The following is a 72,089-nucleotide window of genomic DNA, read 5'->3' on the forward strand; positions in this document are numbered from 1 at the left end:
GGCAGAGGAGAGATCCAGGAGGAGGAGGACAGAGTAGTGTCGCTTGGCCTTGGCGGCTAGTAGGTCATTGGTGACCTTAGGCTACTTTCACACTTGCTTTTTTTTGCAGCGCGTTTTTCCCGCAAAAAACGCATGGAAAAAACGCATACAAATGCTGCGTTTTTTTTCAAGCATTTTTATGAGCATGCATGAAAAAAACGCAGCGTTTTTATGCGTTTGTATGCGTTTTTACCGCGTTTGCGTTTTTTTCCAACATTAGTTGGCCCCTCACACTAACCCAAACCATGACTTTACTAACCCTTAACCAAACCATACCCTAACCCTGACCCTTAACCAAACCCTACCCTAACCAACCCTAACCCTTAACCAAACCATACTAACACTAACCCTAAACCCCCTTAACTAACCCTAACTCTAACCCAAACCCCTAAATTCCATTGTCTAACTAATGGTCAACAAAAAAACGCATGCGCAAAAAAACGCATACATGAGCATGGCAATGCGCACATATGCGCACCCATAGAGTTATAATGGGTGTCTTGCTGTAAAAAAACGCATTGCGCGCGCATGCGTTTTTTTGAGGCAAGTCAGACGCCCCAAAAATGCAACAGGATGCATTTTGTGCGCCCGAGCGCACACCACAAAAACACATGCGCGGAAAAACGCATACAAACATGTGTATGCGCACATAAGCGCATCCCATGCAAAATATAGGGAAAAAAAGCATGCGTTTTTTAGCGCTAAAATACAGCGCAAAAAAACGCAAGTGTGAAACCAGCCTTAGTTAGGGCAGTACAGTGGAGTGGTGTGGCAGGAAGCCGGATTGCAAGTGTATACTACGTGTTGTGCAAAGATGTTTGGCATAGGACTCAAAAGAGTAACATATATAAATTTATGCAAAAGCTAATAATTTAGCTCTGAGGATCATTTTTTTTCTTGTGACTCCAGGTATTCCCTTTATTTGGATCAAGTTGCTATTTAACTCGTGTGAGAACAGTAGCATTAGGCTAGTTTCACATTTGCGCTTTTGAGCGCAGCGACGGCCTGTGCATGGCCGCCGCTAAGCCCCGCCCCCTGCCGCGCCTCCGCCGGTAGCTCCGCCTACCGGCGCATGACGCTGCATGCGTCCTGCGTCCCCTATCTTTATCACTGGGGGCGCAGGCCGTGCGCAGTATGCGTTTGGTGGCGCATGCGTCCTTTTCACGGTGCGCCGACCAGCGCCAAACGCAACCTGCTGCAGTTTGGTTGCACTCGGCGCACCTTGAAAAGGACGCATGCGCCGCCAAGCGCATACTGCGCATGGCCTGCTCCCCCAGTGATAAAGATAGGGGACGCAGGACGCATGCAGCGTCATGCGCCGGTAGGCGGAGCTACCGGCGGAGGCGCGGCAGGGGCGGGGCTTAGCGGTGGCCGTGCGCAGGCCGTCGCTGCGCTCAAAAGCGCAAATGTGAAACTAGCCTAAGCCCTGTTTATCCCCTCATCCTGTGGAAATGAAGAGTGCAAAAAAAAAAGCTGCTTTTTTCTCCCTCTAGTCTCTTTATTCTACTTGCAAGAGGTTTTATAAAAGTCATTAATACACATCTATCATGTCAAATCTGACTCAAGTTTCGCCATCACTAGCTTCTTCTGGAGCTTGGCTATTGAATCCAGAAACGTCTAATTTATATTGATTCTCTTTCCTAAATACACTGATAAAAGTATAAGGGATATAGATGGTTTATAATGTATAAAATTACATTTAAATATTCATACTCGAACAAAATTTTCAGAAAAGAAATAAAAACCTTAGCCCAATCTTATGAATAAAAACAATACTTAAAATGACCCTCCACCCTGGGACTGAAAAGTGACTATACATTTCAGATATATAGTCGCCCTAACGTCTCTTCTAGTATCAGTGTTCCATTCGTCCTGTTAGGATTGCTATACTTCCACAATAAACACTCACATTAGTGTACACCACTGATTATACCATAACTGTAATGAAGGAGTAAGGTGGGAAAGGATGAGCTTGTGCAAAAAGTTAAAATGCAACTTTTAGACAGAGTTCACACACGTAGCGTTTTTTTCGCGTTTCCGCTGCGCTTTTAAAAGCGCGATTTTGCCACGAAAAATAAGCATGCCATGCATTCCTATGGGATTCCACAATGCTGTGCTAATGCTGCGTTTTTTTCCGCGGCGGAATCGCTTCGCGGTAAAAAACGCAGCATGCTCATTAATTTAGCGGAATCGCGGCGATCCCACACCCATAGGAATGCATTGTTCTGCTTACTTTCCGCATGTGGTTGTGCCCACCATGCGAAAAGTAAGCAGAATATTTGCGGATGGTACCCACGGTCCGGAGGAGAGGAGACTGTCCTCCGGGCTGTGGGTACCATATCCCTGTAAAAAATAGAATTAAAATAAAAAGTATTGTTATTCTTACCTTCCGGCGTCCCGCGCAGCCTTCCCGCCTCTCTCCACGCTCCCGGTCCCAGTAATTCTTTGCGAGAATGACCACAATGGCGTCCGGTCTCGCTGGATCGCAACATCCCACGAGAACGGACGCCATCGCGGTCATTCTCGCAAAGGATTACTGGGACCGGGAGCGTGGAGAGAGGCGGGAAGGCTGCACGGGACGCCGGAAGGTAAGAATAACAATACTTTTTTTTTTTTTAAATTTTTTACATCCTATCTTTTACTACTGATGCTGCATAGGCAGCATCAGTAGTAAAAAGTTGGTCACACTCGTCAAACACTATGTTTGACGAGTGTGACCAACCTCTCAATCAGTTCTCCAAGCGATGCTACAGATCGCTTGGAAAACGCTAGCATTCTGCAAGCTAATTACGCTTGCAAAAAGCTAGTTTTTCCGCGGGAAAATTGTGGGAATTTAAAATGCGGTTTTCCCGCGGAATCGAATCCGGAATTCTCGCGGTAACTTCTGCGAGAGTTCCGCTATGTGTGCACATAGCCTTATTGTATTAATATTGTGCCTATGCTAAAATTGGATAATAGTAGTGTAGGGAGAGAAATCTCTAAACTGAGGTCCCCATAATAAATTAAACCCAATTTAGATAGGAAGTCCGTGTTAGGATATCCATTCAGTTAGGGTCAGGGGACAGAGGTCTACACTGAAGCATAGTCTGGCGCTATCACTATTCACATAGTCCAATTCAAGACCAGAGAGACTGCTTCACTTATAATTTGAAAACACTCAATCCGATCACTGTAGGCTGTTCAGATCCGTGTAACCCAACAATTGTGTTATTATTCTGCGATAAACCATTCTTCAGACTGGAAGATACTTGATTGCAATTAGAGCACCACTCCAGAGGGGTATTTTTATTGTGCTGACCGAGTGGTGATTTAAATGTCATTCCCCTGCCCCCTGTCTTATACTCGCCTGCGGCCATCTTCATCCTTTTCCAGCATCTCTCCGGCGAAAAGTTACCTACCCGGCAACTCCAGTGTTTCAAGGAGCGGCGCCGGAAGTCACTTTTCAATAAATCTCCGAGAGCGTCAATTCAGAAGTTACAGGCACAAGAATGGGGTGGGTGGCTTACATTTAAAGCACCACTCTAGAGCTGGAAAAAAAAAAAAAAGCTGGAGTGGTGTTATAATACTGTTATATTTGTGATTGGTATCTTTCAGCAGGGAAATGGTTAGACTTAGACCACCTTCCTGTGATATATGCAACCCTGCTGGAAGAAACTAGTGTTCTACACAGTTACTGTTCCCGTATGTAGCCACATATTTTGCTCTGCCTCCTTTGTGTCACCTGATTTGTCTGCCATCCTACTTACTCAGCTATCTGCTGCTCTCCAAACCAAATGTTCTCAGTCAAGACCCACTGAACCCATCGCCTCTGATCCGGGCTGCTCACAGATATAAGGCTTAAAGCCTCCACCTCACCAGATCATTGTCCTGTTGGAAGGTTCAGTTTCGCCTAAGCGTCCTCACAGGCAACAATGATACATTTAGTAATGGGTTTTACAGAATCAAGTATCTATGAATATGACCAGAATAAATGTGAAATATTCTGAAAATAGAAGTCTGTTAGGTGATCCCAATAAAAAAGGCACAGAGATGAAACGGTGGAACAACATGGATTCCTGAAAGTCTGAGAGAGTCCAAAATTTAACAATAAAACATGAATAATATAAAGTACAAACATACACACTTATTGTGAGGTTTGCAAATGCAAAAATGCAAAACAATCCAGGAAATACAATTTTGAGCAGGGGGTTGGACCAGATAACCCAGGAGGTCCCTTCCACCTCTACCATTCTATGATTCTAAATGCTCAAAGTATAAATCTTGATCCAAACAAGTGTGTGTGCAGTAACCATATAACTAGAATCTGACTACAGTAAATATTTAAATGCTTTACAAATGGCAAGTCCAGGGTAATGGTAAACCATTATTGGCAAAATGCCAAAGATGAATGTCTGGGAGTCCAGATGTCCAATGGGTGTTTCACTCAATGTGCTTTGTCAGAGGGTGGAAGGAATACTAACTACTTACTGTGCATAGATGGTTCTGTCGTGATCTGTCATGAGATTTGGCATATCCCCTAGTGGTTATTCCGTCATACATAATTTCTAGCAGGCAATTCTCTAGACTTACCGGTATATCGGGGCATCATTAAGAGGCTGTAGGACTACTTGCTTTGTGGTGCGTTATAGTTATGCTTATAATATTGGCTTACCATTATTCAAAATTATGTTAACTAAATACCCTTATTATTACTATTATTACTACCTTCATGCAATTTTTGCAATTTTTTTTACTTTTTTATTCCAGGATATTTGTTTTGTGTTTTGCTTTTGGTTTTCTCTGTGTAAAGGTCATGTGTTCATATGCAATTACATTTTGCATGCACATTAATTTACTTTTTCTGCTCAGACCCAGTTTCTCATTTGTTTCATTGTGCATTCTGTGCATATAAGGGTGTGACCGCCCTGTTTCTGAGTTGGAAAATCCATCCTGTCTGGCCTATACTATTACTGGTGGTTCAGTCCCTCTGTCCTTGTTCACATTTACGTCACTTGACAAGTGGAAAGGTTTTAAATACAAGAGTTAGGACTGTCCCACAAGGGTTGCCGTGACGTGGCGGGATGGCTTCTACATTATTTTGATCAAAATTATGTTAACTAAATACCCTTATTATTACTATTATTACTACCTTCATGCAATTTTTGCAATATTTTTTTACTTTTTTATTCCAGGATATTTGTTTTGTGTTTTGCTTTTGGTTTTACCATTATTTTTGCATACAGTAGTCATTACCATTTGCAAGCTTATTAGCGGCTCAGTATAAATGTGAACTTATCTTTTTTAATTTGTGTTGTTTGTATTATTGTTCAGTTATGAATATATATATATACACTCAGGGATCCATGATGTTTCACCATTCTGTGTGGATTTATTTTTTTTTAGCATGTTTTAATAGTGTTTGATTTTTCATTTGCATCACTTAGTAAACCTCTTATTTATTTTTTTTAATATATTTTGGTCATATTCATTCCCATTTACTTATACCTACTTTGCTTTTGACTGTTATTGTGTCTGAACACAGTTGAGGTGGTGAATGATTGCTTGAATTCATCATGCCTTCCACACTCTACAGGTTTCCAGTGCTGGATTAAGCTAAGCAGCCCCGAGCCACCACCTTGCTTCACTGTGGGCAGGGTGTTCTTTTCAGTGTAACGCTTCATTCTTTCTACTCCAGACATGCTGCCGATCCATAGGTCTGAAAAGTGCCAGTTGTGTTTCATTCCTCCACAGAACAGAATGCTAAAACGTGTGTGGCTTATTTATAGCGTTTTGAGCATATTATGTTTTGAGATCAGTAGGGGAGTGTGTCTTGGAGTTTGGGCATGGAGATCTTCAGTGTCCAGCATGCACTTTACTGTGCAAACCGAATCCTCGTTGCCTACTGGCACTTAATCTTGCTGCAGGTCTTTTACTGTCATTCGAGGGCTTTTCACCACTGGCCTCCTCCTCAATCTCGTGGCTGCCGGTCACAGCTTCCTCTTTCTGCCACACCCAGGTAGCATAGCCCGTGTTCCTGTAACTTTGTGAATTCTGTATCTCTAGGACCATTCTATGCCTTTGTACCCTTTTCCTTGTTTACAGAGGTTAGAGAAACAATATTTGTACTCAAATAAATTCAGTAACGCAATAATGTCTTAAAGTATTTAATTAGATTGATAAACATGTCAGTAACAAAACAATGGCTACAATATTTTATCCAGTTTGCAAACAAGGAAGCGACCGCACAGAGTGAAAGGAAGAGTAAAAGGCTTTATTGTAATAAAATGATGGGAATGCGAATGAACAAACATTGTACAGCAACAAACAGTGAATGAGCACGCAGGGGTATGAGCATGGGTCTGGGTAGGAAATGGAGACCAAGTAGGTTTGTGCACCCGATCACATCCACATTTCACTACAAATTGGTTTTGAGACACAGCAGAATAATTATTATCATTGGCCAAGGCACATGTATCCCTGAAAAAAGAAAAAAATGATCGTGAGAAGAGGAACAGCGCATATAATCATTATTTCTAGTGATGCGCGAGCATGATCGTGTCCTAATCGAGTATTTTGATGTGCTCAAAAAATATGCTAGACTTCCCATGGCTGCATGTGTTCCCACAGCCACAGCACATAAAAGGATTTCCTGTCTGTTAGGCAATCCCTGCATGTGTTGCGGCTGTCGAACCGCGAGACTTTCAGCCGCGGAGACTCGAGCATATTTTTTGACCACGCCGAAAACACTTGATTAAGACACGAGCGTGATCACATACCACCTTACCCCCAGCTCGCCCACTCACCATACTGATGTAAGGCCCCATACAGATAACTGCAGTGCCGTCCTTGTCAACTGACTGCACCCTGACCATTATTAACCTATGTGAAGGTGCAAGCGATTGATTTTCCATGCAAAATGATGGTCAGTGTGAAAAAATTAGCAGACTTTGACCCAGAACAATGCATGAAGTAGCAGGCAGCGCTCGCACCCATCTGTGTTGCACATATGCAATCTGTAGACTTGGCTGGCTCTGTGCTCGGCTTTCTCCTGCAGTCCCACGGACCACGAAGGGAGCAGAGGTCAAGCATGAGCACCTTCACTCCATCAATGACAGGACTGCAGAGTCCAATTACTGGGTTCAAGGGCCCTAAGATCAATGGGGTTCTCAGCAGAACCTCAGCGCCTAGAAATGTATTCCCCATCTGGCAGATAGGGGATAAATTAATATGTTTCTGAATAGCAATAAAGCCACATTTACATGTTCAGTATTTGACCAGTATTTTACATCAGTCTTTGAAAGCCAAAATCAGAAGTGGGCGAAAAATCCAGAAGTGTTTCTATTATACTTTTCCTCTGATTGTTCCTCACCTGGTTTTGGATTACAAATACTGACCAAATACTGAGCGTGTGCATGTGGCCTTATGATGTGGTTAGGGATCGGGGTGGAGGAAGAAGTGGTTCATAATTTTTTAAAGAGCCAGATTCCACTTATAAAATATTGACAAAGTTTTTACATTTTTATTTTTGGTTTATTCAAATTATATATAAATAACAGAGATTATTTAAGGTGGCAATTAGAGTTGGTGCAAATTGCAGGACCTGGTCCATCTGTATGGTCAGTAATTTATGGCCTCTGGACGGGAGCCCCGAGAGCCACCTCCAATCTTTCGGCATCTGTGGCTGTTCTTTTGATTGGCCAATCTGGTGTGAGGTCAGCGTGACACACATGTGACATCATGCCAGGCTGGCTAATCAAAATAAGAGCAGGATTGGAGGTGGTCCTCTGGGTTCCTATCCAAGACACTCATTGCCGGCGAGATAACGGATCCTTTGTCCTGCAAATCGATTTGCACCATCTCTAGTGGCAATCTTAAGTTTAGTGCTCCTTATAAATTAAAGTAATGGAGAATCTTTTAGATGGGTCAGGATTAGCCCCAGCGCCACTGACCAGTGAAAGGGATCCAGAATTACATGTATTTTTAAATGTCCAACCGGTGACATCAATATCTGTAAACCTTGTTATTTTCTTATTTCTAGATCTCTAGGGTTACTGGCATGTATCTTACTGATATATCTTGATGGGGGATTTTATTTAAGTTACTGTATTATAAAATGCTAAATCAATTTCATAAAAAATATGATTAAAAAAAAAAAAGTGAAGTCTGATTAGAACTTACCAGCAGCGTCCGAGGTCGGTTCTTCATCTGAAAATTAAATGAAAAATAAATTTATTATAATCCTGATATAACATGAAATGAATTATATGCACATGGAAATAATATCATTTTAGAGCACAGTCACACACAGCCATATTATGGCTCTATACAATTTTTAACGCTTGGCTTCCAAATGAAAAAAATTCTGCATGATCCAATGCTCTAGAACATAGAATCACCTCTAGAATCGGTCATATACCTTGCAATACAGTGCTATACTGAGGTTCCCTATACAGTGCGGATCCATAGAGGCCAAATGCCTCTGTATAGGCTGCATGCGGCACTATCATTTGAGATTTCCAAAAATCTTTAGCAAATCCACGAATATTCCACATCCAGTGTGAGAGAAGGAGATATTTTATACCAAATTTCCATGCACCAATGCAAAAATCTGCAAATTAGCTCCATGTGGATTAGGCTTTGTATCTCCATGGCAGAAGTACTCTTGCAAATACGTGATGGATTAGCCACAGGAAATTCCATGATGTGTGAACATACCCGTAAAGGGTAATGCAGCTGAGCCGCAGTACCAGAGAATGGCCACTACACGGTGTACGGAGCTGTACGGAGCCAACGTCATACACTGTACTTCCACCAGCCACGGGACCTTCCTACAGCTAATTCTGGGAGCGCCGACTGTCAGCAGATTCCCACCAATTTCATATTGATGACCTGTCCTAGGTTATCATTACTGTACTCCTGGATATCCCCATCTCTAAATAACAGTCCTACATTTTTCAGTATCAAAACACATTGTGCGCCATTTATTGTTCATTCTACAACTTTTGCCCACAGACTATTCCTTTGCAGACGTATTGTCCACAGCATAGACTGGTATAGAAGTTTACTCCGACTCTCCTAGATAACATTGCCGTAATGAAAGTCTAATGCACCAAAATAAATAGCAGAACTTCCAATCCGATATCGTAGCACACAACAATAAAACAATTTATATTTCCATCTCTATGGCCGTAAAAAAAAGTTTTCCCATAAACAAAGTACACTTGGAATAATAATAATAAGTTCCACAATTGGATGTGTTTAAAAAAAAATGTTCCTGTGCTGGGATAATCTCATAAATGTGCCCCTGCTGTGTACTGTGTAATGGCTGTGTCTGACCGTACAGGGACATGGTCTGATCATACTACAGCTCCTGGGCAGGGGAGGAAGCAAAAGAGAGTATACAGACAGGACCGCATGGGTTTCCTTGGCAGGGAAGGAAGCAAAAGAGAGTATACAGACAGGACAGCATGGGTTTCCTGGGCAGGGAAGGAAGCAAAAGAGAGTATACAGACAGGACAGCATGGGTTTCCTGGGCAGGGAAGGAAGCAAAAGAGAGTATACAGACAGGACCGCATGGGTTTCCTGGGCAGGGAAGGAAGCAAAAGAGTATACAGACAAGACAGCATGGGTTTCCTGGGCAGTGAAGGAAGCAAAAGAGAGTATACAGACAGGAGAGCATGTGATCATAAATGATTCTTTCTGTGAGGTAGAACATGTATTTAAACAAGCAGTGAAATGTTTAATCTCACAGAAAGAAGCAGCTGTGATCCTGTGCTGTCCTGTCTGTATACTCTCTTCTGTTTTCTGTCCACCCAGGAGCTGTGGTATGATCCGACCATGTTCCTGTACGCTCATACACAGCACACAGCAGGGGCACATTTATAAGATTATCTCAGCACAGGAACATTTCATTTAAACACATCCAATTGGAACATTTTTCTTTCAAGTCCTAGCGATCAAAATGTACTTTGTTCATGGGAAAACCCCTTTAATAACAGTAGGTGGGCCAAAATATTATGTATGTAATATTTAGTATGTATGTATTTTGGCCCAGAGCTTTAATTTTATATAAACAATGGTAATTTAACTAAAAAAAATGCATGATATAAAGCTTTCATTGTTTGTTTTTTTCCAAGAATTATACAATTTTTTTTTTTTTTTTTAAGAATTATACAATTTTCTGGAGTTTTTGTTTTTTTTTGTTTGAACTTGGCACACACTTTCCAGAACTTCATAAATGTGACAGATTGTTTTATTCTTTCAGCGCCATTTATTTTATTCTACAAATTAGGAATTTAATATATAATGAATACAATTAATTTTCTTTTTTTTTTTTTTTAACCTTCTCCTGTTTTTTTTTTAATCGTGCAGAAATATTTCTTTTCAAGTGACCCGACTTCGGTCTCCTTACCTTGTCCACCATACTTTACTCTACCTGACTATGTGCTCTTACATGAAACCGTTCTTCATTGTTCTGTGGGGAAGAGCGGGGTTGGAGAAGGAGTTTTGGAAGATGCAAAGGGGAAGTGAAAAAAGTAAAAAATTAAGAAACAAAATTGTATTTTAAATGCGTTCCGTAAATTATTTCCGTATGTTTTTTTTTTTTTGCAGGAAATATGATGCAAATAATATGAGAAGATCATTTGATGAATTATTTTTCGTAGAAAGTGAACATATGAGCTGAATAAGGGAATAGGCCAGGACAGTGAATAAATAATATAATTATATTAAAAACATACTGTATATTATGTTTTCTTTGCTAAATCTATGACTTGCACATAGACTTCATTAATCTATATTGTGTAGAAAGTGATACTTACATGGAAATAGCAGAAACCTACATTATAGGCATTATATAATTCTAGATTATTGTATATTATTATTGACAGTTTATTAAAGATATTAATTTGTTTCACAATAATGTTAATTCTCCCATTTTTACACCAATATCTATTATGTTATAATTACTATTAGTGATGTACGTCTTTCGCACTCAGTTTAGTGACATTTTTATACTTCAATTATATATATATATTTTTTATACTTTTGGACGTCATTACAAAACTCAACATATTTTCCCTTCTGTTTTGTGGCGAGACGGCATTTTCTGGCAGATTTTGTTTCAGCACTTACCTGCTGCAACTATGGGTCCATAGGCTAAAACAAACCCATTATCATCACTCTGAGCAAAAGATGAGCGGACACCAGAACATGACTGCAAAATTAAATTAAAAAAAAAAGCGCATGTCATATTTACCGGTTAATTCAGTGATGTAAATGAACAAATAGCGTAGTAAGCACTGTAAAATGTTTGCTTTAGTGATATTATTCTTATATTCCGCTGGATCAAGTCTCAGCTACTTTCTACGGGGGCATTTAGCTGGAGGGAGGTGATAGTGTAATATTTTTATCACCACTAGGGGGAGCTCACTGCATATGAATTTATTGTTGAATACAATGGTTGCAGTGAGCTCCCCCTAGTGGCAGCTGCAGGCAGCAAAAAAAAAAAAACTCTTAGGGTACCGTTACACCTAGCGATGCACCAGCGATCCCGACTAGCGATATGACGCAGTCAGGATCGCTGGTGCATCGCTGGGTGTTCGCCAGTGAGCTGCCACTCAGGCAGATCTCACCAGCGACATCGCTGGGGACGGGGATCGCTACTTACCTGTCAGACGCGGTGATCCTGCGTCCTCCCGCCCAGCTCCACGCGTCGCTCGTCGTCACAGCAGGAAGCGCCGCAGGAAGCTGACGACGAGAAATGGTCCAGCAGTTTCTCGCGCGATCAGCGATTACCAGCGGGGGAGCCGGTCGGAGGTAAGTATCACCTGCAGCGATATCGCTAGCAATATCGCTGCAACGTCACAAAATCGGTGACTTTGCAGCGATATTGCTAGCGATATCGCAGTGTGTAACGGGGGCTTTAATGTAAGAAAAAAAACAAAACCCATAATTTGGAGTTTAGTGCCAGAAAACTAAAGATCCAGTCTATGAAAAGAATTATGGAGTGTGGATAAGATGCTGCTCCAAACCAGCACCATTAACCCCTTCTTCATTCCAAAGTGATAATCCCCACATTCAGTATTTATATTATAGAATATTAACTTTTAAGTAGTAATCCACCCTAGATCTCCAAGGATAGTTAGACCACCATGTATATTAATTTTAAACCCCTTGTAGTCTTAGATGAAATATATAAAGTAAAAAAAAAATGGCAGAGGGGGTTACATGATATTTGGGAGTAACACATTAGATAGTTGTGCATCTCATGTAATCACGTGAATGACCCCCTATGTAAGCCTGTGTGCAATTAGAATACTAGGCAGCCCCCACGGATGTCTAGTGGGTTAGTGAGTGATTGTTTTAGGCTGGGGTCACACTTTCGAGAAACTTGGACGAGTCTCGCGTCTTAATACCCGGAACTCGGACGGGAGCGCTCAGCTGCATAGAAATACATGCAGCCGCACACTCCGGTCCTGAGTGCTGGCGGCAGTGCCGGGTATTGAGACTCGTGCGAGATTTTTCGCAAGTGTGACCGCGACCATATTAGTATTTTTCACCCCTGCTGCCTACATATTTATCATGGATGACCCTCTGCATCCTGGTGTGCCTTTGTGTCTGAACCTGGTATTGCTGCTTTTTTGTGAATTTCATTGATGCTTTTTATTGATTTTTTGTATTCTTTTTTTTTTTTTTAAGTGAATTGTTGATGAAATCCATCAGCCTGATCCTTATCTCCCCAGATCTCTGCCATTAGCAGAGGTGAAAAGCCCCATACATATTAGATGATCGCAGGGTCTCGCTGAAATGGTCCGGATTAGGTCAGCTTAGGACTGCAGAACGGGCACAATGGGCCTACGTCCTAAATCAGCAGGATGGCTTATGAGATTTACTGAAGCTATGAAGCATTCTAAGTAGAGCGGTCACTCACAGGTTTACATCTGTCCCTGGTGGTATCACAGATATATGCTTCGCAGTGCAGAAACACCGACTCGTAATCGCCAACAAATTTAAACATCTGAACAGAGAAGCGTCCTCCCGTGGAGACACCGTTTTCCTTGATGTGGACGGTTCCATCTCTTCGGTTGGGGCATCTGTTTAAAAGATACTAATCAGACAGACGACGAGCAATCCAAGCACTCTCAGAACTGACTCATTGCTAATATTTCCCAATTTTTAAACGTCTATCATTATTTAATTATTATGCTTTGCGTATATATCGCCATTAATTCCACAACCCTTTACAAACATTATCACCACTCTTCCCATTGGGGCTCACAATCTACATTCCCTATCAGTATGTCTTTGGAGTGTGGGAGGAAACTGGAGTACAGGGAGGAAACCCATGCAAACACGGGGAGAACATACAAACTCCCGGCAGATGTTGTCCTTAGTGGGATTTGAACCCAGGACCCCAGCGCTGCAAGGCTGCAGGTGCTAACCACTGAGCCACCGTGCTGCTCTAATTAGGATTTTATTATCATTATTAATACATGCACGCCTTTAAAAGCCTCAGTACAATAAATTGGCACCACCAAGGATCCCCTATGGTGTCCCATTCCAGGGGCAGACACACCATTGGTGCAACCTGTCCAGCCGCACAGAGGCCCTAGAGGTAAGGGGGCCACTACCACCTCCAAAGCAACAAGGAGCTTCTCTCATAAACCCATAAAGGGCCGCTTTATGAGGAGCTACCGGACTGCTAGGGGCCCATGGACTGTTCTTTGTGAAGGAGCCTCCTCTCTGTACCACATATAATAGATAAACCTGCAATCACGCTGGTGATGGTTATAGAACGTACCATAGATCATTTCATAATCTTTTTCTTTTCCTACATAATATTTGGGCTGTATCTACATTTTCTTTTTCTTAGACGTACCTGTTTTTTATTATATAATATTTCAGCGGATCATAGAAATTCCTTGTCGGAGTCGCAAAGCAGTTCTTCATCACCACCACAAACTGATCCGTGTTTTCACCTTCAAGAGTGACGGCGACATACAGCGTGGCTTTGGTTGACAGCGTAATCTCATGATCTTTATAAGGGGATATGTAATTCTCATTTTTATACAGGGTCATCTGTGCTTTGAATTTTCCAGTTCCTTCAATGTTCAGAATCAGTGAACTGCCCAAAAAAAAAAAAAAAAACAACATTTTTGACCCTGAAAATCACAAACTAATCAATGAGTGGTAATACAAAGACGTATCGAAATCTTGGAGCCCAACCGAAGGAATAAGTTCAGTACTGAGGACTGTTATATGCGCTCTATGACATACAAATGATAATTAACGCTATGTAATCATTAAAGCATAGCCGTCATTTTAATTTTTATTTAATAAATCAATAGTGCACATGAACATAAGCATCTTTGTAATTCATGTTATCAGACGAAGCTGCTTCTTTCTCAGCAAAAATTGATCAAAATTCTCAAATCTGAGATTAAACCTGTAGTCAGTGACGATAGATTATCCCATTACTGAGATAGGAGATGGAGGTTGTTATGACAGTTACACTTTAAGGCTAATTCAGAAAATCATGCATGAAAGAAAACCAAGTTCTGGGCACTTCTCCTACCCAATAAGGATTCCGGTGGAGTGAGATGATTTCCAAGAGAAAAACAATAGTAAGTATTTAACGCCAAAAATACATGTAATTTATTTGATAAAAAGTAAATAAAAACACAACGTGTTTCGCCTAGCCAGCCTTCATCAGGTATATCATGATAACACCTGATGAAGGCTGGATAGGCGAAACACTGCATTTTTAACTACTTTTTATAAAATAAACCACATGTATTTTTGGAGTTAAAAACTGTTGTTTTTTTCTTGGAAATCATCTCACTCCACCAGAATCCGCCCAGAACTTGGTCTTCTTTTGTGCATCAATTCCATGTTGGAACCCTTATAAGGATTATTCCATGGCTCACCATGTTGGCAGCAAACCTGTGCCTGTTTGCACAGCTCTAACAGGTGAGCAGTATTACTTTTTCACCTCAATTGCTTCCAAAACTTTTCTAACACTACACTCCCTTATTTCCGCTCTCAACTCTAGGTAACACTCCATAATTCATAATATCAGCATAACCTAAAAAAAACAAATGACTATGTGGCTCTAATGTGTAAGAAGCTGCTGGAAAATCCCAGTGAGCACAATAATATTCATTAAAATACTGTTGCACAATGGCGCATATTGGTGTAATATATTTCATTGTTACTAATATTATTATTGATGAAATGTTGAACATTAAAATATAATCAAATAAAAGTAGTAATAAAATAATAAGTGCAGAATGCCATTACCTCACAACTGGTTTCAGTGTGTTCTGCAGAGTCAGCTGTAAATCCAGTGGATAAGTACACGAAAATCCCAGCTGAACTTCATAATTCCTTACAATGATCTGGTCTGTCTTCATTTGCACAAACATCGTATTTTTGTACGTTGCATGTGTTCCATTAGTCTAATAAAAAAAAGAAAAGTTAAATGGGAACTGTAACAAGCAACCTTACATAAATCAATAGCACAGGTGATTATACAGAACTTAAAGAGTTAATAATATATATAGCGTTAGACTATTCTGCTTCTTTTTCCACTTATGAGTCACTTATTTCCCTGTTTTTGCCTCCTGAATTCATTATACACTCTGAATAATAATAGCTCATCTCCATCTCGCTTGAGACAACATGTACTGCCAGCAAAGTGAGGTATCAGGTTACACCTATTACAATCTATAGAGAGGGGAGGGAAGAGGAGCAGAGTGAGAAAACAAGCAATAGTAGACACAGAAATATAGTGTTGAGCTTTCTAATATGTTTGGGGTTTTTTAATCTCACATCAGATATGGATTCGCATCTACACTGCTCAATACTGCTGTATAATTTCCTCCATCCTGCTGCTTCTATCTGTGCTAACTAATGAAAGAAGATGAAATACCCTTTGTGTATTGTCTGTGGAAGATATTATAGCAGCTAATTTCCTCCCATAAGCTCAGAGTCGATTGCAAATATAGATAGAACCTGAGATGGGAAACCTAGTGACAATGTTGGATACAGGTCATCAATAATCAGTAAAGTTACTTGTATAAATACCTTTTAAAGTTTATCTCAATTATAACCAGAAGCATCTATCACTTTTCCATTGGATAGGTAATAAATGCTAGATTGGTAACTGACGGTTTAGAATTCTTCCAAAATAACTGGAGAATTGCATACTTCCAGGCAGGAGTAAGCAAGTCTTCTGACAAAGTTCTCTGTACAATGGCACTTTACTTGCCTGTGGATGCAAACAGTAGTGGACATTCCCAACAGAGGCAGAACTTTGTTACAATCCCTGAAGAATCAAGTAAAATCCAGTAAAAATGGTCTTTATAATATTTCTATATATGAAGCAACCACTTTCGTGAGGTCTCTTTTTAAGGAGGACCGGCCACTTGCTCAAAAAAATGTAAATGTTTCTAATCCCTGAGATCCTCTGATTTGGCTGCTCTTTTCCATTTTCTGCTGCGTTGTTCCATTGCAGAGCTATTGACAGGTTTTTTTGGAGCGCCGTATGTGAAATCTCTGCTTGCAGTCTAACTGGGCATCTCTTCAGAGTCATTTCTAGGGCCGTGTGTTTCCACCCCTCCCTCCCAAATGCTGCCAATCACAGATCAGCATCATCTGAGACTTATGGACTGCTAAATCAGCTGCAGAGCTGTGATTGGCAGTGTCTGGGAGAGAGAGGTGAAAGCGCATGTTGTGGGAAGAAACATCCTGCTGAACTACAAGCAGAGATTTCACATACTGCACTCCAGAAGAAACAAATGTGGATATCTCGGCAATGGAGTGTCGCAACACAAAATGGAAAAGAGCATCAGAATCAGGGGACCCCAGGAATTTTTGCTAGGTATTTCATTCAATTTTTCTGAGCAACCCTCATAGCACTGCTTAGAGATAAACGTTAGTGAATGTCTGACACAATATTTTAAGCAAAGGGTCATTCATATTCGTGAATGTGAGTTCTTAAAGTTGTGTCAGGTTCTCAGTAACAGCAAAGCCAATAGGTTGAAATAGTTCAATGCAACCAATGTTTCATTCCTAAAAAGAGTGGTGGTTATTGTCAGAAGTCTTATACATATGATATTCTCACGCACACACAAGTCAAGCTAACATGATGCCTCCAAAAAACATGCCACAATGGTGCCTTCCCCTTTACGATACACCATATTGTTGGTCACAGTACCCCAATGACAACGTTAGCCATAGTTATCTTGTTGGTGCCGAATAGGGATCATCTACTAGTACAAACTACAATTTCCCTGCAGAATTACCTATAAAGTGCCCTTTTCACCAAAAAATTGATGTCTGCTTGTGAGTAATTTATCAGAAGGATGTAGTTGTCTTTTGGCGGAAATATTTTTTTTTTATGATTGGCAAAGACACTGTATGAGCGTACTTACGATCACGCGGTTCCCACATGCTCCATCCTGCAGAGAAGTAGAAGTAAGAATAATTCCGGTGTTGTTCCCCTCTGTAAAGCCAACACAGTTGCCATCCAGGAGGTGGATATGGGTCACATTAAGGTGAAGACTTCTCAGCTGACACGTGTGAAAAGAAGCCGTGATTTCCTGCGTACCACACACTAGGTCAAGGCCCAGGTCATCAATATCTATAGACAGAAATATGGAATAATGGGAATTTATAAAAAAATATTTACCATACTATTTCCTTACCATAGACCAACAGATTCTGCAATGATCTCTCACAATCACTTGTAACATAAGGTCATAATGGTTACAGCTTTCACTGAACTCTGTGGCAGAGATTAAAATAGCCACCACCACTTCGGTGAGATGAGGAGCAATTTGCCTTCCTCGCGCACAAAGTTCCTGTTCTCAAAATTACATCTGGTAGAGTAGCATTTTCCCTGACCATCAGCCTTCTTCCATTGGGAATCTAAGTGGGAACATTTCTCCTTGCGGAGAGTGCCAGTCAGACGCCTCTCCCCTAGCCAGATAAAATCTCCTGCTTTGCACTGAAGAGGGGCAAAACCTCGAAACACCTGTCTGCAAATGGAGCTCCTGGTTTAACGTCTTATCCTGAGGCATGTGGCAAGGTTCGTTAAATGGTCGATATTGACTTTAAATGTGCGCGAAAAGTTGTCTCCAGCGACCACAGGAAATGAGATTCTTAAAACTTGACGTTTATTTGATCATCATATTGAAAACCGCAGATATGGGCAATCACAATGAAAGGAAAATCCCACATGTTTCGACCTACATGGTCTTAATCATGGATATTGGCTTTTAGGATTCCTGCACCCTATAGGTCAGTGTTTCTCAACTCCAGTCCTCAAGACCCACTAACAGGTCAAGTTTTCAGGATATCCTTAGCATTGCACAGGTGATTTCAACACCTGCTCAAGCATTAATTCCATCACCTGTGCAATACTAAGGAAATCCTGAAAACTTGACCTGTTAGTGGGTCTTGAGGACTGGAGTTGAGAAACACTGCTATAGGTGGTGCCAGAGATCAAGTCGACTTCCTTCTGAATAAACTATTTGCACATTAAAGAACAGGAGGCAGTGCAGTCCGCGAGGAAGGTTGTACTAACGAGAGCAAGAGGCGAAACTCTAAGGGCTCATTCAGTTGTCAATGATTTTATCATATGAGAAAATCGGTCTGAGTTTCATCGGTGATCAGAGTTTGATCAGTGTCAGTTTTTACCATCAGACTTTGCTCTGAGTTTCATCACTAGGATGAAAACTAAACAAACCAAAACTATCTTTTCCTATCAGTCTGTGAAAAACAGACAGCTTGCATGTGGCATCCAAGTGCAGTCTGACTTTTTTCACAATCCTATAGACGTGCATTCCCTCTTTTAATCCAACACGAAAATCAAAATCGGACCGGTCTCTACTATTCTGCAAAGATAATTCGTTCCCCAAAATGAAAAATCACGGCCCCATTCACTCTTATAGGTTTGCGTGCTATCCGTGAACGACATAGAAAACACTTGTAGGCAAATAATGGATGTGTGAATGAGCCTTACTACTTATTTAATAGTAAGCGCCACAAAATCATGTCCCTACACATTTGTTAGAATAAAGATAAAGTTGCCGACCCCTATAATGTATATAAATGTAATATTTGTTTTATACGCTCACGCAAACCGTATAAATCAGTTTTACATACCGTCAACTTCAGGTCCATATTTACAGGCACATGTGTACTTCCCATCAATCATTCTGCATTTTTCATCTTTTGTACAGGGACAAGCGCCTTTCACAGTAGAAGGGTCTAAAATACAGGAACATAAAAATCAAAAAAGATTCAAGAAAATAAAAAAATAAAAATTGGTGTACATCGCTATGAAGATACTGTACCTGTGCAATAAGCCATGGTGCAGAATGGGACTTCAGGTATGTTGTACACATGGTATCCTTCAGGGCATGCCTTGATTTGGAGCGTAGTTGACCAATAACAACAGTCACCTCCCCAGTGACTACAGGCGGTACGGTTTACAATGCCTTCTCCCTCTAAGGGATGGGATTCATTTACCCACATCGGGGCTTCTGTATGGCACTGATATTCTGGAACACAAGTTTCTGGCATCCGAATGCCTCCAGTGCCTATAAACCTGTACCAACCGGATAAGCCGGTATCGCAGTTATAACCATACCCACTGTCGATGCTTCTCCAAGGTTGGTCAAGTGTGGTATAATTAGTACAAGGGTCAAAACAATTAAAATATCCTTTAGACTTCGCACAGGCCATTCCTTGACTACAAACGCCGGTCATGCATTCATTCAGTTCACAGTCTTTGCCATTTCCGTAGTAGCCATATGGACACGAACACTTGTAGCCGCCAACATAGTTTGTACAGTTTGCAAGTGGGTGACAAGAACTGAGATTTCGGTGAGAACATTCGTCAATGTCCACACAGATACCTAAAGAGTTCTTGGTTAACCCACTTGGACATTCACATCTGTAGGACCCGTATGTGTTTACACAGACACTAGAGCAGTTGTTGGACCAAGAATAGGCACATTCGTCAATGTCGGAGCACTGAAATCCATCGCCGATTAACCCTTTCTTACAACGGCACTCTTTCCACTGTTTGCTTTTCAAGAACACTTCACATGTTGCATTAGGGTGACATTCAGAGCAGTTCATGGTAGCTAAGAAAAAACAAAAAGTAATTCATGCAACTTAATATTCTCCTGGGGTAGTTCTAAAACTGTAATGCATATTTTAGGATGATAGCTGCTAATCTTTAGGAAAGTGGAAAGGTCAAGACTTTTCGATAAAGAATAGATCATCCATATATGAAAATCTTCGGTTTTATAAAACTAATGATATTTAGAGTATTTGTGATGTGCGTTATTACTGTGGCGCCCCTGAGGGTCCAGTCGCCACAGAGGTACTGCACCTCCTCCTGAGGTGTGGTACCCCACCATCCAGGTAAGGTGGAGACACCTGACTACGCTCCAACACCTGCATCCCACACAACACAGTAGTGTAGCAAAGTACCCTTTGGTGGCTCCCTGCTTGGAACACAAAGCATGCTGGGAGGCGGGTGGAGTTTAGTTTGCACCAAAAGAGCGGGAAGAGTTCAGGATTTAGTCAGTCTGACGGAGTCAGAGGAGGAGAGAAGATCCCGAGTGGGATGGAGGGAAGGAAGTGCTGCAGCCGACCTCAGTGACCTGGGTCCGCTGGCACAGGAAAGGGACATTGATAGAAAACCTGACTCTCTCCATAAGAAGGAAAGGATTTGTATGGAACGTGAGGAGAAGAAAGGAACTAAGGACTAGGGTTAGAGCAGAACCCTTCCCCGGTTCACAGCGCAAGGCCGGGGTCCGGTCCCCGAGGTTGTATGGATACTAATGGTCCTGCAGCAGACACCGGAGGAATAGAAGTTGTGACCACTTTATTCCCTCACCAGACTTGGGGGCACAACAGCATCGTGAGTGAGCCGGGACTAGGTAGTAAGGAGTCCCCGAAGCAGGCTACAGCTGTCTGCCGTACAAGTAGCGTTCATAGGAACATCTGACAGGAGCAACTCCAGTGTAACTCAGTACTGTGAGTACTTCACTCTAGGCGCTAAGAGGGAGACGTTCAGAAAAGGCACATGTTGGCGGAGTGTTGGAAAGGAAGATTTCATCTTGCCTGGAAGTTGGCTGAGCTCCTGACCCGGAGGACACAGCATGGATGCGGGCCCTTGTACCACAACAGACTGAGTAAAGCTTTGGAACTACATGCCCTGGTGTCCTCCACTTATTCCTGCGTCAACTTACTCAGCACTGCTACGTCCCCCCCGCGCCTGACACTGCACCATCTACGTGTCACTCCACCTTCACTGCCCTGGGACTACAGCCCTGCCTGTGGAGGGCTATAACATCCTTGCTGCACCGCACCATCTGTCCCAGAGGATCTGTCTGCAGCGTCGGCTTAACATCTTCATTGCTGAACACCACAGGTGGCATCACGAATCATTCATAAACTTCAATCAACATATGAACACTGAATGTTTCCCCTTTTACAATGGGCACCCAGGGCCACGGGCTGGGTCCCAGCTACCGTGACATCTCTCATTGAAGCTTATCGGGCCCGGTACTGAGTACCCCACAGCCCTGGGAGGGCGACCCATTACTAATTAGAGACGTGTTCTGCCCAGGAACAGGTAGTTACTAAGGACAGTTAGTGTTAATGGTTGGGACTAGCCTATGGTGGAAGGGGCTAAAATGAAAGGACAGAGACCGTTTTCTGTCAGGAAGGCAGATAGGGCCTAGCTTGCAGCTAGAGCAGACCTTTGGTCTGAGAACTCAGTAGAGCTGCATGAATTGGGAGTCCCCAACGTGGAGTCCGAGGCAACGGATAGCGAGTGTTAGAAGGAGCGATTGATTCTCTGGATACAAGATCTGGAGCAGGAGGCCTAGCGTGACGATACAGAGTTATCAAACAGTCAAGTGATGGAGCAGCGCTGAGAAGGAAAGCGGGATGAAAATAGCAAGAGTGCCCTGGGTGGTAATTCCAAGGTGTCCACAAGCAGAGATGCTAAGTGATGGCCATAGTGGCATAAGGACATGGAACCGTGGGTTGAACAATAGGACTCTCGCCTACTGGTTAGCAGTTCTGTTGTAGAAGACTAGGGAAGCTCCTGAAGTGTTGTGGTGAAGATAGAAAGAGAGAGACTAAAGGACAGAGAGAAAAGCAAGCTCAGGAAGGAACGGAAGGTGTATGAAGGAAGATGTCATATGTTCTAAGAGAAATGTCCATGAAGTGTTGCACCCAATTTGCCCCATACATACTCCTCCCTTTGTTATTGTTCAGTAATAGACAGCTTATGTTTCGTTGGTGGACTCCCTCATTTAACTTTACAACATCTGGTCCTGGCCAGCCAAAGTCACCGACATCAAGTGGTCTGCAAGGGCACAGCATCCAGCCAGGACCCCCAATTTCCTGTAGCGTGCCACAGCATAGAATACAAGTACCTCACCCATGGCTGCCGCCCCGTTACACCCCCATAGACTATTATAAGTACGAGTGCTATCCGTGAAAAACATGGATAGCACTTCTACAAAAACAACATATGCCTGAATGAGCCATAATAGTCATATTGAAAAAAATGTATACAGTCTTTTTTTGTCTTGTCCCCTACATGAAATATTCAATATAGAAAAGGAGAAGGTATACAACAAATGAATGGCGGTCTAGAGAGACAAGCTCAACGTGAATGCAGTCTTTAGACTTGTGATTAAATCAGAAAATAAGCATTCAGAAGTTAACTACAAAGGGGAAGATTTTCATAATCATCACAAAGTCGGAGTGCTTTATTACACAAATGCGCTGGCTTTATTACAAAAGTCCAAAAATGAGTATTCGGAAAGTGTCGCTTTTACCCGTAGATGGTGTTTTTAAAATGAAGACCTCAAAGCAAAAACCACATTAAAGAATGGTAAACCTGTGTGGGCGCCATCATGGTGAAGTGTATTATATCTAATTTATGCTGGGAACATGATAGTTACTCACCTGAAATGTTTGTTGCTGAAAAGGAAGAGAGAGAAAAAAAATTATCCATATATATTATGAATACTTTGACCTTAAATATAGGAGTATATACGTAACTTTAAAAATAAAACGTGCTTTAATAAAATAAAAAAGAAAGTGTGTTGGTCTTCAACAGCTGAATGACATTAGGGCTCTTCACAATAGTGTCACTTCTTGTGTTTAGAATGGATTTATAACTGCTCTGATGGATCTTTTTTTCTAGTGAATCTAAGTGGATCTTAAATGACCCGTGCACATGACCGGATTTTCGGACTAAGTATGATCTGATAACCGTCAGACTGAACTTGGTTAAATGATATTCTATGGGGCCGTGCACATGTCAGATTCAAGGGGAAAAAATGCAGTGTGCCTGAGTTCCATTTGATTATCAGATCACAAAAGGCCATGGAAGTCAATGGGTCAATCAAAAAAAATGATGGGACTGCACTCATACAACATTGATGAGGCGTACACCTCTTCACGAATCAGGAGCATCTGACTCCAGCACACCTCCTCATCAAGATTGGTCTTGATATATCAGAGCTTTTGTCAATTTGCTGAGTTTTTGGTGCAGAATCAGAGTAGAAAAACCCTCCAAATCCTCTTCAAAAACTCAAGACACCCAAAAAGATTGGATCTGCCCTTCAGTGGTTATGTGCGCACGGAATCTTTTTGCTGAGTTTTCAGAAACGTGGAAACTCAAGATTTTTTTTTTCAGGGGTTTTGACATTTTGAGGATTTTACGCTCAGTTTCCGCAGAGTTTCTGCTCCAAAAACTCCACAAAAATTTATGTAAGCACATGGCCAGTTTCCCCTCTACTTTCCAAAAAAAACTAAAAAAAAAAAAAAAGATGCAAGGGCCCAATTCATTCAATTGTTCAAGCCGGCCTTTATAACGGGGCTTCCTGTAGTCAGATGCTCCAGATTCATGAAGTGGTACAAGTTTGACGAGTGGTGTTCACCTCCGTCCGCTATGCCAGAATTCTCATTCCAATCAAGTATTAGAGTGAGATTTCTGGTATACAGAACGCCACTGCTCGTCATGAATTAGAACAAGGGCCCTTCATTCTCTATGGGCCTGCTAGTAAAAGCCGAGTGCAGTACTCAGCAGCCCCATAAGGAATGAAATGTATGGAGGTCAAGTATATGCACTGCTGCTCTAGACCAGGGTTCCCCAACTCCAGTCCTCAAGGCCCACCAACAGATCATGTTTTCAGGATTTCTTTAGTATTGCTCAGGTGATAATTGCATCACCTGTGCAATACAAAGGAAATCCTGAAAACATGAGCTGTTGGTGGGCCTTGAGGACTGGAGCAGGGGAACCCTGCTCTAGACTACCGGGGATAAAAGTTCCGCATTCTGCCAATCATTATGGGTTCCAAGGGTCAGACCATTACCAATCAATAAGTGACCACCTACTCTGTGGATAGGTGATAACTTATTTTCACCGGACAACCTCTTTAAGTACTTGTGTTGCATCAATTCATTTCAAATCAGCTATTTGCCGGGGTCTCTAGAGCAGCGTTTCCCAATCTCCAGTCCTCACGGCCCCCAACACATTATGTTTTCAGTATTTCATCAAAATTGCACAGGTAATGGGATTATTTTCAAGGTCAGAAATGGCTACAGGTTATCTCACCTGTGCAATGCTAAGGAAATCCAGAAGACAGGATGTGTGGAGGTCCTTGAGGACCGGAATGTGCGAAACACTGCTCTAAAGTGATCATCATAGGAAGGGGAGTTTTTGTATAATGAGACAACACTTTTACGCAAGATATTATAAATGTTATAATAAAGGTATGAGGTCAGAAGAGGTCCAAGTTCATACCTTTTACTCCTTCCACAGTCACAGAATACGGTCCGTTTCCATCTAAATTCATTGTCCATGTTCCTTTCCCTGGGTTGTTTATAACGTACACGGATCCCCACGTTTCAGACACAATTGTTTCCATTGATACAAAACTATCTGGAAATGCAAAATGGTTATACTAAAAAAAATTAAACTATAGATTTTTTTCGAAATAAGGGATTAAGAAAATCGTTTGATGGTGTAAATAAACCCTCCTGGCGTCCACAGATCGGTGGGAGAACAGTAGAATATAGCAGATGCATTAAAAAATAAAATATCAAACTAATGTACCAAAAATCAGTAAACTTTTGTGGCTGCAAAGATATGGCTTGTGTATCTCATGTGTCCCCAATCTCATGTTTCTCTGGAACTCGTGGTAATCAGTGAAATAAATCAGCAGTGGTGTATAATCAATGAATTAGCAGGGGCGCTGCAGCTTCTTTGTTCCACTGATCCCACCAAAGTCAGATCCAGTTTCTTCACTATTGATGGTCTGTGCTAAGAAAAAAAATCCTTAAAGCGGTTGATGACTACTTGGACAACCGCTTCTTTAATATTACAGTCCCCAATATAAAAGAAGAAAAATAACAGGTACTCCCCTCCTGTTCCAGCGAGTCCCGTGTCGTTAGCCCCGAGGGTCGTGTGACATTGTTATGCCTTAAGGCCCTGTGCACACGATGCAGATTTGCAGCGGTTCTGCAGCGGATTTTACCGCGCAGAAACGTTGCATTTCTGCATTGTGATGTACAGTAGCCTTAAAATCAATGTAAAAAAAAAAAAACGCTGTGCAGACGCTGCGGATTTTTCCGCGCAGTTTTCCTGCGGTACAAAATCCGCAGCATGTTACTTCTTTTGTGCGGTTTTCCATCTCCCCTGTTACCAATGGATGGAAAACCGCATGAAAAATGTAAGAAATCCGCAGGAAAAATGCAGGTCATTTGACCTGCGGATTTCTTCCATTCTGCGCGGAAAAATACGCAGTGCCAAAAAGTACGTCTGCACTCAGCCTTAAATGAACCTTGGACGTCTGGGAGAGGTGTGAACATAGCAGCCCATTAGCAACTGCTCATGACATAACAATGTCACATGAACGTCGGCGCTGATATCACTTGAATGGCGCTGGTGCAGGAGGGGAGTATCTGCTATTTTTATTTTACATTGGAGAATGCAGCATTTAAAAAAATTGAGTACTGGACAATCCCTTCAAAGGAGTATTGCCATCCACAGGATATGCTATAAATGGCTAATAAACGGAGGTCCTGGTGGCAGATCCATATCAACCTCGACAATGGGCCAAGTATTTTGGCACAGCTCTCTCCATTCACGTCTATGGAAGTTACAAAAATAGCAAAGCACGGAACTGCCTCAAAAGAGATAGGAATACGCTTTTAAATCATGGAAATCCTGGCCAAGATGTACATAAGGTCACATTTAAGCATTCTACAGTCTTAGATCTGGAAGTTTTATGGCACATTTACAGTACCTATCATTCCAAATTGAATCCATTTTTGTTTTTTCAAATCTGGAAAATCTACACGTGGCGGCAAATATGCAACATGCATACTCCCAGCCAGAATCCAACTAAACTGTTTGCGGCGCATTCAATGTGAGTGTATTAAGCAATAGTCAGGTTGTATTCTGCCCAAGACTATTCATGTTGCATATTTGTAGTCATATAACGACTGTGCCCAGAGCTGAAACTTGAGAATCCTCAAGCATGCAATACGCGTTGTGAGGATTCACAAATCTGCAGTCACATAGAGTGACAGCCCCTTCAAAGGGAATCTGTCAACCCTCCAAAGCAGTCTATATGGCCAAGTAAGCCATAGGAAGCTGAATAAAATGATACCTTGATATCTGAAATCTGATGTCTTATTCAAAAGAAATCCACATTTTTCTTATATGTAAATGAGCTGTTAAGATCTACGGGCTGGGCACAGATCTCCCTGAGAATCTGCCTCCAGAGCTTATTTTAAATAAAAGGTGGTGGAGTTACCAGTGTGATGGCCACTCTCAACTCTCCTGATCACACTGCAGAGCTGTGTGTGACTATAACTGACACAGGTTCCTCTCAGCTTCAGCTTCTATCTCACAGACAATCAGTGTTGCAATATAGTAGAGCTGTGAGAGCTGCAGCAAATGTGTTTGTAAGAAAACAAAGTTAATTTCTCCTGTTCTGTGTTAGTTACATGTCTCACACTGGTAATTCTCCTTTTTATTAAAAATAATCTCTGGGGGCAGATTCTCAGGGAGATCTATGTCCGTCCCACAGTCTGGAAAAGCTCATAAAAAACATGGATATCACAGATATCAAGGCAGCATCGGACACCTTGGGCCCACCAGGGAAAATCATTCTTGGGGCCAACTATGTAGCTACATAGAAATAAATACAAGACCACCAATTGTGTGGTAAGACACACTAATTTCAAGGTATAATATAAGGTAGTACATGTCTTAATTATGGAGCAGGGGATGGGGATGCCCCATCATAGAATATAATGTAGCCCCCTCACAGAATATAATGTAGCCTCCCTCATAGAATATAATGCAGCCCCCCTCATAAAATAATGTAGCCCCCTCTCATAGAATGTAATGTAGCCCACCTCATAGAATATAATGCAGCACCCCACAAAATATAATGCAACCCCCTCATAAGGTATAATACAGTCCCCACCATAGAATATAATGTAGCACCCTCATAGGGTATAATGCAGCCCCATCACAGAATATAATGCAGCCCCCCAATAGAGTATACTGTAGTCCCCTCATAGGGCATAATGCTGCCCCCCTCATATAGTATGATGTAGCCCCCCAGAATATAATGTAGTCCCCTGAGAAAATAATGCAGCCCCACCACAGAATATAATGTATAATGCAGCACCCCCATAGAGTATACTGTAATCTCCTCATATAGTATGATGTAGCCACCCAGAAAATAATGCATCCTCACCACAGAATATAATGCAGCCCTCCATAGAGTATACTGTAGCCCCCTCATATAGTATGATATAGCCCCCCAGAATATATTGTAGTCCCCTGAGAAAATAATGCAGTCCCCCCACAGAATATAATGTAGCCCCCTCAAAGTATAATGCAGTACCTCTACACCTCCATCATTGTTCTCACCCTCCACCCACATCATTGTCCTCATCATCACCTCCATCATTGCCTTCTCCCCCACCACCCCTATCATTGCCCTTTTGACCACCTCCATCATTGCTTTCTCCCCCCACAACCCCATCATTGCCCATTCCACCACCCACCTCAATCATTGCCTCCTCCCCACCACTATTGTCCTTTCCACCACTACCATCATTGTTCTTTACACCACAACCATCTTTTCCTTCTCCCCCACACCCCATCATTGCCCATTTCACCACCTCCATCATTGCCTCTCTCCCCACCACCCCAATCATTGCATCCTTCCCCACCACCTCCATCATTGCCCCTTTCACCACCTCCATCATTGCCCCCTACCCCACCCACCCCCATAACTGCCAATCTCCAATACACACACAGCACCACACTACTCTCTCTCACACACACACACAAAGCACTGCACCACTCTCTCACACAATCACAGCACTGCACCATTCTCTCACACTCGCACAAAAAGCACAGCACCACATACACACACGCACGTAGACAGACACACAACACCACTTACCTCTCCGCAGGTTCCCCACAGCACATCCCGGCAGCCTCTTCTTCGCCGGCAGCTTTCTGTCTGAAACAGCGCACTGAGTGATGACATCATCCAGCTGCGCTGTGTCAGACAGGAGGCGTCGGGAAGGAAGCCGCATCGGATCCCTGCAGCTCCACTCTGGGTAAGCTATCCTGCAGTGACCCACCTCAAGCAGGCAGCATTAGCCTCAGCCTGCGGCTAACACTGCTCGCTATTAAAGTGAAATAATATTCACTCCTCTCCACGCCCATGGGGGCATGGGGAAGCATGAATATTCATTTTTGTTTAGCAGTGGGGACAGGCTCCTGTCTTCATCTGCTGCTCCGCTGACTCATGGATCCCATAGTTGCCCAGTGTGCCGCTATTAGCGACATGCCACTGACTGGGGCCCCTGGAGCAGTGTGGGCCATAGGCATCTGCAGGCCAGTATGCCAGCAGGTGTCAGTGCCTGGGTCCACCGGAGAATCCTCCGGTTCTCCAATGGGCCAGTATGACCCTGTATCAAGGCATAATTTTATTATTTTATTCAGCTTCCTATAACTTGTACTACGCCCATATAGACAACTTAGGCGGGTTGATCCTACTGAGAGATTCCCATTTATTTTAACAAGGCTGAGCTGTTCTACCAGACAAAACCCATTTCTATGAGTGCCTTCTTTCTTGGAAAAAAAAACAGACCTTGGTCTACTATTATTAAAGATTAGACTTTAAATGTATAAATGCTGATTTGTTGGTGTTGTGTATATATGTTATTCTGGATGTATCATCTGTAAGTAGTACTCACGAGCTTGATCAATTATGGATATTGTGGTGAGTATTCCATCGGTCGTTACTATGACTTTACTGAATACCAAAGCAATAATGAATTGGTCAGAATTATTTCCACCTTTGTACTCTACAGAGAGGAGTCGTGTTGACGTATTCACTGGTCTTGAAAGGGTAAAATCCAAATAATAAAAAACCTGGAAACGAGGAAAATCAGAAAGTGAATTCTTATTGTTATTACATTTCAACAATCGGTTATCTCAGATATTGAATAATATATACAGTAGGTGGAGTAAGTTCTTTGGTGCGCACGGATGTATGAGTGCCCCTACTCTCCATCCTTGGACAGATCAGCATGATAGCTGCAAACCGGTCTGAACTGTCAATCAAGCAGGAGCGCATGGCTCCCTCAGCGAGCAGGAAGCCATGAGGCTGGGGAGCAGTGTGCCCCTGCAGGCTTTGAAAGTCGTAAAGCGTCAAAATGAAGTGACAGAACCATTATTTCAGGCATCAAATGTTTGGAAGCTGCTCACTAGTATATACATACAGTAAAATAAAGAAGGATGATGGCAGCCAAACCACAGCAAAAACTATCAGATGTACGCCGAAGAAGTCGTTTTAGAAAAACATCACCGGTATGTTCCTTAACTGTCTTCTACTTGAAAAACTAGTAATTAGTGCTTTTGAAGCTGGTAACTCCTCATGAGAGCCAGTTTAATCATAACTGTTTTTGGGACTGCACTTGAGAATACCTTCAAGGATCTCGCAATTTTCCAGACTGACTGAACTTCATGTCTTAAAAGTAATGATGGAAAAAAACACCGTGTGCACAACTGTGGTGGTGCCGAGGTAGGTTCCCAAACCATATATAGTATAATATTAAAAGTAATGATGGACTGAGGTTTCTATTTTTTAATCATGAAACGTTTAATTTAAACCATTCATCAGGGTCAACAGCCTTTGTAAAAACTAAGAAGCATTGTCATATTACATGATATACTATATATTGAACAAAAATATAAATGCAACTCGTTTGCCCCAATTTTTCATGAGCTGAACTCAAAGATATAAGATTTTTTCTCTCTCATAAAATAACACCTAACCATTTGGTATACACTTTCATTGTAGGACTCAGGTACTACTGTCTCTAGGACAGAACTCTACCATTGATGGCAAAAAAGACCGATCCGAAGCCCTAAAATGTCTAGTCACCTAGAGGGGTCAGAGTTACAACCCGGTTAGCACCTTGTCCCATTATGATCTGAGGCCAAGTTCCATCTCCATGACCCGTGTTTGATTCAGGCCCTCTCCTTTTGCTGGATCTGATGTTTGTGGGTGTCCAGTCACCTCAAGGCATCCTTGGAAGACTCAAGATATGAATTTGGACTAAGCGCTACCACTCTCAGTTTAGAGCGATAAATCATAGAGTATTGCATACCCAGCATCCTCATTCCTCATTTAATGTTCAGGAACCTTTATGCTGGACTTCCACACAAAAATCCAGAAAGACTGAAATCTTTTGACCACCAAGCTGGATATCTTTCTTTTCTCTTGCCTTTTTCAGGATAATGTCCCTATCTTTATAGTAAAGAATTTTAATTAGGATAAGTTGAGGGTGTCAGTCCAGCTTATATAAAACCACCTGAACCTGGTCTGTATCATAGGGAATATTTTTGAGTGAAATAGGTGGCAACCAAATATGTAAATTAGCTAAATTGTCACATAGTGGGACATTATTAATGTATAGTGCCACACAGGGGGACAATATTCGTGTATGGTTGCACATAAGGGCCATTATTCCTGTATAGGGGGACATAAAGGTAGACATTATCAATGCATGGGGACACATACAGGGACACTACTATTGTATGGGGGGGTCACTATAATTTATGTAGGCAACACAAGAGAACATTATTAATGTATGGATTCCATATAGGTGGATATTGTTAGTGTATGGAGACCACAAAGAAGGACATAATTAATGTATGGGGGTCATATAGAGGGACATTGTTAAATACTGGGGATACAAAAGGGAATGATACTACTATATAGGTGTCATAAAGAGTGATGTTACACCTGTATGGGGGCATACCAGGTGGACAATATTATTGTATGGGTGCCATGGACGGGGCAATTCTACTGTCTTTGTGCATAAAGGGGACATTAGCATTACTATTATATGGGGGGCATAGGGGAACATCACTACTGCATTGTATGTTATTTTAGGGGATATGTTTACTGTGAGAAAAACAGAAGGACTATTATTGTAGAATTGGGAGAAAAGTGAAAAGGGTGATTTAGCAGCCATTAGCCATGGATGTATGGGTGTTACATTTTGGAGAGATGTAACATTGAGTTATCAAATGAAGAAGAAAAGAGAAAATGTATGACTTCAATTGGAGACAGCTATGGTGACTCTCTGGAATTCCTTGTACTGTATGTACTGATATCTTCAACTATACAGTATTGTATGGACATAACATTAGTATTAGTAGAGTGATTTTTATTAATCAGTATGGTGGTATTTTTCTGACAGTATTCGGTGGTAATATATGGTCACCGTGTGGTTGTATTACCGGTATGTTGACCTTGGTCTAGTGGACTTTGTTTAGTAATAGTATGGGGATAATATTTACTATTTGGTAACTTTATCACTGCATTATTTAGACATATTACTTAGAAAATTATCATATTGCCGTGTGTTTCTGTCAGATTTAAATATTGTACTTGAGTTATTATTTTTTATGGGAGCTAACGCACAGTCTTTCAACGCTACTGGTGGTGAGGGGCTCTGGTCCAAATTTAGTCCTGGAGCCCATAGGACCTCTACTTACGCCACTGTTGATGCCTGTTAGCCAAGACAGAGAAAGTGAAGTGACTGCTACATGGTAACTGAGCGAGAAGCCCGCAACAGTGCACAAGAATGGCCGACACGCTTATAACACTGCAATGTCCACAAGAGAAGCGACTAAGACAGAGGTGAGATAAGGACTGAGAGGACAGTGCTGTGTTCAGAATGACACACAGACAACACAAAGGCAAGAACCATCAGCATTAAATGTGAAATGATCCATAAACACTCCATAAAGGCCTTTAGCTGTATATATTCACAGTGCGCTCAGAGTGTGCACTGTGTGTGACCTCATGATGAAAGGGAGCGCGTTCCTGTGAAAGCAGGAATTTGTTTTAGTAAATTATAGCATTATATGTCAAAGAAGAATTGGCTGCCAATGAGTCATTACAATGACTGTTTTGCTATATTACCGTACAAACTATTCTTTCCTTTGTTCTGGACTCTCTAATTCACTATGATGTAATGAGCTTAATGACTATACACCAGGGATTATCTCTTTTTCACTACATACGCTACACAACTCTAATTGAGCAATTATAAATGAATGTGATGTTTCAGAATACTTTATATTAAAATCAGTCAATCTCTGATATTCATGTATATTTAATTTCTGGTTATAAATAGTCAACACACTGTGAAGGTTAGGGCCCCGTCACACACGTCACGAAAACTAGTATACAAACAAAAATGCCACACAAAAAAGTCATAGTCTTATAACTTTGCTTAAAATAGTTTGAACAGATAAATATAGAATCGATAAGTATACAGTATATAACCTCTAGAGACTGGCAAGAATCACTCTTTCTGCATTAAAAAAAAACAATCTAATTAATTATAATAATTTACATTCTGTAGAGATATTAATGAAGGCTGTGTCCTGAATTACCTGGCTTATTTGTGAAAGGTTGATTTGAAACACGTGTCCAAAGCTCTTATAGGCAATATCTCTGTAGATCAAAAATTGTGGGTCGTCTAAGCTGCTGCACAGACCAGTGATCAAAAAGAAAACCTAGAAATGAAAGGCAGTGGTTGTTACAAAAGTTAAAAAAAAAAAAAACAGGATGTACTGCACAATGTGACACAAATATTCACACATCCACAGGTGTCAGGTGATAACAGAAAAGAGATGTTGTCTGCATGTGGGTAATGTCGCACTTGGGAACATTTAGGCTACGCTCCCACGGTCCCGAGTGCAGGGTATTGAGACGCGAGACTCATGCGAGCTTCATCAGGCTCAATTACAAGTGAACTACTGAGAACAGACCGTCTCTTCTCAGCAATTCACTTGTAATCGAGCCTGATGAAGGGGCCCCCTAAGTCCTGAAAGCTTGCAAATATAATTTCTCTGGTTAGCCAATAAAGGTATCACTCCTTGGTTACCTTTCTCACTTTTTGGGGACATAAGTATTTACACCCTTTAGGGATGAAAATTCTTATTATTAAATTAGCCAGATGGTAACTAAACCCTAATCAAGTGATGTATTAAAACATGACTTTTATTATATTTATTTAAAAAGTGGTAAAGACTGATTAAAATTACAATAATGAGCCTGTGTTGTTTCTATACAAAGTATGATCCCTAGATCCTGCACACTTAGCTGATCAATCTAAATGCATTGTTAAAGCTATGTTACCCTGTCTATTCCATGGCTGCAGTCAATGGTTTGATACAGCATAATCAAAGTATCTGTAGTCTATGATATGCACAGGTTTCAAGCCAAGTAAAATAAATACAGAACCACTAACAAGTTTCGCCTCCATATGCTTTCTCAGGGGGCTTGGGGCGATAATAAGATAGATAGAACAGGTTTCGTTTCTACAGGCTTCCTCAGGGGATTACAGCTATAAAGAGATAGATCAATTTTATTACCTGGGAGTTCTTTGATGATATAAGTGAATATATGTTATTCATTAAAGTTTGATTGTTGTAATCTTTCGCAGACGCATCAGTTAGGACCATGATTACTGAGTTGTCAGGTGAACTTTTCAGGCCCATTTCAAGACCTCCCATAGCCAATTCTGGACAATCACCACCTCCAGTTGCATACAAACTATTAAAGAAATATCCAAACACCTTTCTTGAATTGGTAACTCTAGTTGGCCCAATCACTAAAAGAAAGAAATATAATTTGTAACAGTTCTGCAAGGAGTTAGACCCTATTCACACGTCAATATTTTTGGACAATATTTCATTAGTAATTAGTAAATAAAAACCAGGATGGCCCCAAGACACAGATTAATTGTAAATCTTTCAATCGTTGTTTCTCTGTATGTTTCTCTACTGATGTTGTATTAGAAACACTGATGCCAAAAATTAACAAAATACTGGAGTGTGAATTAGGCACAATTGCACTCACCTATGAGAGGGATCGACGGGATATTTGTATCACCTGTGCTGTGACCTCTGTTGCTGTCATTCTGTACTACACTTGGGAGTTGCACGCTTGGTCTCTGCCTAAACTTTATACATATCTGCACCTCAAAACCCTTTAGGCTTAATTTTGAAGGGAAGGGGCCAGTAGGATATAAACCAGAGAACTTGTACCTGCATTTAGAGCCCCGACTCATTATGTTCCCTGGTTCCCTTGGGGGGGACTTGAAGAAGGCAAGGGTGCTCATGAGGTATGAGGTATCTACTGGAAATACAGAAACAGTTATAAAGGACAATTCACGTGAATTTTTAAAATTTAAACAGAGTACCTCCTCCCATTGCAGCTGTTCCACTGATTCTGGAATAGTTTTTTTTTCTTCTGTGCCCTTCAGTTCCAAATTTATGCCCGTGAATCTAAAGGTGCAAATTTTCCCATCAACTACTGGGCATATACCACAGATCGTTTTTGTGGGCATTTGCTTCTTCTCCTTTGACACTGGCCAATCACAACATGGCCGTCACCACCACAGAGAAGTTCTGTGGCATACACCCTATTCGTTGAATGGAAAATTTGCATCATGATTATTGGGGGCGTAACGTTGCAACAAAGGGGCACAGAAGAAAAATAAAAACTGTTACAGAATCAGTGGAACAGTGACAAGTGGAGGAGGTACTCAGTTTAAGTTTAAAAAATCCAGTGAAAATACCCCTTTTAAGCCTTTAATATGAATATCACTGCTTTTTGTGAATGAATAGAAACTATTTTGTTCCTAAAGCTATTACATATTGAAGCCTTAAATGGCATTTTTTAATCTGAATACATAATCCCTATCCTCAGATTAGGGGGTAATGCGGCAAATAATAGGTGGTCTATAGTAGACAAGACTGGTAAGTATTTTAGCCCACACGTGATTGTAAAGAAGTCAGGGATTATTTCATGGTTATGACATCTTGACTCTTCCTCTGTAAATACTTCTTACACGGTATGTCGGGACATATTGTAATTTACAGATTTTCATTTCCCTGTAGTAATATATAGGACAAAAAAATAACAATTAAAATATATTACTTGGATCATTGAACTCCACCATCGTATAATGGCGAACACCACATGGAAATCGTGCTGAAACTCTGTCAAGAAGCCAACCATTCACCAGTTTTAGCTGATTTAGATCATCGCTCATAGAACCGCTTACATCCACCACATATGTCAGAGAAGAGGACTCTGTGTCTGCGATAAAATAAAAAATAAGCATAAATTCCATATTTCTTCTTAATTGGATTCTCCATTCATAATTTCTTCTGTCAACTCTTTCTAACCTACCGAACATAAGTTATCAAGAAAAATAAGACAGAACATTGTTCTTAGGCTACACTGCCACGATCAGGAATAGTAGCGTTTTGGATGCAGTGTAGCTTCGCCGCTTCCAAAACACTGCGTTCTAGGTTACAAGTAGAGTGGATGGGATTTATAGAAAGCCCGTGCCCACTGTTCTTCTTTTTAACTTTGGGTAAGCTGACCTGGGGTGCAGGTTTCCGAACTGCAGCATGTTAGTTTCTGTAGCGCTGCATACTTTCCCTGGACAGACTGCATTACATGCGGTAAATCCACATAGTTCTAAAAGACAAGCATGGAATGTAGAGGGCAGAGTTTTGGAGGTAGCGAAAACACTCTGCATCCAAAACGCTACTCATCCTGATCATGGGCACGTGCCCTATCTACTAAATTTTGTAGGAGGACACTGAAAAGTTTAATGACAATAAATTTTGAGCCTAAAGCTGTGATTGACACAAAACTCCAAAATATTAAAGAGGTTTTGCAGCAGTTGGTTTGTGGATTAAAAGTGAAAGTTCAGAATTGGGTGTAGGTTTATGCATCACATACAATAGCCTTCTTTTCGGATTAGATTCTGTTTGACAATTCTTAGAACCTACGGCAATAATGAAAAAGACAATGAACAGGTTGGAATAGAACCTTCTCACCCAGAGAATCTGTGCTATTAATTAAGGGGGTTGTCCGTGAATATATTTATGACCTGTCCTTAGAATATGGTCAACAATAACAGATCACAGTGGTGGCCTAACCAGGGCTGTCTTAAGGTTTATGTGGACCTACCTTGCTTTTGATTTTTCATTCTCGCCTTCCTAGTGCTCTAACTTTTTTTTTTTTTTAAGTTTTTAGTTTAAAGTTTTTCATACTGTTGTATGAGGGCTTGTTTTTTGCTGTATGAATTGCAGTTTTTATTTTAACAATTTTAGGTGTATACAACTTTCTGAACTCTATTTCATTTTTTGGGAAGGCAAAGTAACAAAGAAACCACCATGGTTACTTACCGGTAGCCGGTTTTTCCGGAACCCATGACAGCACCACCTGAGAGAGGGATCCGCCCCGCCAGGACAGGAACCTACTGAGACATAAGGGGCGGCACCTCTCCCCCGCTTCAGTTGGGTTACAGAGCATTGAGAGGACTTCCCGGTTAGTTACATGTTTAATCCAACACCACAACACTCAAAACACCCTACTAATTGTGCACACCCATACAGTGAAAAAGGGGGGGAATGTACGGGTGCTGTCATGGGTTCCGGAAAAACCGGCTACCGGTAAGTAACCATGGTGGTTTTCCCTTCACCCATGACAGCACCACCTGAGAGATTTTTGGAGACTTCGAAACACCTTAGGGAGGGACCACCGCTTGCAGCACCCTTCTACCAAAGGTTAAGTCAGCAGAGGAGGATAGATTTAATCTATAGTGCTTAAAGAAGGTTGAAGGTGAGGCCCAGGTAGCGGCCTTACAAATCTGTTCAATTGATACCTCTGCCTTTTCAGCCCAGGAGGTCGCCACGGCTCTGGTGGAATGAGCCTTGATGCCGTCAGGAATCGGGATACCACTAGCTGAATAGGCTACACTAATGGCTTCCCTAATCCATCTAGCAATAGTCCCTTTTGAAACCCCATAGCCTTTCCTGGCACCCTGAAAAGCTACGAATAGGGACTGTGACCTCCTCCACTGGCTAGTGGCAGATATATATTCTACGAGAGCCCTTTTAACATCCAGACTATGGAATTTTTCCTCCCCCAGATTTTTTGGATTTTCGCAAAAGGATGGAAGGACAATTTCCTGACCCCGATGGAAATCTGATACTACCTTGGGCAGATAACTGGGGTCTGTTCTTAAAACTACCCTATCCTGAAAGACTTGCGTGTAAGGAGGATTTACTGAGAGAGCCTGTAAGTCGCTTATCCTGCGGGCTGATGTGAGGGCTACTAACAGGATTGTTTTTAGGGTCAAGAACTTTAGGGGTAGCTGATGTAATGGCTCATACGGATCTTTTGTAAGGGCTTCTAACACCAGGTTTAAATCCCAGGGGGCTATTCTGGGTATTGGAATAGGCTTAGCTCTATGGCAGGATTTAATAAATCTGGCTATCCACCTATCTGATGCCAGTTTGCAATTGTAGAGCGCCCCTAGTGCCGACACCTGAACCTTAAGTGTGTTTACTGCTAACCCCATCTGCAACCCAGATTGTAAGAACTCTAGGATGGCCCTAATCGGGGGTTCTTTTCCTAACGGCTCACCCAAGAACTGTAGGAACTTATCCCATGTTCTGCCGTAGATGTTAGTAGTCACCGGTTTCCTGCTTTTTAGCAGAGTGGCCACCAGCCCAGGGGAGAACCCCCTATCCATTAAAAGCGACCTTTCAAATTCCACGCCGTCAGATGGAATCCTTTGACCTGAGCGTGCAATATTGGACCCTGAGCTAGTAGGTCCGGGATTTCTGGCAGAACCCATGGATCGGAGAGGGACATCTTCCGTAGCAGAGCAAACCAGGGCCTTTTTGGCCAGAATGGAGCTATTAGAATCACCCTGGCTTGATCGTTTCTGATTTTTCTTACCACAGTTGGGATCAGAGCTACTGGGGGGAACGCGTAAGCCAGTCTGAAGTTCCACTGGATGTGCAACGAGTCCACTGCCCATGGATTTTCCCTCGGGTTTAGAGAGCAGAACCTTTCTGTTTGCCTGTTGTGCTTGTTTGCAAAGAGGTCTATCACCGGTTCCCCCCAAAGCTGAATTATCTTTTGAAAAATGGACCGGTTTAGCGCCCATTCTCCTTGCCTCAGGGTATTGCGACTCAGGAAATCTGCCTCTATGTTTTCTGCCCCTTTTATGTGTAGGGCTGTCACGGAGTGTAGGTGTTCCTCTGCACTGCTCAGAATGTCTGTTGCTGCTTCCATTAAGGAGTGTGATTTTGTCCCACCTTGGTGGTTGATGTATGCCACTGCTACCTTGTTGTCTGACATGATGCGTACGTCTCGACCCTGGAGTAGCGGAATGAAGTGGCTTAGGGCCTTGCCCACTGCCCACAGTTCTCTCAGGTTGGAGGATGCCTTCCTTTCTTGAGGTGTCCAGGAACCCTGACCTATGAGGCCCCTTAGGTGTGCCCCCCACCCCGAGGAGCTTGCATCTGTTAAAATTATATCTGTCGCCTGTCTGTCCCATGGTATTCCTAAGGTCAGATTTGTCCCGTTCAACCACCAGTTGAGAGAGTCTCTGGTTTTTGAGGAAAGCTCCAGCTTCCCTTCCAAACGCCCTCTTAGCGATCTTTGTGCTCTTAGTATCTCCCCCTGGAGTTGCCGGGTGTGAAACTGAGCCCACCTGACCGCCGGAATACAGGATGTTAGGGTACCTAGTAGGGACATTGCTTTTCTTAATGTCATACATGGTTGGTTTCGGCCCGCCAAGGCCAGATTTTGTACCTTCTATATCTTGGACTCTGGGAGCAGACACTCTTGCCTTTCTGAGTCCAGTATAAATCCTAGGAAGGTCTGTTTCTTTAGGGGTTGTAATTTTGATTTTTTGAAATTGACTATCCACCCTAATTCTTGCAAGGTGTTGATCACCTGAGTCAACTGTGCTGTACAGTGGTCCTCTGAACTGCCCACTATAAGAAAATCGTCCAGGTATGGTATTATGACCGTATCGTGAATCCGGAGAAAGGCTGTCACTTCCGCTATGACCTTGGTGAAGACCCTCGGGGCTATGGATATGCCAAACGGAAGAGCCCTGAACTGAAAGTGCCTTAGTGTGCCCTGAATATAAAGCGCTACCCTCAGGTATTTCTGGTAATCTGGATGGATAGGGATGTGATAATACGCATCCTTTAAATCGACTACGGCCATGAAGCAATCTTGATGTAGCAGCTTCACTGCCGTAGTCACTGATTCCATCTTGAAGGTCGGGTTCCTTATCCAAAGATTGAGGCGTCTGAGATTTATGATTGTCCTGAACGACTGATCCGGTTTTTTTATTAGAAAAAGGGGTGAATAAAACCCCTTTCCTTCCTGTAAGCGTGGCACCTCGGACAGTACCCGCTTGTCTATCAGGCTCAGGATTTCTGTTTCTAAGGCCAGTTGTTCTTCGGTCATCTTCCTGATAGGTGTGATGACGACCACGGGTTTTGGCTGACGAATAAAGGGGATTTTCAGGCCTTCTTTTAGGATGCTCAGAATCCAGGTATTGGAGGAGATCTTTTCCCAGGCCTGGAAAAAGAGTGCCAATCTCCCTCCTACTGGAATACCGGCGTCATTGTGGTGACTTTTTTGAGGTGGAGGTGCCTCCACCAAACATAAACCCTGATATTCTTTCTTTCTTTTATCCTCCCATCTTCTCCTGTCAGCGGGAGGACGCCCTCTATTGAATCTCCCCCTCCGAAAGGGCTGTCTCCTCTGATCCATAGGGAATCTGGGGAAGCCTTTTTTCTTATCGCCTGCTTTCTCCAGAATATCGTCCAAGTTCTTGCCGAACAGGAATCGACCATCGCAGGGGAGAGAGCACAATTTGGCCTTGGACTGAAGGTCACCCGGACAGCCCTTAAGCCATAACGCGCGTCTAGCAGCATTTGATAGTGACGCTGCTCTGGCTGTCAATCGCATAGAGTACGCCGAGGTATCTGCCAAAAAAGCCGCTGCCCCGTGCAAGAGATACATGTCTGATAAGATCTTCTCTCTTGGGACCCTTGACGCCAGCTTCTCTTCTAACTGCTGCAGCCAGATCATGAGGGAGCGTGCCGTGCAGGTGCCCGCTATCGCCGGCTTTAGACCTCCTGCTGTCGCTTCCCATGCGTGCCTCAAATATGAGTCCACTTTTTTGTCCAGCGGGTCTCTAAGAACCCCTGCATCTTCCAAGGGCAGGGCCGACCTTTTGGAAGATTTGGACACCGCTGCATCTATTTTTGGGACTTTGTCCCATACCTCCGTATCCTTGTATTCAAAGGGGTATCGTCTCTTATAGGCGGATGGAAGGGCCCCCGATTTTTCAGGCTTTTTCCACTCCTTCTCAATAAGCGCTTGGATTTTCGCGTTTACTGGAAAGGTTCGTTTTTTCCTCTCCTGAAGCCCCCCAAACATGACGTCCTCTAGGGTTTTAGCCGCCCTTTCTTCCTGTAGGCCCATTGTGGTTCTAATGGCCTTTAGGAGGGCATCTGTATCTTCTACAGGGAAACATGGCTTACCCCCTGTGTCACTATCTGAGGAGTCTGAGGAGGATGATTTTTCCGCCTGAGATGATACTGACGCGGAATCTGAGGGGGAACTAGGGAAATCCTTCCTGCTTTTTTTCCCTTTTTTCAATAAGGACTTAATTGAGCCTTCCATTTCTGACCTGAGGGCAGATATTAGATTGGCTGCGAAACTAGGCGCTTCCTCCGCCATAGTCCGCTGAATGCACGAAGCACAGAGATCTTTTTGCCAGTCTCTTGCTAGGGGAGATTTACATATAGCACAATCCCTATTCTTCTTCTTGCTTCCCGCTTTTCTGGGCCTTTCCTACAGGGTGAAGCATACAATAGAAAACCCCTATTAATATACTGTTAACATTCACGAAGATCACTCACCACCCGTAATCAAGGGTACCGGACTTGGAGGCTGCATCGGAGCACCTGACCCGCGCTCTTTGGACCTTGAGGAGTGCCCCGACCTGCGGCTGGGGTGACTGCTGCTTGAATGGCTTCCATGCTTCCTGCCAGAGGGCTGTGAGGAAGGCAGGGACGCTGAACGTTCCTGCTCAGACTCCATTTTGCACCGCCGATCTACAGCTGTCTTCCTCCTTTTAAATTGCATGCCTCCGCCTGGTGAGCGTCTTCCTCCCCTCCCCCCTGCGACCGCCGGCTCAGCGCTTCAGAAGCCGGCCGGCGTCGCACCCAGCGCCATTACACCGTCGCCTTCTGCTGACGTCAGCCGGCGCACCCAGCATTCCAAGCGCCGCTGACGTCAGCGGCCGGAAGACGCCAGCGTCTCTCCCCTACCACGGGGATCGAGATGCGGCGTGTGCGAGGGGAGGGCGGCGCGGTGGGGGCTTCCCGGAGCCACCGGAATCCCATCCACGCCCGCACGAACCCGGAGCCCCAGGGACCCCGGGGACTGCGCTTCCAGGACCCGACGGCCGGCGCTACAGGTAAGCTACCTGTTCTTCCCGCGCCGGGACGGGCCTGGGTCTTATCTTTTTCTTCGCCCATGACAGGCACCGCCACAGTGGGATTCCTTCCAGGACAGGAACCCAACTGAAGCGGGGGAGAGGTGCCGCCCCTTATGTCTCAGTAGGTTCCTGTCCTGGCGGGGCGGATCCCTCTCTCAGGTGGTGCTGTCATGGGTGAAGGGAAAAACAGCAATTCTGCCATTACAATTTTTCTTTTTTCATTTTAGTGTTTAACATTTTGGATAAATATCAGAAAATTTTATCAGCAATACACCCCCAGCAATCATTTGTACCATGCATAGCAATATTATAATATTGCCATATTGTAAAGTGATTGTTCGCCTTCAGTAGACCCCTGGCTGCCATGACAATGATTCTGGCATATCGTGTCCAACACCTTAAACGCTGCTGTCACAGTAGGCAGTGGCATCAAGGCGTTAAACTGTTAAGAATGGAGCTAACTAGTGCAGCATTTATACTTGGGAGCCGGCTGTTGAACTCAGCTGGCATCCCCACTGTATGGAGTAGACTTTTCTCCTGAGCCTGCTCCAAAAATATCTCCAGGTGCAGTAGGCCCCGACAATTTCCCTGATTCAGCGGGAGCTGACCTTGTGTACGACACCACCACTGATGATCAGCTGTTTGCATGAAAGCCGCCTCGAATTGAACAATAACCAAAACTTCAACAAAATGAAACAACATCCGAATTAACACAACATTCATAGCTGCCAGAAGATTGTCCAGTTATGTATTCCTACCTGTTTGGGATATGCATTTCTCATTAAAAGTGGTTGGACCTGCAGAAACAAAACATAATATAGGTCAATGCTTATGTCACAATATACATTTTGTAACTTTACATATATTACTTAGTTTTGATAAAGACTAATAATGACTAAATGCATGGTCTTTGAGTCTCAACTAGGAATGATTTAAGATTTGTAAGTGCTTGTCAAATTATTCTCCCGCTTGGCTTTTTACCTTTTTTGCTACATTACAACCTGTGCTTAAATATTTTTGTAATCCGATTTGTGTGTGATGCATCAGCACTAAATAGTTTACGTTGGTGATGTGAAGCGAGAAAATATAATTTATTGTCTTCAAATAACTAAAAATTGGCATGTGCCTATGTATTCACTCCTTTTGCGATGAAGCCCCTAACAATTTCTGTTTTGCATCTGTATTTTCTATCAAAGCAATTGTAGCATCAAATGATCTTCACAGTGCTATCGAAGGAATAAAAGTATCCACATTATCGATAAACAGAGAGATTGTGAGGGAACACTTGGCTAATTTAAATGAATTTAAATCTCCTGGTCTAGGTGAATTACATCCTAGGGCACTCAAAGAGATAGCAGAATCACTAGCTAGAAACTTTGAAAAATCCTGGAGAACAGGGGAAGTCCCAGAAGATTGGAGAAGGACAAATGTTGTCCCCCTATCTTCAAAAAATGAAAGAAGATGGAGCCAGGAAATTACATGCCAGCGAGTCTTACTTCTATACCAGGAAAGATTTTTGAACAAATTATCAAACAGCATGTGTATAAGTACTTGGATAAATATACATTATTAACCAGCACCAGCATGAGTTTGTAGCAAACATGTCATGACAGACTATTCTAATTTCCTTCTATGATGGAATCACTGACTGGGTGGATCAGGGAAATGCAGTAGATATAGTATATCTCGACTTAAGCAAAGCATTTGATAAAGTATCTTATACTATCCTTATTGAAAGAATGACCAAGTATGGGATCGACAAGACTACCGTTAGATGAATTCATAACGGTCTCAGTGATCGTACTTCGAGAGTGGTGTTAAATGGTTGCACATCCAGTTGGAAGAGTGTTTCAAGTGGAGTATCACAAGGCTCAGTCCTGGCCCCAGTGTTGTTCAACATTTTTATAAATGATCTAGATAAGGGACCTGAAGGTAAACTGATCAAATTTGCAGACAATGCAAAGCTAGGAGCTATAGCTATACACTAGAGAAGACAGAGATATGATTCAAAAGGGTCTAGATAAGCTTGAACAATGGGCAGCAACTAATAGAATGGTATTTAACAGAGAGAAATGCAATATTCAACATCTGTTAAGAAAAATGATAATTACATCTACAGAATGGGAGGAGCAGAACTAAACAACAGCACGTGTGCAAAAGACTTGGGTATACTAAAAGATCACAGACTGCACATAAGTCAACAGTGTGATGCAGCGACAAAAGGGGCAAACACCTTTCTAGGATGTATTAAAAGAAACATTGAGTCTAGATCACGTGAAGTAATTATCCCCCTCTACTCCTCCTTGGTCAGGCCTCATCTGGAATGCTGTGTCCAGTTCTGGGCACCACATTTTAAAAAAGACATTGAAAAACTGGAGCAATTTCAGAGAAAAGCTACCAGAATGGTGAGTGGACTGCAAAGTATGTCCTATGAGGAATGGTTAAAGGATTTGGGAATGTTTAGCTTGCAAAAAAAGAAGGCTAAGAGGAGACTTAATAGCGGTCTACAAATATCTGAAGGGATGTCACAGTGTAGAGAGATAATCATTATTCTCATTTGCACATGGAAACACGAGACGCAATGGAATGAAACTGAAAGAGAGAAGACACATTAGATATTAGAATAAACTTTTTTTACAGTGAGGGTGATCAATGAGTGTAACAGGCTGCCACAAGAGTTGGCGAGTTCTCCTTCAATGGAAGTCTTCAAACAGAGGCTGGATAGACATCTGTCGGAGATAGTTTAGTGAATCCTGCATCAAGCAGGGGGTTAGACATGATGACCCTGGAGGTCCCTTCCAATTATAACATTCTATGATTCTAAAATTTCTGATGAAAGCAATTACCTTCATAAGTCACATGCTTAGTGAAAGGAAGTCCACCTGTGTGCAATCTAAGTGTCACATAGTCTGTCAGTATATACACAGCCACAGAGGCTGCAACACCATTAAGCAAAAGACACCACTAACCAACAACACCATGAAGACCAAAGAGGACTCTAAGTTCAAACAAGTCAGAGACAAAGTTGCTCAAAAGTACAAGTAAGGATTGGTATATAAAAAAATAACCCTATCTCTAATGTATCCCCGGAGTGCCGTCAAAGCCATTATCAATAAATGGAAAGAACTTGGTACCATAACAAACCTAATACAAGACATTCTGGCGCACAATTACTCCAGAAAGGAGAAGAGATCCATTTCTATAAAATGTATACTTTTATTGATTAAGTTTAAAACCAATAGTGGAAAAACACAGGCCCTCGGAAGAAGCCAGCGGCGAAAAGCGCGTCGGGGTGGGGAGACGCAACTCCCGTCTCCTTGAGGTAATTCCTTTATCATTTTGATTTTCTACATGGTGTCTTGTGTGTAATCTCTCCTCACAGCTAGGTAATAGCCCATGGGCATTTGAGTTACATATTGTATATGCGTGTGCATTCACCAACAATACTTGAGCAGGAGCACTCCAGAATGTCTTGAATTAACTCTTGTAATGAAGTGCCATTGAGTGAGTAAATATCGACACCTCTTTGTAAACCATAACAAATCTGCCAGAGAGGGTCACCCATCCAAACTGTCAGCCCTGGCATGGAGAGCATTAATCAGATAGGGTCCACAGAGACCATCTGTAACCCTGAAGGAGTTCCCAAGCAGAGACTGGAGTATCTGTCCATACAACCACAATAAGCCTTACACTCCATAGAGCTGGCCTTTATGGAAGACTGGGTGGAAAAAAGCCTTTACTTACACACAAAAATTATAAGGCTCATTTTGAGTTTTCCAAAATACATGTGGGAGACTGCACCAAATGTATGGAGGAAGGTGCTGTGGTCACAAGAACAAAATTGAACTTTTTGACCACCAAGGTAGACACTATGATGCCAAACCAACACAGCTCATCAACACAAAAACATCATCCCCACACACAGTGAAACATGGTGGTGGCAGCATAATGCTGTGGGGATGTTTTTTTTGGCATCAGGGACAGGGAAAAAGATTTGCTTGGAAGATGGATGGTGTGAAATAAAGGGACATTCTTGAACAAAACCTGTTTCAGTCTCTCAGTGATTTGAGACTGGAGTGGCGGTTCATCTCCCAACAAGACAATGACCTAAAGCATACTGCTAAAGCTACACTCTAGTGGTTTAAGGGGAAACAGATGTTTTGGACTGACTTAGTCAAAGCCCAGATCTTAATTCAATTGAGAATCTGTGAACAGACTTGAATATCGCTGTTCACCAAGGGAAACCAACCAACTTGAAGGAGCTGGAGGAGTTTTGCCTTGAGAAATCCCAGTGGTAAGATGTGGAAAGATCATAGAGACTTATCCAAAGTGACTTGTAGCTGTAATTTTCTCAAAAGGAGGCTCTATAAAGTGCTGACTTTATGGAGGTGAATAGTTAAGCACACTGAGGTTTTCAGTTATTTTGTCATATTTGTTTACTTCACAATAAAGAAAACCAAATGTTCACAATTGTAGGCATGTTCTTTACTTAAACTGGTGCAAACCCTCAAAAAAACACTGAAATTCCAGGTTGTCAGGTAGCAAAACCCCAAAAATGCCAAGGAGGTGAATACTTTTGCAGTCCACTAAGTATTTTGTAAGTGATTTGCAAGATTGTTAGTGTGCACTATTAGTGGGTACTAATTAGCAGATAACTTAATCACTTTTTAGATACACAAACCTAAAAGTTAATCCAACACTGTATCTGTTGATACTTCACTAAGTATTACTTTATTCTAAGCTACAAAGTTACAGACACATGAAAAATGGCAAATCAGCCTGAAACATGTACGTGTCTCTATTTTGTGGATTTTTTCAGTAAAGAATATTTTAAGCCATGGTAGATTATTTAATGGATTAAATTGGAACTTTACAAAATTTGTGCCTAGGGAAAAAAAACTTCGAACTTCATCAAATCCCAAAATATCTGGGGAGCTGGACAGTTCCCTTTTCTTTAGCAATCTAGAGAGTCAGAAAAGTGCTAAAGATGTAGCTACGGTAGCTGCTAAGGGGCTCATACAGACATACGACCTCTTTCTATGTGGAGTTTACATACACCACAAAGCCATGAAATAATTGAAAATTGAACCTATGTCACCATGGCCTTGATAGCATACATTACACATCAATAATTATAAATATTGTTGGCTCGGAGTTGTTGAAAACCGATTTCCAAACAAAGCATCAATACATGATGAGAAGTTTATGGTCTGTAACACCCTACTTTGGCAACACTTCCAGAGCAGATTGTCTGACCAGAGTATTAAACAATGATCTGGTGGACCCAGACTTTGACACAATAACTGGGTCCTATTTTCACAAGCTCCTATGATTTTAGCAGAAATACTACACACTTTGAAGCTGACTTTGGAACTAAGCGTGTGCGACTGGCCCACTGGGGGAGAGGTGAATCCTCCGGTGGGCCCTCCTACATAAGCAGTGCTAATACATTTGATTCACTGATTACAGACAAATAAGTTAATCCTTCACTAAACACATTACCAGTTTATTATAATATAGAAGCATAAGTCAATTTATGTAGTAGGGTTAGGATATTTTTTCATGTAGCTCAACATAAGGCCATTGGCAGCCGTTTGAGACAGGACACCGGCTTTTTCGTCTTTTGACATGACTTACAAGCACCTTATTAGACCATATCACTGATATTTCCTATGTGGACATACGCAGGCTCTACATAGGCGCAATGTGAACCCTGTCTGATGCTTGCTGTCAGATCACGAGAAGTCCAATTTTTTCAATTTCAATGAGAAAGGATATTACTGTATAAAAGTAATAATATTCCGATGGCACCAAACTACATGTGCCTCATCCAGGTCTTAGCCTATTCATTGCATTGAGTCTGAATCCTCCGTATTTGGCCACACGAGATGCATTTAAAATGTCTACAAAGGGCAACCAACAGTTTTTTTCATTCTAAACAATATCATAAATTTTCCCAAATATTAGAGGAGTATTAGTTGACACATCATTGGTCAAGTGAAGGCATCTATAGATTTTACTTACTCGTAGTCATTGCAGAAAAGCTCCGATCGCACAAGAGCAAAACGATCAAACACTGAAGAATCATGGTGAAAAGTCTTGATTGCGGCTCCACGATGATTTTCAGAAAGTTAATGCATGAAAGTATCTTGGCTTCTGCTCCTGCAAGAAATAGGTCGCATTCTAGAGCCCTCCTTATATAGAGAGAGCAAATAGGAAATATGGACGCTGAAAATGTTACCAATTGGAGCATACAATTTGGCTCACCTCTGAATACACACTTCCTTGTCCCATTGTTTCTAAGCACATAATTTGCCAAACAATTATTGGTAAGATACAATGCACCTTATTTTTGACTCCTTTATTCATCATGTAACAGCTCAGAGGAGTGTCCTATAAGGTAACGTTTATTACCCCTTACATACGAAAGGATCTTCAAGTTGATGAGTAAATTAAGAAGTAAAATTACCTCCAAGCTTCAAACACCTTATACGCCTTCATTGAAACATTTTTTACGTCTGAAACAGATACAGCGAATCTGAATGGATTAGGTGCAAGAAAAGTTTCTCTTGACAAATAAATCTTAGGGTCAGTTTGCAAATGCGAAGTATCTGTATGGATCCAACGAGAAATAATATTTAAAGATTTATTAGGGGAGAAAAGTCAAACAGTTGCTCGAAGGGTTATTCTCAACATTATAGATTCTTAAAAGGGAAAATAAGCAACTCTTCAATTTACTTGTTAAAAAAAAATCCTCTTTATTATCAAGAATTTTACATTTTATAGTTTACTAGCTTGCTTCCTAGGTTATCGGCCACAGATGCAGTCTAAGAGCAGTGGCCAGAGTCCTAGTTCAAGGAGAGCGTGCTTACAAGCTGTTTTCTGAACAGTTTGCAAACTTTGCTCTGAAGTTGACCGGATCCGGATGTCTGCAGTACTTTTGTGCTCCTCTGATGCTACAGTGGCAAAACTGCCTCTGCTTTCAGTATTGGAGGACATACTGGTGGACAGAGAGGGATGTTGTGAGTTCATTTTCCCTTCACCGTTGAGGTCTGATGAACTCCCTCTTCTGGTGAAGGAGGGTAGTGAGGCTGATTGCCAGGCACCTGGGCAGGATGATGATGACTGGGTGACGGGAGTTACTAACTGGATATAAGGCAGCCGACGCCCTTCTGCCTTGCTGGTGATCTCTCTGAGGGATTCTAGGAGACCAGTCTGATTCCTGCTCCTCAAAAGCTAAGTTTCCTGCTCTACTTTTTGCATTTGTGTTTTGGTTTTGTTTTGCATTGTTTTCCTTGATTTCTGCCATTCCCTGCTGGGGTGAGCTGAATTCCTTTTTGCTCTGTCTTCAGAAAATACCTGAGTACTGATATAGTCTTTTTGAGGCCTAGCGTCTTCAGGGCTTTTTTCCCTATCAGCTGTTGGCTCTTGTTTTGATAGGGTTTTGGCGGATTACAGACAGCAGCTTTTCTATCCTGTCGTATCTAGTTAGCTTGGGCCCCATCATTTGCTCAGCCTATCTTTCTATCTGTGTGAGTGTTTTTTCATCTTGCTTCACCGTCATTATATGTTGTGGCTGCCTATTGCTTTGGGGTCTGCTCTGGGGCAGTTTAGATTTCCCTTTCTGTCTTTAGGCTATGTAGTTCTCGGCTGTGATCGAGGGGTCTAGGGCACCGTAGGAACCCCCCACGGCTACTGCTAGTTGTTGTTGATAGGTTCAGGGGTCTGCAATCCGATAGCTGCCAACTTCTCTGGTTTTCTGGACTTAGCTAGTATTTCTGTTTTTGCCTCCTACGGTGACTCATTCATAACAGAGGGATCTCTGTCCAAGAACAATATATGGACCTTTTCCAGTTCAATAAGGTCATCAGAATGCACAATTCCACTTGTTTTGGAGGTAGAAATGGGCCCCCTAATATCTTGGGACCCTGTGAGCGTCAAACCCTTGCGTATAGTTCTTACCTGAAGCTCAATCATGTCCTAGTGAAGGAGTACAGTGCTTACAAGCTGTTTGCTAGACAGCTTGTAAGCACTGCTCTGAAGTTGACCTAAATCTGGCCATCTTTAAAGTGCTAAAAGATCTCCAGATGTCCAAATGATAAAACACGAATCCTTTTAATATAATAGATGTAGTATCACTGCATATATGAAATTCTCTGGGCCTACCTGTGATGGATGTCTCGGATTGTTGCAACTGGCTGGGGCACCAGTGACACAGGAGCATCACGAATTAAAGTCTGAAGAACTTACCCCTCAGCCAGTGAATCCTCATTTAGCAAATCTCTTTGTGCCCGTTTGTGGAGACACAGGGGTCAGCGAGTGGTCTAGTCCGCTGGCTCGAGATCACATTGACCAGAGATCATCCCTCTGAACGCCCGCTCTCCTTTTACCGTGGGCATAATACTACTCAGACAACACAGGATGAGGGTAATACAGTGTGGAAATGCTTTACTGAACCACAAAACAGGTACATAACATTTTATTATCCTTGCATGCTCTGTAGCAGATAGCAGACTGTGAAAAATCTGTTCTTGATTGATGGCACTTTTTACATCATCAAATGCTTCCGATGGCCAGTAACATAAACTTTCACACACTGAGGGCTGCCAATTTTTGGTGAAGTATTAAGGGAAGTAGGTGGCATGCCAAGTTGATGTATTCAGGAGGCTCATTTCTAATTCTATGTAAACTGTTGCCTAATTTATGGACGACATTTAATCAATCCTTTCTCTATGCTTCCAAATCGTTTCGATAGGGATGGCCCAACACTTAATGCCATCTTTCTGTTTGTCTTCTTCCCTTTCCATCATTTATTACCATTATTGTGCAGTTTACTGTGCACTGCATATTCAACAGCCGTACAATCACCTCCACTAGTTACCAGTCATAGTTTACAACCAACCAGTTAAATATTTCATACAATCAATAAATAAGCAATAAACTGAAAAAAAAAATAAGTGCATGTAACTATGGCTAAAGGATATTAATTACATTGCATATGAAGACCAATCTGTATCAATAACTTAATATGCCTTAACTGCTAATACACATATAAAATAATATAATCGGGAGGAAAAAAAAATAATTGCAAAATGAGATGGCCAAGACAAGTACTAAAGGGATAAAGACTCATGTTAGTTGATTATAACCATGGTTCTCTGTCTCAGACCCCAACATTTGTTTCGCATTTACTTCTTCAGGGAGTAATTTGTGTATTTTTTGCAGGTAGAAGGGCTATTTGTTTGTGTTTAATCATATCTAGGGTGGTCAACTATCTACTACTAGATTGCGTTATGCCCCAGGTACTTCCTTCTACTGTTTTGGTCTTATGATCACAAGTGCCTAGTGTCACAGGAGTTAAGGGGTACACATTAAAATTTGTTTTATCATTATTATTTTCTTGTGACTTTTTTCTGTGATACTCTGTTTTATGTATGTATGAATAAAAGAGCTTGGGCTTTTTTGTGTGGTGCAGCATATACTTTTAACAAGATTCCATCTCATTTAAAAGTGTAGTCGACCAAGGTTTTCAGAGTAGTAGAAAAAAAAGGTACATCAAACTAAACCAACCAAATGTATGCAAATTGCATATAAATATTTTATTAGGTATACAGTCATATGTTAAAGTTTGGGCACCCCTATTAATGTTAACCTTTTTTCTTTATAACAATTTTGGTTTTTGCAACAGCTTTTTCAGTTTCATATATCTAATAACTGATGGACTCAGTTATATTTCTGGATTCAAATGAGGTTTATTGTCCTAACAGAAAATGTGCAATCTGCATTTAAACAAAATTTGACCGGTGCAAAAGTATGGGCACCCTTATCATTTTCTTGATTTGAACACTCCTAACTACTTTTTACTGACTTCCTGAAGCACTAAATTGGTTTTATAACCTCATTGAGCTTTGAACTTCATAGCCAGGTGTATCAAATCATGAGAAAAGGTATTTAAGGTGGCCACTTGCAAGTAATTCTCCTATTTGATTCTCCTATGAAGAGTGGCATCATGGGCTCCTCAAAACAACTCTCAAATGATCTGAAAACAAAGATTATTCAACATAGCTTTTCAGGGGATGGATACAAAAAGTTGTCTCAGAGATTTAACCTGTCAGTTTCCACTGTGAGGAACATAGTAAGGAAATGGAAGAACACAGGTACAGTTCTTGTTAAGCCCAGAAGTGGCAGGCCAAGAAAAATATCAGAAAGGCAGAGAAGAAGAATGGTGAGAACAGTCAAGGACAATCCACAGACCACCTCCAAAGACCTGCAGCATCATCTTGCTGCAGATGGTGTCACTGTGCATCGGTCAACAATACAGCGCACTTTGCACAAGGAGAAGCTGTATGGGAGAGTGATGCGAAAGAAGCCGTTTCTGCAAGCACGCTACAAACAGAGTCGCCTGAGGTGTGCAAAAGCACATTTGGACAAACCAGTTACATTTTGGAAGAAGGTCCTGTGGACTGATGAAACAAAGATTGAGTTGTTTGGTCATACAAAAAGGCGTTATTCATGGAGGCTAAAAAAACACAGCATTCCAAGACAAACACTTTCTCCCCACTGTAAAATTTGGTGGAGGTTCCATCATGCTTTGGGGCTGTGTGGCCAATGCCGGCATCGGGAATCTTGTTAAAGTTGAGGGTCGCATGGATTCAACTCAGTATCAGCAGATTCTTTACAATAATGTGCAAGAATCAGTGACGAAGTTGAAGTTACGCAGGGGATGGATATTTCAGCACGACAATGATCCAAAACAACGCTCCAAATCTACTCAGGCATTCATGCAGAGGAACAATTACAATGTTCTGGAATGGCCATCCCAGTCCCCAGACCTGAATATCATTGAACATCTGTGGGATGATTTGAAGCGGGCTGTCCATGCTCGGCGACCATCAAACTTAACTGAACTGGAATTGTTTTATAAACAGGAATGGTCACAAATACCTTCATCCAGGATCCAGGAACTCATTAATAGCTACAGGAAGCGACTAGAGGCTGTTATTTTTGCAAAAGGAGGATCTGCGAAATATTAATGTCACTTTTATGTTGAGGTGTCTATACTTTTGCACCGGTCAAATTTTGTTTAAATGCAGATTGCACATTTTCTGTTAGGACAATAAACCTCATTTGAATCCAGAAATATAACTGAGTCCATCAGTTATTAGATATATGAAACTGAAATAGCTGTTGCAAAAACCAAAATTGTTATAAAGAAAAAAGTTTAACATTAATAGGGGTGCCCAAACTTTAACATATGACTGTAAATATTGCTGTATATAATGGGATGTGTTCCTGACATATATGCCTAATGCATATTATAAAAGTGAGGCAAACAAAGTCTTAAGCTACACCTAAACAGGTGACTAGAAGTCCTTTATAAGTTGTTTGTGACTTTTATTAGTCCTGTTGGTGAATAACTTACGAGAAATTGCATGTTACTTTTAACTGTTGCAGAAGTTTTCATCATAGATGGCAATTCTTGGGACAGTTGTAAATCACAAGTTACCGTAAATTTTACTCATAGAATTTAACTAGGTTCTGGTACTGTATCTATGTAGTGAGCTTGATTTTATTACCATACATATATGGCAAGTTTGGTTCAATTACTATATTCTATGTAATAAGCTTGGTTTTGTTATTGTATCTATGGAATATGCTTGGTTTTATTACCATACCCACATAGTCAATTTGGTCCAGTTACTGTATCTTTGTAGTACAATTGTTCTGCTACTTTATCCATGATGTAAGCTTTGTTTTATAATCATATCTACTCAGTAAACTTGGTTGAGTAACCATATATATGTAGTAAACTTGATTCTACCCTTGTATCTATGTAGTTAGCTTGGTTCTGTCACTTTATCTATGTAGTAATCTTGGTTCTAGATCTGTGTCTATGAAGTAAACATGGTTCTGGTGGTGTATCTATATAGTAAGCTTGGTTTTATTAACAGACAGATATATCGTGACACAGCTGTGTTGGTGCTTAAAAGAGGTTCCCACACCAGAGTAATAGTGAAATAAATTTTGGCACTCAACTTAGAAATAGATGATGAATGAGTTTTATTTGCAGTCAAGGGTAAACGTTTCGGTCAATACATCTGACCTTCATCAATACACTGCAATAATCCAGATAATACAAAGACAGACAATAGATAACTACAATAATTTAATTCATGAACATAAAAAAACTATGATGCAACAAACAGTGCACAAATCATGAGGAGCGGGGATGAGGAAAGGAGAAGGTAGAGAAGGACATACCCAACTGCTCCTGACGTGTCCGTATAAATAAAACCTATAATAATAACCATTGTGTATAATTGAGAAATGTGAAGTTTTGAATAGGTCTATAATGTCCAAAGAGGAGGTACCTTACACAGGAGATACTCCTAAGAGCTTGACTCCCAATGAATCAATGTGCAAGGTCCTGAAAGGGTCCTAGAAGTAATAGCGTAGGGTCACAGTAATTTAGCACAATATAAGGTTTCCACAGCAACGTATGATGTAAGAGGACTAACCTGTGGATTAGTGTAGGCCAGATGAAGGTCAGATGTATTGACCGAAACGTTTACCCTTGACTGCAAATAAAAGTCATTCATCATCTATTTCTAAGTTGAGTGCCAAAATTTATTTCACTATTACTCTGGTTTTATTAACAAACCTACGTAGTAAGACTGACTCTGTTACCATTTCATGTTTGAAGCTTGTTCTATTACAGTATATAGTAAACTTAGTTTGTTACTGTATCTATGCTATACCTTAGATTTTATTACCGTGGGTCACCCCGTCCCAGGGCTGTGGTCTACTCGGTACCGGCCCGGTGTCAGGGGGATGTGCTGCGGTGGCGGTGACCCGGTCTGTGGCCCTGGGCGCCCAATGAAATGGTGGTTTATGTTATATGGATAGTTCGTGACGCCACCTGTGGTGTTCGACAAGTATGGTGTTAGGCCGACGCTGCGTGCAGATCCTCTGGGACTGATGGGGTGCGCAGCAAAGATGGTGAAGCTCCCCACAGGCAGAGCTGTAGTCCCAGGGCAGTGTAGGTGAAGCAATGGCGGGGAGGCGCAGATGGTGTAAGTGCAGGTACTCAGGTGTAGCGGTGCTGGAATAACTGGAGGACACCAGAGTGTGCGGTTCCAAAGCTTTACTCACTGTTGCAGTTCACACAGGCGCCTGCCTCCGTGCCGTGTTCTCCAGGTCAGGGCTCCAGGCAATCTCCAGGCAAGATAGGACTCTCCCTTCCAACACTCCGCCAACATGTACCTTCCTGAACGACTCCTCCAATGCGCCTTTAGGTGCGAATCACTCCAGTACTTAGTTACCCTAGAATGCCTCTCTCTAGATGTTCCTAGTCTCTACTTGTATGACAGACAGCTGTAGCCTGATCAGGGATCTCTATCTCCAGAGTCCCGGCTCACTATCCATCCCTTCTTCCAGGGATCCTCACTCAGGAGTGACTTTTCATCCTACTCCGCCTGCCCTCTTCTGCAGACTCGACCTTCGACTGAACTCAGACTAATCCGAGACTAATCAGCTCTGATCGCTCTCAATCCTACACTTTCCCCTTCCTTTTATACTAACTCTACCCACCTCCCAGCACATCTCGTGTGACGAAGCAGGGTTCCACGAAGGGTGATCTGCTACCCCCAGCCTGAAGCTGCTATGTGGCCCTACTGAACTATCCTGTGTGTGGGATGCAGGTGTTGGAGTGTGATTAGGAGTTCCCATCTTACCTGGATGGTGGGGTACCACACATTAGGAGAAGGTGCAGTACCTCTGTGGCGACTGAAGCCTCAGGGGCGCCACAACCATAACAACAAAATCTGAAAATTGATACAATTATCTACTTATTGTCATATGGCTGTTTTATTTTAAGGATTACAAGGCTGCAATGACTAATTCAGACACTCCTTTGTTAGGAATTTCTCGGCAGAATCTTATTGGATTGTAACAGATATTTTTCATGAGGTGTCAGACTATCTAGACTGCTAAAAAAATAAAGGGAACACTAAAATACCATGGCCTAGATATCACTGAATGAAACATTCAAGTTGCAATTCTTTATTCATAGTGGAATGCGTTGAGAATAAAACATAAAAATGATCAATGTAAATCAAAATGAATATCCCATGGAGGCCTGGATTTAAAGTGATGTTCAAAATCAAAGTGGAAAATCAAATTACAGGCTGATACAACATCAGTGGAAATGCCTCATCACAAGGAAATGATGCTCAGTAGTGAGTGTGGCCTCCACGCTTGCCTTTATGACCTCCCTACAACACCTGGGCATGCTCCTAATGTGGCGGCGGATGTTCTCCTGAGGAATCTACTCCCAGACCTGAATTAAAGTGTTAGTCAACTCCTGGACAGTCTGTGGTGCAACTGTTGGTGGATGGAATAAGACATGATGTCCTATATGTGCTCGATTGGATTCAGGTCTGGGAAATGAGCAGGCCAGTCCATAGCATCAATGCCTTCATCACGCAGGAACTGCTGACACTCCAGCCACATGAGGCCTAGAATTGCCATGCATCAGAAGGAACCCAGAGCCCACTGCACCTGCATATGGTCTCACAATGGGTCTGACGATCTCATCCCGGTACCTAAGGGCAGTCAGGGTACCTCTGGCTAGCACAAAGAGGGATGTGCGGCCCTCCAAAGAAATGCCTCCCCAAATCATTACTACCCCACTGCCAGACCGGTCATGCTGGAGGCGTCTCCAGACTCTGTCACATCTGCTCAGTGTGAACCTGCTCTCACTGTGAAGAGCCCGAGGCCTCAATGTCAAATCTGCCAATCTTGCTGTTCTCTGGCAATTGCCAATCGCCCTGCACAGTGTTGGGCTCTAGTCACAACACCCACTTGTGGACGTTGTGCCCTCATACCACCCTCATGGAATCTGTTTTTGACTGTTTGAGCAGACACATGGATGTTAGTGACCTGCTGGAGATCATTTTGCATGGCTCTGGCACTGCTCCTCTGGTTCTTCCTTGCACGAAAGGAGGAGGTTGCGGTCCTGCTGCTGGGTTGTTGCCTTCCTACAGCCCCCTTCACATCTCCTGGTACCTTTTCCATGCTCTAGACACTACTAAAAGACAGCTACCCTTCTTGCCACAGCTCGCATTGATGTGCCATCGTGGATAAGTAGCACTACCTGAGTAACTTCAGTGGGTTGTAGACACTAATTCATGCGACTGTACCTCTAGGGCTAAGAGCAATGACAAAATGCAAAAGTGATCAAAACAACAGCCAAAAAAAGATGGGAACAGAGAAATGATCTGTGGTCACCCCCTGCAGGACCACTCCTTTATAGGGGTTGTCTTGCTAATTGCCTATCATTTCTACCTGTTGTCTATTCAATTTCCACAACAGCAGGAGAAATTGATTCACAATCAGTGTTGCATAACTGATCAAGTTGATTTCACAGAATTGTGATTGACTTGGAGTTAAATTGTGTTGTTTAAGTGTTTCATTTATTTTTTGAGCAATTTATTATTGACCAGTGGCTGCAGTGATGAATCTGTGTTAGTTTTTTCTTTTTGCCGATACCTGCTGCTGTGTAGGAGCGGTAGCACCGTTTTCAGACTTTTTTTCTTCTGATGATTCTATTTATAGCGTGATATAAAAGAATGAACTGCACATTACACATGCGATCATGCCGCCTCGCAGGCTCCGTCGCCGGAGCCTGTCTGCTGCAGGTGATTTTTTATTTCAATATAATATTCATTATGTAAAATAGGGGACAGATCAGTGAGGGATCAGTGACCTGTCAGAAGCCATACTGATGAATGCCTAAGCAGAGAGCCCAAATGAAAACCCCCCCACAGGCCGCCTCGGAGCACGAGCGTATCATTAACTCAAAACTGAAAATACAGATTAAATAACTACAAGACAGATTTCATCAACCCAGGTATCATTTTAAATCAGTATAATGGTGCCGACCTGACACTGTCTGTAGGTTACTGAGCACAATTCTGCTGAAAGGTTCCCTTTAACTGGGCTGTTACTCCCAGACATCTGACAGACATACATTCAGTTACTGTGGGGTTTGTCTCTCTGTGCTTTGCGTTCTGTTGGTAGATCTTTCATTGCCTGACCTTGGACCTTGTTCTGACAATTCATTTTCTTAACCCCTTCTGCTCTGATTCACTATCATCCTGCTATTCTGACCTTGGAACGTTATCTGACTACGCCTTTCTCTCTTCCTTATGTTTATGACGTACCTTCCTGGCTTTTGACCTTGGACCTCTTGATCACTCTGCCTCACGGCTAGCCGGTGAGTAGTGGCTAGTGTCACACAAACTAGTTAACGTCTTCAATGAACGTCATAAAAAAATTATTAAAAAGCATGGCAAAAAACTATGCCTTTTCATCATACTGCCAAGCAAAAAGTGGAATAAAAAGTGATCAAAAATTAGAATGGAAATAAGAACGGTATAGCTGAAAACACCATCTTGTCCAGCAAAAAACAAGCTATCATACAACTCCATCAACAGAGAAGTGAAAAAAAAAATAGCTCTCAGAATATAGTGATGCAAAACAACTTTTTTTTCTATGAAATAATTTTTATTGTGTAAAAGTGGCAGAACATAAAAAAATTATATAAATATGGTATCGCTGTAATCATATTATCAAGAACCCTGCTGCAGACTTACAGCAGGAGTCTGTGCACGTGTTATAGAAGGACAGAAGGTGTGTGAGGGTCACTGCTGTGAGCTTACCCACCGGAGCGCAGGACCTGAGACACGTGACCACCAGGGGATTGGCGAGAGACGGAACCAGATGCCGAGCAGCGGCTATGACCGGCGAAGCCGGAGAGTAGTCTGAACGTGCCGAGATGAAGCCGGGAGGTCGATAAAGTGCCAAAGGATGAGATGCTAAGAGTGGTCAGGACGTAGCAAATAGGTCGGGAAGCCGGAGATATAGGTGTAGTACAAACGGGGCAGACAGGTGGGAAAGTTAGAGTACCAAGCCGAAGGTCAGAGCCAGAAACAGACAATAAGCACAGAGTCACAAGGCAATGCACAGAATGAGAAAACAGCCCGGTCAGAATACAGCCAAAATATAAAGAACCTGGCACTCTTTATATATTTTATCACATGGTGTGGGAACCTACCTTGGCACCCTCAGCAGTAGTGCTCACGATATTTCTTTAGACACACAGCCAAGACAGATGTATCACTGACAAGGATCCCCAGACGAAGGCAGGTAAATATAGCCCTCCCCAAACCAAAAGGAGGCCATACAAAATTAACCCTGAGAGGACAGGGAAGGAACCCTGTCAACAACCATGACACATACTGACCCAAAGAATAAAACTTCCTTATCAATTTTACCATATGCTGAATGGCACAAGAATTCCTGAATTGATGGATTTTGTTAATTCTTCTTCACAAAAATAGAAAGTAATGGAAAAATGTCATGTGCTCGAAAATAGTACCAATAAAAATGACACCTTGTCCCTAAGGCCTCTTTCACACATCCGGTTTTTGTAATCCGGCACGATGCGGCGAAATTTTTAATAACCGGATCCAGCACCGGATCCGGTTTTGTCCCATAAGCTTTCATGGTCGCCGCATTGTGCCGGATGGTTATGCGTCGTGTCCGGTTGTTGCCGGACACGGCATAAATTAGCCGTCCGGCATCTGCAAAAAACGTTCCCTGCAACGTTTTTTGTCAGCGCCGGACCGGCTTTTTCCACGGCGCATGCCCGGACTCTGTGAATGTTAACCCCACAAGTGCCCGGCGAGAGAGAGAGAGATCTCTCTCTGTCACCCGGACACTTGTGAGAGATCTCTCTCGCCGGGCACTTGTGAGGTTAACACAGTGTCTGGGTGAGAGAGAGAGATCTCTCTGTGTGGTTAACCCCACAAGTGCCCGACAAGAGAGAGATTCTCTCGCCTGGACACTAAGTATTAACCCCCCATGTCTCTCTCTCTCCACCCCCCTCTCCCCTCCCCTCCGCTATCCTCTCCTCTCCTCCCCTCACCTCCCTTTCAGCAGCTGTCTCTCATCGGCTGCCTCTGTCCACCTCGTCCTGCGGCTCCTTTAAATAATGTCCGAGCCGTATCTCTCGCCGCACACACATCCGGTGTCACGGCTGCAGGCCGGATCCGGCGGCTCGGCTTTTCGCCGCACGCCGCCGGACCCCACACACCGGATGTGTGAAAGTAGCCTAAAACAACAAGCCCCACATGACTCTGTCAATAGAAATATAGTGAAATTATAGCATTCTAAATATGGCGATGCAAAAACTTACTTTTGCAATAAAAATCACTTTTTTTGTATAATAGCAGCCAAACAAAAAAAATATAAATTTGGCATCGCTGTAATCGCACCGACTCGAAGAATAAAGTCATCTAATCATCTTAAAAAAATCTGTGCAAAATATAAATAGAACAAATTCTTCACCTACTATTGATTTGTTAATTCTGCCTCCCAAAAAAAATCACAGTAAGGCTTAGCGCACATTTATTCTGTGCTCTAGTGGGAGCACTTACACCAGGGTTTCCATGTAAATGTTTGAAATACTTGATTCATACTTAACCCTCAGCGGAATACCATAATGAGGCAGATAGAGACACTGTCTGGCCTGTGATCCAGTTGTGTCCATCTTTTTAAGCCTTCATAAAAGCACAGTCCATCACAGGTTTGCGCACCTCTGAAAAGAAGGGCACCACTGAACTGAGGCCAGACGCAGTCCAGAGTAACTCTGCTGCCTCGTTATAGTGATTAGATCAGTTGGGGGTTTCATCTGAATCTCTGAATCATGTCATTCGGAGATTTTAATGGAAACATTGATGTATGTGCTCAGTGTAGAGCACAAGATAAACATGATCTAAAAGGTTATGTAAAATGTTCCCAACAAAAGCTTCAACTCAATCCCCACTCAGGTTCGTCACCTGTCAATTGGAACATAGGGGGCTTCCACGTTACTGGTAGTACAAAGGCTTTGGAAAAGTGCTATGGCTCTTCGCTCCTCAATAGAAATCAAATGCAGTCCCAAATCCTAATGCCCCCTTGTAGCGATGAGAGCCTGCCTAAATTGTGTGCATATCTCTAGAGGCACAAGTTGGGCACAATGTATGTGCACTACAATGTTATGGGCACTACAATCGCAGATTTGCAATTTTCACTCAGAGACATGCACTACTGCTTGTTTCTGGAAAACACACCAAGTCAAAATCGTCACCTGTAGATAAATTCCCAGAGGGGTGTAATTTCCAAAATGGGGTCACTTGAGTGCAGATTCTCTGGGACTGTTGGTGTAATGCAGCATTGTTGGAATAGCTCTCCACAGGCATAGCTGTTGTCCCAGGGCAGTGGTGATTGGTTAAAGATGAAATGGTTGCTGATGGTAGATGTAGCAGTGCCGAGTGAGTAAGGCAAGAATTCAAAGGACACAGTGGGGTGCAGTTCCAAAGCTTTACTCACAGTTCTGATGCGCACAGATGCCCACTTTAGTGCCATGTTCTCCAGGTGAGGGGATCAGTCAACTCCCAGACAAATGAAGTACACCTTTCCAGCACTCCCTTCAATATGTGCCTTCCTTGGCCATCTCACAGTGCTGATTTCTACGCCTCTTCCTTCCAGCACCTCACAGTCAGTGTCCCAGGCCAGCTGCCGTGGATCCTGTCGGATAACATGACCCATTACGTTTCCTTGATCCTTTCTGGCTGCCTTTCCGGAGAAGATAACTGTGGTGGTTGGCTGTGGCCCCTAAAGTTGCCACAGCTGTCAGCTTGCTAGGTTAAGTCCTGTTGTCCACTCCACTAGGCTAGGGGCCGAGACCCTTCTGCGACCTGTATTTTCCCCCACCTGCCGTCCGTCAGCGTGGAACGAGCCCCACGGGGAGCACTCTCCACCTGTGCCTCTGGGAAAATCCCTTTCCCCCTCAGGGAACTTCCTTCAATCACTTTCCTTCCCAGCAGCTCCAGCTAATAGGGAGCTGCTGCACACACGTCCTCTCACTTCCTCCCCCTAAGAGGAACTGTTCTAACTACCTACAGTTTTCCCTGCTCTAAACCTAAGCTCCATCCACCTCCCAACACCCTTCCTGAACCAAGCAGGGGTCATATAGGGTGCCCTGCTGTTCTAAGGTGTGTGTTGGAAGCAGGTGTCTGAGTGCGTTCAGGTGTCTCCATCTTACCTGGGTAGTGGGATACTACACCTCAGAATGAGGTGCAGTACCTCTGTGGCGACTGAACCCTCAGGGGCACCACACTCCTTAACAAGCATTACCGTGCACCCAAGCAGTAGTTTTTCACCACCTGTGGGGTATCGCTGTGCTTAGGAGAAATTGCACAACAAATTGCATGGTTCATTTTTTCCTGTTGCCCTTTTGAAAATGCAAAACTTGGTGTGAAGAAAACGTGAAGGAGCCACACCTTGCCACTCCATCTGACATCAATATTATGTCAGTGCTAAGGTCTCCCCACTTGTACCAACGTGATGTTCCACACCCCCCAGGGACACATAAGGTCAGCTTGGTGCAGTTTTACACAAAGCCTCCCTGTTAAGTGATGTGGCATCACACTCGCTCACAACCCTGACAGGCTGAGAGACCCCTTTCAGTAACACCTGTGAAAAGGAGCACTGCCAGCCCAGTAAGACTGCCACCAGTTCTTCGTCAGATATAGTCCATTATTAGGATTATATTAGGCCAGAAACCAGCCCGGTAACATGGTAAGTTAAAACGAGAAATGAACATGTGGATTCGTAGATCGAGATAAAAGAGCAGCTTAAGGTTAAAATATATATTTAATCTCCTTAAGGGCATACTAGACAATACACTATGAAAAAGAAGGTTATACATATGCAATGGTCAGATATGCAAATATAACAGTGATAGGACAAAAGATATAAGCAGATGGATCATGTTAATTATCGTTTTGATGTTAGACAACGTGTGCTCTGGGCCACAGGTGGCATGGGCTGCCAGCTTGCTCCATGGTCCTTCACAGCATGTTACTCGATATGATCCCCCTTTCAAAGTGTACCGTATGCATAACGGGAGAGAGAGGCTACATGGTGCTACACTAAGGGGTCCTTCTTCCTACAGCTCCAGGGGACAGCTATGGGGGCGTCTTTCGCCCCTGCATATGCTAACCTGTTCCTGGGGCTGTGGGAGAGGGACCTCTCCCTGCCAGATGGATCGTCGCCGATGTGCCGCGTCCTGTCCTGGACGCGGTACATCGACGACATACTTATAATCTGGCAGGGTTCAGGTGATGATCTCCATTCTTTTATGAGGTCACTTAACATTAATGGAATGAATATTTTCATTACGTATAAATTTGATCCTGTGACGATCGAATTTTTGGACGTCACTTTGAAAAAAGATACTAGAGGGGAAATACAGACCAATATATTTAGGAAGCCAACTTCCACGAATATGTTACTGCATGCGACCTCTTCCCATCCTGGCCACATGATTCAATCTGTTCCAACGGGCCAATTTTTGAGATTTCGTAGATTATGTTCCACCGACGAGGATTTCTTTAGACAGAGTGATGATCTAAAAGTAAGACTGTCTGAACGTGGATATAGTAATAGAAGGATTAAACGAGCATTCAACAGGGCTAGACACTCATCGAGAGATGCGCTCCTATACGGGCAGAGGTCTAGGGATGGGACAAATAAAGTTAGATTTGTTACTAATTTTCAATCACATTTTTCTCGTATGAGACAAATATTAGATAAATCCTGGCATATCTTGAAGGCCGACCCGGTATTATCTGGGTTCCTTCCTGAGAGGGCTGCCATTGCGGCTAGGAGATCTAGGAACCTACGTGATACATTAGTCAGTAGTCACTATACGAGTGCGATACCGGATACGTTCTTGGATCGAATGGCCAGGCGATGTGGGAGTTCCTCGTGTGGACATTGCGTTGCCTGCCCCAATATGGATCGCACTGAGGTATTTACGAGCCAGGATGGTGTACGTGAATATAAAATTAAAAAGTATATCACATGTGAGAGTCGAAATGTGATTTACTATGCGGTCTGCCCATGTAATTTGATATATGTGAGCATGACCACTAGACAGCTCAAAAAACGTATACGCGAGCACGTATTGGGGATCGAGGCAGCGATGTCCACTGAGGACCCCACTTCGCTAAAAACCATCCCCCGTCATTTCAGGAGGTTCCATGGCTGCAATGGTAGTCTTCTCAGGGTTAGAGGTATTGATATGTTGAATGTTGGTATTCGTGGTGGAGACACATCTAAAAGGTTGGCCCAGTTAGAGTCCAGGTGGATTTGGACATTGGGTACTGTCCATCCATCTGGATTAAATGAACATATTAGTTTTGCCCCATTCCTTTGATCACAATGCTCTGTTTTTGAGAGAACGCTCAGGTTTTGTGTGGTCCATATTTTAACATTTGATTTTATTTTTTAGCAAAATTATCGTGATGATGGCTTATGTGTGCTGGATGTGTATCGGAGTAGCGGCTATTTTGACAACGTACGAGGAACTACGTCTTATGATCAGTGTTGGAAGCGCTGATGAAGAAGCGATTGATATCCATATATATGTTTACCTTGTTATTAAATACTTGGATTTTCTTAATCCCTCCTCTTTTTCCTGTATATATGTGGTATCTATATCTTTTGTATATTTTCTGTATAAGCCTCTATTTATGATACTTCCAGGTTTACACCTTAGTCACCTTGATGTATTTTTAATTATATTGGTTTATTTCTGTGTGACTAGCTCTCCCGACCTGCACGCGCCTGTTTGTCATCACCCTCCTGCGCCTGCCCGCTTTCGGCGTCTTTATGCGTTGGTGGTTCCTTGTGGTTCCTCCTCCAGCATGACGCCGACGCAGGCTGGCATCGTTGGTGTCTTGACAACGGAGCGCGTCACTTCCGGTCCGGGACCGCTACTTCCGGTCGCGCGGTCAAACGCGCTCTGACCGGGTGGTATAAAAAGACAGGCAGCCATCATTGTAGTTATGCCCCCTGATGAAGGAGGATCGAAACGCGCGTCGGGGCTGACGTGCTCATCCAGGATACATCATAGTCCCTGCTGCTGCCGTGACCTGCTGGTAATTTAACCCCTCAATTGTATGGTATCTTTGGGGTAGTGATTAATATATGGTGGTCACTTGCTGTCAGCAGGGTGGGATCTTTATGGATATGGCTAAGGGAAATAATTGTGGTATATATCCCAGCTGTGCATTTATGTGTCCATCACTTTCCCTTTGATACTATATATTATAGCGTTTTTTTCCCCATGTGGGTTAAATCACAATTGTGTGATTATTATACTTATGGCTAATATGTATTAATCTGGATGTGTACGTCCCTTTGCATGTGCCTATGTACCACCATTATGTGTGCGTTTTCCTACATCGTTCCCATACATACCTGTCGATTGGTTTTATTAGATGCTTTAATAAAATTGTATTTTTTATACGTTATCATGGCCTTGTGTTCACCTTTTCTTTTGGTTTAGTTTATGGTGCTACACTAGCCTTTATCCCCTTTGGGTCACTCCCCTCTTGCCGTGTGGCTCTGGGATGAACCTAAATCCCCTCCTCTTGCATCTAGCAGCAAAAAACTCCAAAACCTAAGATGAGTCATAACTTTAATGAACGATTCTAAGGAGGCTGTTTTGGCACCATTGGATCCGACCAGGCCTCTGCTAAAAGTTGAGCGTGACTAAACACATCTTGGCTATCTGGTCCCTAATAGCCATTCTATGTATTTCCCCGCCCTGCAGTGCTAGAATAGATCGAGATCCTTGAAGGCGTTTGCCATGTTCTGGAGATCTCGGAAATATACACAGTGTATTGCTAGGAAATATAGTATCTACATAAGTCCTTTTCGAGTCAATGTTTTAGAATGTTCTTTTTCGGCTTCAGCATGAATATATATTGCAAGCAAGCCTTTGTCCTGCTCTGAGCTGGCTCAAGGTGTGACGTCTGTCACTCACAGCCTTTGGAAGCTTGACCCCCCTCCACCCCCCTTGCTGAGCTGCCAGTTTTCTCCTTTAGGCTTTGAGAATATAAGACCTCCTGCTGAGTCCTTGCTGGACAGAGGAAAAGTGAATTTTATAATTCCAGGCCAAATATGATGCAAATGATTGGCATGAAATTATATCTCCAATATTCTTAACATAGATTTTCTTTGTTAGTTAAATAAATAGTTGTTGGTAAAGTAGCACTGTCTCCTCATTGTCTGCGCTGTGGCATCCACGTACCTGTTTACAGTAGGATGGGGCAAATTCTTAAATTCACTTTTGACGACAGTAAGGTTATGGCACTCTCCAGAACATATTGATAATGTCTTTATTCCAACTGTGGCATAAGAACATAGTAAAAAAAAAAAAAAAATCTTCGGCTGTTGGACGTTTTAAAAAGTCTCATCAGGGCCTTGTTTTCAATGTTATTTTTTTATCAGTAGAGTTTGCAAAAGTTATTAATTTGCAACGTTGGGTTAGCTAAATATTTCAGCAGCACATATTTCCCTTTAGTGTTAAAGGTTGGGTACAATCTACCACTCCCCTTTAGTATGGGGACTTATTTCTTGGTTCAGCATAAAGAATAATAAAGTAACCATTGTCATATTTCTAATGTTTGTTTTTATTTATTAATCACATCATTAAATTAGTTCTGCTTCCGGGTTCAAATGGACTAGCAATCACTCAGTTAGAGATACTTGGAGCTCAATGCAGACAATGGGATTTGCAAACTGTTCATAACTTTGCCCAGGAAAACAAAAGATCAGATTTGTGAACAAGCTGTTAGATAGAAATCATTGGCACCAATGTTGATTATGGTGTACCTATATATTTTAATCCATAGTTTATTTGAGTTGTTATTCTGGGGCCGTTAAAATATTTTTCTTGATCAAATGCCAACAAACCTGAATCTGATTTACTGATGAAGCATGATCGCTTATCACACTCTTGCCAGACTCTGTAAAAAAAACAAAACTTGGGCACCTTAAATTGACACTAATGAAAATAAATCTGTGAGTCAGGGCACTGCCTGTCGCGAGCTGGTCAGTCAAGCTTTTATGTGTTGCTCTTGACCCCAAAGACAACTCTTCACAAGATGATGGTGCAGTGCTGGGCTCATACCTGGCAGGGTCGAAGCAAGTTTACTTTATATAAAAAAAAAAAAAAAAAAAAAGCGTCAAAGTAGCAGTTACAGCCTATAAAAAAAAAAAATAAACTTATTGGTTAAATACTAGATAAAGGCACAGCGCTTAGTGGTTACACAGCAACACTGACAGACAAAGCTTAACCCCTTCACCCCCAGCCTGCTTTCACCTTCCCGTTCAGGCCAAATTTTTCTATTCTGACTAGTGTCATGTTAAAGTGGCTGTAAGACACCTAGTGGATGGGAGATATAACTTGGAGAAAGGACTTAGTACATATAGGACTAACAGGAGTTAATTGGCCATGATAATTTACTTGTGAGCAGCTGAAGAGTTCAGAGAGACGGCTGCTCACCCAGGAGTGTGGTTCACTTTGTAAAGTGAGACCTGTTTGTCTCCCAAGTGGCAGCCCCTCCCCTGCAAGCCAGGCCTTTCATCTAACTGGAAACTAGCTATATGTACTGTTTTTACGCTTTGTCCTACCAATATTGTATTTGCATATCTGACCATTATATATGTATAACCATTGTGTATATATAGTGTATTGTCTAGTGTGCCCTTAGGCTATGTGCACACGTAGCGTTTTAAAACGCTTACTAAAAACCGGACTCCTTCCCAGAAATCGCGCGTTTTTTTCCGCGCGATTTCACCGCGATTATGATCGCGATTTTGCCGCGATTTTCGCCTGCGATATTCAAGCACTTTACAAGCGATTTGAAGCATCGCTTGGAAAGTGATTGACAGGTTGGTCACACTCGTCAAACATAGTGTTTGACAAGTGTGAGCAGCTTTTTACTATTGAGGCCGCCTATGCGGCATCAATAGTAAAAGATAGGATGTTAAAATGCTAAAAAAAAAAACAAAAAAAACATCGGGGTATATTTACCTTCCGGCGTCCCGCGCTGCATTCCCGGGCCTCAGCGTTCCCAGTAATGCCTTGCGAGACCTGTGATGAGGTAGTCTCGCGTTGCTATAGCGATCTCGCGAGACCGCTAGAGTCACGCGAGACTACGTCATCACAGGACCTTGCCGCAAGGCATTACTGGGAACACTTAGGCCGGGAATGCAGCGCGGGACACCGGAAGGTAAATATACACCGATTTTTTATTTTTTATTCTTTTTTTACAGGGGTATGGTACCCAGGGCCTGGAGGACAGTCTCCTCTCCTCCACACCGTGGATACCAACCGCACATGAGACGCTTAACTTCCCGCATGGTGGGCAAAGCCACATGCGGGAAGTAAGCGATTCTCATGCATTCCTATGGGTGCGGAATCGCGGCAATTCTTTGCGATTCCGCACAAAGAATGAGCATGCTGCGATTTTTTCCGCGATGCGATTCCGCCGCGGAAAAAAGCGCAGCATTAGCACAGCATGTGCGGAATGCCATAGGAATGCATGGGGGGGCGTTCTGTACACGATTTTTAAGCGTTTTCGCGCCGAAAATCGCGGCAAAAACGCTTAAAAATCGCTACGTGTGCACACAGCCTCAAGGTGATTAAATATGTAATTTAACCTTGAGCTGCTCTTTTATCTTGATCCATGAATCCACACGTCCATTTCTCGGTCTAATCTCACATGCTACTGGGAGCTGGTCCAATATAGCAGTGTTAATAGACCAGGGGTTTATCGAGCAAGGTACTGGGGGCACTCCTACCAGGCTGATAAGATTGTTTCACTGGGGCTAGTGAAAGGAACCTCTCAGCTTGTCAGGGTTGTGGGAGAGTGTAGCGCCACAATAGTGACTGTGTGGGCCACCTTCTCTCACTCCCCTGTACATCCCTGGGCCTGTGCGTATGGGGGGGTTCTGTGTAAAACTGTACCAAGTTGAACTTACGTGTCTCCAGGAGGTGCAAAACATCACGCTGGTGAAAGTGTGGAGACCGCACGTGATCTGTCTGATGTGATAGTTATGTCAGGAGGTTCTTACTCATGAACCAAAGCATCGCCAAGACGGGCCATTAAATAGAAGGGTTTTTTCTCACTCTGACTGGTGTGTTGCCACCAATTTGAGATATATATCTATATATATATATATATATATATATATATATATATCTCTATCTATCTATCTATCAAGAAAAAAGGGCAGCACTACCAAAATAATATAGTAGGTGCAAAACCTATTCAGCAGTGTCCAAACAGCCAAATTAACAAAAGGCAAAAAAATAGGCAGCACTCAAATTAAATGTGAAAACAGTGGATACTTTACTGATCCTCAGGTGGCAACGTTTCAACGGTGACCCGTCTTTTTCCTTTTTTTCTCCATATTATATATATATATACACTCACTGGCCACTTTATTAGGTACACCATGCTAGTAAGGGGTTGGACCCCCTTTTGCCTTTAGAACTGCCTCAATTCTTCGTGGCAGAGATTCAACAAGGTGCTGGAAGCATTCCTCAGAGATTTTGGACCATATTGACATGATGGCATCACACAGTTGGCGCAGATTTGTCGGCTGCACATCCCTGATGCGAATCTCCCGTTCCACCACATCCCAAAGATGCTCTATTGGATTGAGATCTGGTGACTGAGGAGGCCATTTGAGTACAGTGAACTCATTGTCATGTTCAAGAAACCAATCTGAGATGATTCGAGCTTTATGACATGGCGCATTATCCTGCTGAAAGTAGCCATCAGATGTTGGGTACATTGTGGTCATAAAGGGATGGACATGGTCAGCAACAATACTCAGGTAGGCTGTGGCGTTGCAACGATGCTCAATTGGTACCAAGGGGCCCAAAGAGTGCCCAGAAAAAATTCCCCACACCATGACACCACCACCACCAGCCTGAACCGTTGATACAAGGCAGGATGGATCCATGCTTTCATGTTGTTTACGCCAAATTCTGACCCTACCATCCGAATGTCGCAGCAGAAATCGAGACTCATCAGACCAGGCAACGTTTTTCCAATCTTCTACTGTCCAATTTCGATGAGCTTGTGCAAATTGTAGCCTCAGTTTCCTGTTCTTAGCTGAGAGGAGTGGTACCCGGTGTGGTCTTCTGCTGCTGTAGCCCATCTGCCTCAAAGTTCGACGCACTGTGCGTTCAGAGATGCTCTTCTGCCTACCTTGGTTGTAACGGGTGGCAATTTGAGTCACTGTTGCCTTTCTATCAGCTCGAACCAGTCTGCCCATTCTCCTCTGACCTCTGGCATCAACATGGCATTTCCGGCCACAGAACTGCCGCTCACTGGATTTTTTTTCTTTTTCGGACCATTCTCTGTAAACCCTAGAGATGGTTGTGCGTGAAAATCCCAGTAGATCAGCAGTTTCTGAAATTCTCAGACCAGCCCTTCTGGCACCAACAATCATGCCACGTTCAAAGGCACTCAAATCACCTTTCTTCCCCATACTGATGCTCGGTTTGAACTGCAGGAGATTGTCTTGACCATGTCTACATGCCTAAATGCACTGAGTTGCCGCCATGTGATTGGCTGATTAGAAATTAAGTCTTAACACACAGTTGGACAGGTGTACCTAATAAAGTGGCCAGTGAGTGTATATATATATATATATATATATATATATATATATATATATATATATATATATATATACACACACGTACATATATATATATATATATATATATATATATATATATATATATATATATATATATATATACAGTGGGGCAAAAAAGTATTTAGTCAGTCAGCAATAGTGCAAGTTCAACCACTTAAAAAGATGAGAGGCGTCTGTAATTTACATCATAGGTAGACCTCAACTATGGGAGACAAACTGAGAAAAAAAAATCCAGAAAATCACATTGTCTGTTTTTTTTTCATTTTATTTGCATATTATGGTGGAAAATAAGTATTTGGTCAGAAACAAGCAATCAAGATTTCTGGCTCTCACAGACCTGTAACTTCTTCTTTAAGAGTCTCCTCTTTCCTCCACTCATTACCTGTAGTAATGGCACCTGTTTAAACTTGTTATCAGTATAAAAAGACACCTGTGCACACCCTCAAACAGTCTGACTCCAAACTCCACTATGGTGAAGACCAAAGAGCTGTCAAAGGACACCAGAAACAAAATTGTAGCCCTGCACCAGGCTGGGAAGACTGAATCTGCAATAGCCAACCAGCTTGGAGTGAAGAAATCAACTGTGGGAGCAATAATTAGAAAATGGAAGACATACAAGACCACTGATAATCTCCCTCGATCTGGTGCTCCACGCAAAATCCCACCCCGTGGGGTCAGAATGATCACAAGAACGGTGAGCCAAAATCCCAGAACCACGCGGGGGGACCTAGTGAATGAACTGCAGAGAGCTGGGACCAATGTAACAAGGCCTACCATAAGTAACACACTACGCCACCATGGACTCAGATCCTGCAGTGCCAGACGTGTCCCACTGCTTAAGCCTGTACATGTCCGGGCCCGTCTGAAGTTTGCTAGAGAGCATTTGGATGATCCAGAGGAGTTTTGGGAGAATGTCCTATGGTCTGATGAAACCAAACTGGAACTGTTTGGTAGAAACACAACTTGTTGTGTTTGGAGGAAAAAGAATACTGAGTTGCATCCATCAAACACCATACCTACTGTAAAGCATGGTGGTGGAAACATCATGCTTTGGGGCTGTTTCTCTGCAAAGGGGCCAGGACGACTGATCCGGGTACATGAAAGAATGAATGGGGCCATGTATTGTGAGATTTTGAGTGCAAACCTCCTTCCATCAGCAAGGGCATTGATGATGAAACGTGGCTGGGTCTTTCAACATGACAATGATCCAAAGCACACCGCCAGGGCAACGAAGGAGTGGCTTCGTAAGAAGCATTTCAAGGTCCTGGAGTGGCCTAGCCAGTCTCCAGATCTCAACCCTATAGAAAACCTTTGGAGGGAGTTGAAAGTCCGTGTTGCCAAGCGAAAAGCCAAAAACATCACTGCTCTAGAGGAGATCTGCATGGAGGAATGGGCCAACATACCAACAA

At 42.5% G+C, this 72,089-nt stretch overlaps 1 protein-coding gene across 2 annotated transcripts; it reads right to left on the minus strand.

Annotated features, from left to right (window-relative positions):
* Nucleotides 1–6,169: 6,169 nt before the first annotated feature.
* Nucleotides 6,170–48,196, minus strand: LOC141047690 (uromodulin-like). Of its 2 annotated transcripts, XR_012219886.1 has the most exons (18): nucleotides 48,064–48,196; nucleotides 42,798–42,836; nucleotides 35,637–35,798; nucleotides 34,067–34,305; nucleotides 33,083–33,205; nucleotides 29,362–29,539; nucleotides 24,872–25,009; nucleotides 23,026–23,040; nucleotides 19,380–20,174; nucleotides 19,189–19,293; nucleotides 17,454–17,662; nucleotides 15,319–15,476; nucleotides 13,898–14,143; nucleotides 12,950–13,112; nucleotides 11,152–11,233; nucleotides 10,430–10,492; nucleotides 8,197–8,223; nucleotides 6,170–6,495 (listed from the first exon to the last, which is right to left on the minus strand). XR_012219886.1 is itself a non-coding variant. In XM_073542905.1 (17 exons), exons 1-17 carry the CDS (start codon nucleotides 48,125–48,127, stop codon nucleotides 6,434–6,436), a joined length of 2,805 nt encoding a protein of 934 aa, XP_073399006.1. In that variant the 5' UTR covers nucleotides 48,128–48,196; the 3' UTR covers nucleotides 6,170–6,433. The 2 variants fall into 2 exon arrangements, 1 of the variants encoding a protein (XP_073399006.1); XM_073542905.1 differs by lacking the exon at nucleotides 10,430–10,492.
* Between the last annotated feature and the right edge of the window lie 23,893 nt (nucleotides 48,197–72,089).

This window comes from Dendrobates tinctorius, unplaced genomic scaffold (assembly GCF_039654945.1).
Source record: "Dendrobates tinctorius isolate UK_male_01 unplaced genomic scaffold, ASM3965494v1 ptg000129l, whole genome shotgun sequence".
NCBI lineage: Eukaryota > Metazoa > Chordata > Amphibia > Anura > Dendrobatidae > Dendrobates > Dendrobates tinctorius.

Coding starts and splice junctions, on each gene's coding strand:
- LOC141047690 (XM_073542905.1), bottom strand. CDS start 48,127: ATGATTCTTCAGTGTTTGATCGTTTTGCTCTTGTGCGATCGGAGCTTT. Junction 25,010..29,361: donor ATCCATAATTGATCAAGCTC/GTGAGTACTACT, acceptor TTGCATTTCCAG/ATAGTTTTGTATCAATGGAA. Junction 6,496..8,196: donor ACCGACCTCGGACGCTGCTG/GTAAGTTCTAAT, acceptor TTCTTTTTTCAG/GGATACATGTGCCTTGGCCA.